We start from the raw sequence: 72,089 nt of genomic DNA on the forward strand, positions 1-72,089 counted from the left end.
CAACCTGTAGATAGTGACTTGAATTCTCGGTAATGGAGTCGTACTTTGACTTCGTAATTGAAGAGACGCTTTCCTCTCAACCTCTATCTACAGTTGTACGTACAAATTTGTATGTGGTATGCATCTGTTTATCGTGCCTCGTGAGGGTGGCAAAAAGTTACATGGAATGATAGAAATATTTGTTTACTGTTTGAGTATTAACTGAACACTTTGTGGTTGCAGGGGAACTCAGTATAAGATTAAAATCTTTGTTGGTAATAATGCCAAAAAACAGCATCAAACACCCGCTACTGTATGGCCAGAGAAAAATGCTTTTGTGGTACAGCCATATTATGGTTTTGTTATCGACACCTGACTTGCTTTAAAGGACAAGTTCACTTTCATAAACATAAGGATTGAGAGAGTGCAGCAATATTAGTAGAACTCATCAGTGAAAGTTTGAGGAAAATTGGATAATCGATGCAAAAGTTATGAATTTTTAACATTTTTGTGTTGGAACCGCTGGATGAGGAGACTACTACAGCTTGTGATGTCATATGCGTACAACAGTATAAAGAAAATGTAAAGAAAATTCAACATATTGTCACTTTTTTCGCATAATAAAAGAGCACTTGACTTGCCTCTTTCTATAGGCAGGGGAAATAATATTACCCATAACATATGTCGGTAACGAGTCAAGGGAATGTGTACTTTTTCAAAAGATGAAATTTTGTGAAATTCTCTTTATATGTTCCTTATATTGTTGTACGCATGTGACATCATACAGTGCAGTAGTCTTCTCATCTAGCGGTGACTGCACAAAAACTTCAAAAATTCATAACTTTTGAACGGATTGTCCGATTTTCCTTAAACATTCGATGATGTGTTTACTAATATTGCTACATGTACATTCTCTCAATCCGTATGTTTATGAAGGTGAACTTGTCCTTTAAGTTTATCTGTAACAGCAAAGCTTTGTCAGACACTTGGTTGACACTTTTAATAGCCCAAGCATTCTTTGTGTGTGTGTGTGTGCAGTTGTACACTACCTGTGTATTCAAGTTTGGTGGGTTAGCAGAAAATGACAAATACACTTACATGTAGGCATACACATGATCGTCGCTTGGGTGACAAGACCTCGTATTTGAAATTTTGGTGAAAACGCCTTTTTTTGTTTTGAATAATGGTCAGATAAATCAGTCAAGTGATATCCTGTCCAAATCCTAGCTGACTTACCCCAAAGATGACGCCATGGTATGTCAAAGGAAAGACTATCCCATTCGATATAGTGCTTTTTGATAGCTGCGGTGTTTTTTCGCTCTCCTTAACATTTGACATTTTGTAGATGCGAGGTCTTGTCACCCCAGCGATGATATGGTAGTCAAGTAATATCAGTTGCGCTCGATTGCCACCTACATACATATGTACTGTGTGAAAAGTGGCATGAAGAGTTCGCGAAAGTTCATGAAAATTTTGGTACTCGCGAAATTTGCGAAATTAAAATGCAAACGAACATTCCTCATTTTACAGTAGTCAGAAATCAAAGCAGTAAACTTGTAAAATTACATACTATGCTGTTATCAGGTTAAAAGCAATCACACCATACATGCATATACCAGGGTTCCACACTAACTTTTATTTTTGGTGGCCCAAAGGCAAACATCCGACCTTTTTTGGTGACCCAATCAGGCCACCAAATTCTTCATTTCTGAAATTTTGGTGGCCCGACGTGCATTTTTGGTGGCCCTGGGCCACTGGGCCACCGTTAGTGTCGAGCCCTGCATATACTGTACTATATATGTCATATATTTCGCAAGTCTAAATTTTTTGCCAATCGCTAATTCCTGAAGATTTCACGAGTGGTTAGTTTGCTATTGTGGAGTCTTGCACTCATCGGAGAAGTGTACACGCGTACAGTATGTCACATTCACATCAGGATCAGATTCATTACTTTCACGTGTCTTTAATTTCGCGAATAGCATCTGTCTCGCGAAATTTGTGAAAATAAAAACCTTGTGAAATATCCGGCGTATACAGTATACGCCCCAATTTTGACTCTCGTTTCCACAACCAGGGAAGTCACATACGGATCAGAAGTATATATTAAAATATATTTGCGTAGAATTAAGTTCAAGACATACAAACTTTGGGCACATTTGGACAAATGGTTTTTTAGATTATGCAAAACAAAGAGAAATTGCTTGTACTGTATGTGCATGTAGTAGTATCATAGCTATGTAATACAAGCTCAGTGACTGTGTACTTTTAAATAGCAAGAGGTCTTGGACACGATCATATGAAAAGTGATACTAAAGTGTTTGAAGGATCATCTTGATCTTTTAAAGTAGGCCTTTGAAAAATGAACTTTGACCTTCATTGTGTAACCAAGATGACTACAATGTATCAACTCGCCAGTATGTGGATGAATCGGTCATGCTCTAGGAGCCCACAAATTTTACAGCAATGTGACCGGAGATACAGAGTAAAAAGAAATCAAGTGTTTGTCCTTGTGGGTGTGTATAGCTGAGAAAGTGATTTTGACATAAATGAAAGTAAAGTTTAGCTCAGATACAAAAAAAAAAAAAAAAGGAAAAAAAATAATGAGAGCAAATTTGTCCCACTGGGCTCAAACGAGGGCCCTTGGTTCAGAGGCAGAGTTCTTAACCACTTATACACACTTCTGCACAATCTAGACTCATGGAACTTACGTTGATAGTTGTAAGAAAAAAAAATCACTTCACCATGTACATTGTAAGTATTCCTAAAAATTGTGTTTATTTTTCCTCAAATTTCATTAATGTGATTTCTTTTTCTTTTTTCTTTTTTTTTCTTAAAATAATCCATCTCCTTTCTGCAGGTCTCATATTTGTAGTTGACAGCAACGACAGAGAGCGTATCACCGAAGCCAAAGAGGAGTTACACAGAATGCTGAGTGAGGATGAACTGAGAGAGGCTGCTGTGCTAGTAATGGCCAACAAGCAGGTAATGATGATGATCTGGGAGCCAGGGGCATCCCATTTCCAGGGGCGGATCCAGGAATTATGTAAAGTTGGGGGGGCTTTTACAAAATTAAAGGGGGGCGAACACACCCCACCCCAAATTTTGTTTCTTGTTTTTTGTTGTTGTTGTTTTTTTCTTGTGTTTTAACAAATTTTTAACAAATTTAATTTCTTTTTTTTTTAAACAAATTTAAGTTTTAACAAATTTTTATTTCTTGTGTTTTAACAAAAAATGAAGGTGGACACTTAATGTGCCCCCGCCTGGATCCGTCTCTGGTTTCACATTCTACAGGCGCTGTGCTGTGGCAGGGCTGTGCGGAAGACCCCTCCCCCCCCCCCCCCCCATTCCACATATTAAAACAGAGTACCCTTGAGGGACCAGTGGGAGACCCCAAAATTGGCAAGATGCCCTCAGCGGTCTCCAAGACCAGTGGCGGACCGGGGGTTCGGAGTTGATAAAGCTTCGGAGGGGTACTCATTGTTTACAAACAATACTGTGCTCCTCCAATGCTATGTCTACTGTAAAACACAATATTTTCACGTCATGAAATTTTCGCGAATTAGAGCCGACGGCCTTTTTCGTGGCATATATTTTTCGCAAGTTGCCTAACATTCACTGTGTATACTGTAGACAAGAACTTTCATGTGCATATTAATTTCGGGAATCTTGGCTCTCGCGAAATTCGTGAAATTAAAATGCACACAAACATTCCTCGTTTTGCAGTACTTGAAACCTCTGTCCACCACTTGAAGACCAGATGAAAATATCGTCTTTGTGGAATTGCTTAAAGAAAAAAAATCCCTCCAAACATCATTGACGGACCAAAAGGTAGTTTTCCAGCAAATTTCCCGGAGATCTCTGGGACCTTGAAGATTGTCAAATGTTCACTGGGAGACCAAGAAGACTATTGAGAGATCACTGAAAGATCATTTGATATACTCCCTTTAAAAGGAAATCCAGTCCAAATATAAGTTAGTCTGATAAAAAAGAGTAAAATCTTACAAGTTCTATGGTAAAAATTGGACTGAAATCGGATGAAAAATAAAGGAAGTTATGACATTTTGAAGTTTCACTATTTTGGGGGAAACAGCTCTTGAATAGTCAGTATGAATATGCAAATGGAAAGTGAGCATGTCATTCCCTCACAAGTGACCATGTAGTATGTACATAAAATTGTGAAATTTTTGGTCTTTCAATCAAACACAGTTATGCCCGAGGCTCAAATCCTCTTATATCTAACTGATCACAATTCTGAAGTTATTCAACCAGGAATAACATCATGTTTCAGACTTCATTAACAGAAACATTGAATTTTCATCATATTTTTGTCTACGATCAATGGAAAATTGTGAGGATATGATATGGTTAGCTCACTCATTTGCATATTCATATCCACTGTACAACAACCGTTTTGCAGAAATGAGCAAAACTTCAAAATGTCATAACTTCCCAATTTTTCATCCGATTTCAGTCAAATTTTTACTGTTGAACTCATAAGATTTTACTCTTTTTTTTTTTTGTCATGAAAATGGGATATAATGTATTACCAGTCAGTGATTATTTGATGAAAGATATGGGCCGTGGGGTCAAAGGGCAGGGGTCAAACTTCAAGTGAAAATGCTCAAATTCCCAAATACTTGTCCTCTGGAATAATTTAGCCATCCAGATGAAGTTTAGTTCAAAGATTACTGATATGTACTCAGACATAGGCCCTTCTGATGTGATATGATATTGGGGGGGGGGGGGGGGGATATATTGCTATACTTAACTTGCTGCAGTAAACCATTCATACTGAAATATATAATTCTTATCGTTGCACTCAAATTTTTCCCAACCTGTACATAATGTTATGTGAGAAAGTGTACAAGTTTTCAGGACACTTTAATATATCTATAATATATATTTATCTCTTGTGCAGGATCTCCCCAATGCCTGCTCAGTTCAGGATGTGACAGACAAACTCGGCCTGTCATCCCTGAGGGGTCGGAAGTGGTACATCCAGTCCACCTGCGCCACATCTGGAGACGGTCTCTACGAGGGATTGGACTGGCTCTCTAACACGCTCAAGAACACCAAATGATGTTGCTGGCCAGTGGAACCCCAAAGTCTCTGATACGTTGTACCCCTTCACAGCCCCTCCCCAATACTTTTTTGTTTTTGTTTGTTTGTTTGCCTGTCTTTTTGCAGATGAGACGGAGCAGAGTGATTCACGTCCCAGTTTCTTTTTTTTATGCCTTTGATAGAGAGAGAGGGGGACATAGATGTGTTATATATCGAGATGAAATGTTTCGTTTTTCTAATCTTATGAAGCATTAATGTACAGCCCACCTTTACCATCTCAAAGTTGAACAAAGATCTGACGACACTACTGTAAAAGTGGATATTTCGCATGACTAATTTTTCGCGCTTGGCCGGGTAGGAAGAGTTTCGCATGTTTTTAATTCCGCGGGATCAGGACATCAACTACTGGAACATATGGCACGCAAAAATATTCGCGTGCTTTTATTTTCGCGCTAGCTTCTGGTTGCGCGAAATGCGTGAAAATTTCAACACTGCGAAAATTTCCACTTTTACAGAAATCCATAAAAAAAAATTTTTTTTTGCTCAAATGCGAACCAACCACGCCTGTGCATATGTTACATATTTTTTTGAGGGGTTGATATTTAGTTTTTGTATGTTCTTGTTTTTTTGCTTGTCTTTTGAAATTTTTCATCTGTCGTCTGCTGTCAATGCGGTTTTTTTTTTTTTGCTTCGTATCAATTTCATTCCACTATATTATTTGGAAATGGTATCTGTACCGATTGACCAACTTCATTGTGGCATCTGTTTGTGCAGATTGAGGTAGATATGTACCCTGTCATTCTCATACAAGTAAATTGACATTTATATGGGAGGTCAGTTGTTTTACACTATCACAGAGCAGAGACTCATCAAAGTTAAATACCACACACACACACACACACAAATGTTATTGTACATGTACGTGCAAAACTGAAGAAGCAAACACGACTGTAGGAGTGACATACTCATGGACATTGTATGGTGCTCTGAGTCTCATAATTGCTGGCTAAATAAATCACGTGTATTTAATCTACACATGAAGAGGTTTAAAAGTACTAGGAAGACAATAGGTCCCCTAGTGTTGCTAATGTTAGCACATGCCATTTCTTTTTTTCTTTCCATTATTGAAGTGCTACCTATACATGGACCATCATCTCACAGGTGTACATCAGCATTAGTCTCCATGCATTTCTTTTTGAAATGGCAAAGAGTTTGTTTTGTGTTTTCGTATATCTATCTGTCTTTCTGTCTGTCTGATTGTATGTCTGTCTGTTTATCTGTCTGTCTGTCAGGCATACCTTCTGTAACAGTTCTGGCACATCTTGCTCTTAATGTGCACAAGTGTTTGAGCTCTGCTACAGGCACCGGGTATCGCCGGCATTAAAAACGAGTTTGTTGCGATAGGTCTAGTGATGTTATCATGTGTAGGTTTTGCCTGTATTTTTCTTCAGAAGGTGAAGCTCGCTAGCCTTGTGACTAGTATCACACACACAAAATGCTTCTGCTTTTTCTCTCTTTTAAAAAATTTCTCTTTATAGACTCACCGGGAGAAAAAAAACCTCCACAAAGTAAAGCGAGCATGCATGCAGCCGTCACTGGTTTTTAAGCCTTCCATATTGCTCGCTATATTGAGCCACAAATTGGCATATCGTCATGTGATATCTGCGAATCACATAAAATCTGCGAATCAAGTATTTAAAGTCACATCAGCCGTAGGTGACAGCTTTGCTCTTTTTTTTTTTTTTATAGTGGGAGTGTACATCTCTTTCAAGTTCCCCTACACTGTCCTAAACTGTTAGAAATAGTGACATGTAATGCTGACTGTGATGAAAATGACTATATGGTCGTAGGGAAGGTAAAAATTTGCAATTGCTCTTGATTGCAGATGTAATATGAGTTGTATTTCATATTTCTGTCATGTAAGAAGCTCTCTCTATCTTTCTCACGTGGTCATCTCTTTCTCTTCCTGTCACATAGTCACTTCACACTCTTTTGCTTTCAATCTAAGACTGCACAGTTCCGCTCGAGAGCCGTGCTGTTTTGGCTGCGTTCCTGTGTAAAAATTGTCAAATCGAATGTGGCAAGCGTGTTGTGGTTGTTAAAAGCTGTTGCACACAGTGTGTCGGGGTCTGGGAATACTTGGCCTTGGCATTCTCCATCCATACCCTTCAAGAGTAAAATGCAAGCACTCTTCCCTTGATTATGTACTTGATTCTTGAACTAAGTTATAAATGGGAAAAGTTCACTCCCCCTCCCCCCCCCCCTTCATTCTGTGATATCAGGGGGCATATCATGAAGCCTTTTGGTCGGATATTTTTCTGACAAACCGTTACAAGCTACTGAAATCCTTGCATCTGATTGGCTGAGAGCAAATTTGTCTGACAACTTTGTCGGACAAAGTGCTTCATGAAATACCCCTCAATTCAGTATTTAAGTATGTAATTTGGTTGTGAGCCTAATTGCATGTTGCCAGTATTTGTGAAACTATAGAAGGAAAGCCTCCAGGCTCTCTGTGTATTGGTCATGGGAGTAGCATGAATACATTTTGGAAACATTCCCCCCCCCCCCCCCCCCCCGCAAAAAAAAAAAGAAATCCTATTAAAAAAAAAAAAGGAAAGCCTTTTTATTGTAGGCAATATGTGAAGAACTCGATCTTTTTCTCCCTCGCCGCCTCTCATTTGTTTGTTTTTTAATTATTGTGGCGAGACTAATTTCAGATTGAGAAATCCATAGAGTTTTTAGGAGAGTCTTTTTCTATTGCTGCCCCTTGTGTAACACAATGTCAAGGGATATTCTCAAAGTGATGTGATTGTAAGCCTACCATTGCGGAAATGTGAGAGATGTTCCAGACACTTTACCATGTGTTTTTTGATGGGAATGTTGTATTGAAAATTTGTGTATGATAGGAATTTGCATATACAGCATTTTAAAGTGTAGTCACTTAAGGCATTGGATTCTGTAGTGTATCACTGTGTAAGTGTATTAACCTATATGTGGATGTGGGTGACACCAGGGGTTCCCTCATCCACGTGCAGAAGAGCTCAGTTAACGTGCAGTGAATTAAAAATGATGATTGCCAACAAATCAGCCACAGACAGTAAAAGAAGATGTGGTAATAATCGGCCAAAGCTGCAGTCAAATTGTTAGTCTCTCGTAAATCATTATTAGTACATTGTATTATTCTTCTTTTTATATTTTACAAAAAGTCTGCATTAAAGCCTGTGTGGAGTTATGGTATTTCAACAACATCAACAACAAAACTAACAATCTTTTACTCGGTATGAATACTTTTTCCTATTAGCGTTTCATGATGGTCTCCAAAATGACTTCAGCTTGAAAAGGTGCACTCAAATGGATGCGTAGAAAACCCATGGTGGTTAGATATATTTATATCACAGATAATGCAATAACCCCACTCTAAGTGTTATAGAAGTAAGACGTGTGTACACATTGTACAGTCACCCATGCTTAGGTCGACCTCACATACGTCGAATAATCTCCTAAGTCAAAGATCTTTTCAAGTCCTTTCTTGTCTTTATATTCTATTGATTTTAATCCCCTATACGTTAATTTTCTCCAAGTCGAAGCGATTTTTTCAGTCCAAATAGATTCGACTTAGGCATGGTTGACTGTATTTAGTTTCATGAACTAAGTGTGTACGGTTTGTAGACAAATCCCAAGCTGACTTGGGGATATTTATGTTGTGCATTATCAGTCATATGAGAGGTATTTTATAAAATCTGTCTTGAAACGTATATTTTGTTTTCATTCTAACTGCAAGGTGGCTTGTAAATGTTATAATATGAATGTGTAGATACTAATTTTCATATACCGAAAGCACACTGGGGCGTTTTAAACAAAGTCACAGAGAAAACTATGGGAGTGTGAAATTTAGTTGTGAATGTGAATGAAAATGCGCCAATATGTGAGTGCAGAAGCAAAGAATACAGTGTAGTAGATCATTACATCAACAAAGAAGTAAATGTGAAGTCTTGCAAATACGATACATGTAAAAGTTAAAAAAAGAAGAAAAAAAGGTGAATAAATTGGTATCACAAAAATTGAAAAGATGTCCCTTTTTGATCTTGTTGATTTGTCAGAGTAGTGTGTTATTTTGTAGTGACCACAGACCTTTCTCGTAGAATACGTACATCATGTATATAGATGTGAGGGCATCAAGTAATGCATTCAGAGTTAAAGAAAACAAAAACCCAAAGAGAAATGTGGATTGAGTGAAAGCAATATTAGTAGAACATCAGTGAAAATTTGAGGAAGATCGGACAATCGATGCAAAAATTATGAATTTTTAAAGTTTTGGTGTTGGAACCGCTGGATGAGGAGACTTCTAGAGGTTATGACGTCAGGTGTGGACAACAATATAAAGAAAATATAAAGGGATTTCCATAAAAATTCACTTTTCTAGCATAATGAACGAGTACTTGACTAACCGCTTCCAGAAAGCAGGGGAAATAATTGCTACGCTACCATAAAAACTATTATGTCGGTACCAAGTTGATAGAATGTGTAATTTTCATGAACCCCCCCCCCCCCCTCCCTCTAGAAGGAGGGGGTTCATGAAAATTACACATTCCATCAACTTGGAGATTGAGGAGAGAAGGAGAGATATTGGAAGAGAGTGAGAGAGGGGAGAAGGGAGAGAGAGATAGACAGACAGGGAGACCATGCCGCTGACAAAAAGTGACGAAATACTTTTGCTCCACACATTTCTCGGGCCCGGGTTTTTAAGTCTTTTTTATCAAAACGTGTAATTTGATCGTAAGTTCAATAGATCAACTTTAACTTCCCCCCAAATCGATTACAAGTGATAAGTGCGTGATTGTAACTTAACAATGAACCAGGCTTTAGATAGACCGACCACGAATGGAAACAACAACAACAACAATAACAACAACAAACCCTATCAACATTGATCAAGGCAAGACTGCTTTATACCTGGATGGATGGCGTTTAATGAGCATGCTAGTAGAGCTAGGTCTAAAAGGCAACGACTTGCACTGCGAGTAGTATACGTGACTGGCTCCCGCAGTGTTAGAAAATATATTTCCTCAATCTTTTCAAGTGCTAGAAAACGTGTTGTGCAAACATGATACACATTGATAATTATTGAGAATAATTATGTGAACTCTTTTGGACCGGAAAGTTGTGTCTGCCCTTTTTCCTCTGTTTTTTTTTTTTTTTCTCATTCTGTGTTTTTTGTTGTTCTTTTTTACAATCTTTTTTCTTTTGCTATTTTCCCCCGTGGCAGTGAAAGTGTCATCCATGTCGTGTTTTGATTTCATAGGATACTGAAAAAGGACTACCATGTGACGGTTATTTCCTGTAAAACTTCAATGCCATAATATTGTTGCCTTTGCCTGATACGTGTAATTATTACCTATACGAGGTAGTTTTGCGAGGCAATTACAGTTGTTATTTTGCAGGGTCGGGAGTTGAGCGGGCGATATTAGAGCATATTACGAGCATCCGGGGTTTTACATATACAGTGGGCTCCCGTTATAACGAAATCCTCGGGACCGGCAGTTATTCTTTCGTCATATCGGAATTTTGTTATAACCGAACAAATAAACGATAGAAATACATAGAGTGGATGACATTGCAGCCCAAATTTTTACTTCGTTATAACCAGATATTTGTTATAACCGCGTGTTCGTTATAACGGGAGTGCACTGTAAAACAGGGAGGTGGGAAGAGAGATTCCACTCCTTCTCTTCCCACCTCATGTAAACATTCCGATCGACCACGAAGAGAAAACATTCAAGGACGTCGCTGCGTGTCGATTACACGCACCGCAGAAGAACGCCGATAAATCAACTCACACAAGGTCGACCACTTCCACTAGTTCCAGCAGCACGACGCGTCAAACAATGACTAACTGCACAGTGACCATCAGTTATTACAACTCTCCAAATTGAAACAGAAGCAAAAATAAAGTGTAAAAGCGTTCAGATGTTTGAAGTTCGCCTGTTACAATTACATATGTATCTTTGAAGTTGGAGTTGAATGATATACATTGATGAACAATTTTTTTCAATTATTCGACATGTTGGTGATGATCTACAGGTAGTCAAATGTGGCTTGATATCATAGTGTATAGCTGTATTCACATATTTTCTTAATTTACCTAGGGGATAGGTAATAATTATGATATTGACTGGCCATGAGGGAGATACCAGATAAATATTGCCCGCACTGAAAGAATATTGCCCTCGTCTTCGACTCGGGCAATATTCTTTCAGTTTGGGCAATATTTTCTGGTATCTCCCTCGAGGCCAGTCAATATTATATAATTATTTACAGCGTAATGTCAAACAAGGAAAAATAAAAATCCAGAGAAGATATCATTACGAAAGGTCACACGTTTTCAAGAAAGAGACCATAGTGATAATATTCACGTTAACTATTATTGCCATACATTGGCAGACACACAAAATGCTCGCTTTATTATTCAGTGTTATTGGGAATGGAAACAAAGCAATAACTTCCTTGTTAGTACAGTGGAATTCCTTAGTGCAATGGGAACTCAGTGTAACGAGATACGCTGTATTTTGTTGCATCAGTAGTCAATAACTAATACAAAACAAAGGAAATAAATTCATTGGGACCGGAGAAATCAGTTTGTTATATCAGGTATTTTGTTACAACAAATCTCTATATATCGAGTTTCCACTGTAGTGGAATTGTATTGTCGGATGAAGTAATTAGAGATTATAAAAAAATCATGGAGTTGATATAGAAGCTAAATTGACAGAACAACTATAGGAGAGTTTGTGGGGTGTCGACATTATCATCGCTATGTATGTGACTGTGAGCAATATCAGTTTCCGAAAAATATAAGCTAATATAGAAACTAGAATTATATGAAAATCCCAAACTTTCTATACATGCATTAAACTTTGTCCGATTTCAATGACGCTGTTCCGTCTTTGTGATGTAACGCTACGTCACGTCGAATCATGTCCAGTAGCTGTGTCTTTGGTAATGGACTTTAAAGAATTCCAGAAAACAGCGATGTGGATACGAGGACAGTATAGCATCCGCATAATTAAGCAAATTTCATGAAGTCATGATGCCATGACGTGGTCTCATAAATTTTCTGCCAGCGCATCGGTTTCACCCGTCCTATACATGTAGTTTATTTCTTTTGGCATGGAAATCTAAAGGGAAAAAAACATAGCTCACTGCAACATTGTGTGTGTGTGTGTGTGTGTGTGTGTGTGTGTGTGTGTGTGTATACATGTGTTTTTGCAATAATCTATAGTACATGTAGTATTGATTTTGTAAGGAGAATGTTTTAGTTCTAAACTATTGACCAAAAGATGAGCGCGTATGTATTCGCAAATTTAAATACGATATCACTGAAGCACGACGATGTTTTGACTTTCGACAACTTCCATTAGTTTGAGTACGAAAGTGATGTAAACTCTACCATTCTGTTCGTCTGACTGAATTCCACACACTTTTGTCTTGTTTTGTTTTGTTTTTACTTCAGCTTGATCATAAGGTGGATTTGCAGTAAGTATACATGTGAAAAGTTTGTTTGCAAAGACCGTTAAGTCCATATTTGCCAAATGGAGATATTTGCGATTAAAGGTCGAGAAAAATAAAGAGAATAATAAGAAAATTTTTGCTTCTTTTGACCATAACTTCAAAAATGTACCTTTATATGTAGTGACAAATATATCATTTAAAAGGTATTATTTTGTACTTTATGACAGAGACCGTACTTCAAAATCTTCAAAAATGGACTTATCGGTTTTTGCGAACAAACTCTTCATGTGTTACATGTGTTCAAAGGTTGCGAGAGTGGGCGTAGGCCCTACATGCTGCTTTCTTTGTACAAGAAAAGAATGGAGGACAATAGCAGGTTTTGTTTCCTTTTGTTTATTTTGCATTCACAATGTATAAGAGTATAAAACACATGTAGGGCCTACACGTACATTTATTGTATATGCAAAAAGACAACTCATAGAGTCCTCAAGTCCAACAACGACGACGATAACAACAACAACAACAACAGCAACAGCAACAACAACAACAAACAACGATTCTGTACAACATACATACAGCGGATAACAGAGATTACAATAGCAACGTGCAGCAAAAATAACGTATCAGACGTAGGCCTATTGTGTCTGTAAATGTCTGTCCATAGCAATACGTAGGCATCATTCATGCGCGCCTATGGAATTTCAAAACAAACCAACAAACAGAAAAACAAACAAACATAAAATCAAAACAGAACATACGAACGAACATGCAGATGAAATCAGCTCACAAGTATTGTACACATTACCACTAACAATGTTACATTCCACCAAGATACACGTATAGTCATACATCGAAAACTTCTTGTGTCATCTTGTGGATACTCATACAGGGGTGTCAAAGTGTCTGTGATGATATTAAAGTGGATTTCTCTGCTGTTGATCTGTCGTTTCTGTATAACAATTTCTCGAAATCTTGTGCAAAATACAGCAAAACAAAACTAAAACTAAAACAGACCAAAAAGTATACGTACATGAGCGTGAACTTTGCTTACATCTATATCCTTCAAAATTATCAGGGACCGCCGACACATTGAGATACCATCAATGAACTATGTATTACACTAGTCTGGAAGAGTACTTCTCAGATCATCGGCAAAAGCGTCATCTTCTACTATTGCAATGATGCTGGAAAATGAAATTTAAGGAGCGTTTCATTTGAAACGTCACAGTCCAACACAGTCCAACACGACATGCATGAATGCACTGAAATAAGAGTTACAAATTGATAAAATCTGACAGTTAACTTGAGACTACATTGGGGGGGGGGGAGGGGAAATCATCATTAAATTTCTCAGTATCAACTGTGAACCCTTACTGTGTTTTGTTTGGCGAATGGCATGCACGCTGGAGTACATTCTTCTCTGATTTGCACACAATAATCTGGAAACTAATTGTAAATGAACATTATAGAGAGTACTTAAAGGAAACCAAAACCCAAAAGAGAAAATGTGGATTGAGTGAAAGCAGCAACATTATACAACACATCAGTGAAAGTTTGAGTAAAATCGGACAATCGATGCAAAAGTTATGGTAATCTTCAAAATGTTGGTGTTGGAACTGCTGGATGAGGAGACTAGTAAAGGTTATGACGTCATGTGTGGACAACAATATAAAGAAAATATAAAGGGAATTCCACACACACACACACACACACACACACACACATACACACACACACACACACACACACACACACACACACACACACACACGAAAAAGAAAATAATTTTAATGAAAAGTACACATTCTATCAACTTGATACTGACATAAGGGTAGCAATAGAAGTCCCCCCTGCATCCTGAAAGCGGTTAAAGTGCTCTTATGTTAGAAAAGTTGCTGCTTTCACTCAATCTACATTTCTCTTTGGGTTTTGGTTTCTTTTAATCTCATATATACAAAGTATCCCCAACTGTGGCACGATGGCCTTTCTGTTGGACTGAGGCACTTGTATACCTGAGTAGACTTGCTAATGTACATAGGGTGAAGTTTGGATGGATTACTGAATGCTGACACATGGCTGATGACACAACTTGCCAAGTAAAGGCAAGTGCATCACACTTTATACAGGCAGAGTATGCGTGATGATGCCATTAATAAATGTGTTAGGCACGCTAGATATATACTTTTGACAAATCTTGATTCAGGTTTCTTGCACTTTTGAATGCACGTCCCAATTGCTTATACAATATAGGCAACATCATAGCACATCATACTACGTATTCTGACACTCTTGTCTGCTTTTTATTTGTTTTTTTTTTTTTTGTTTCTGTAACTTTATTATACAAAGGCACTGCGGTATGTCTATTACAATACAACGATGTTCTATAATATTGCTTTGAACGGCGCTCTGACACACATTTACTTGAAAAAAAAAGACAGTTTTAACAGCGCTTTACAAACAATACGGGAAAAATTAAATGCATATATGCATATAGGCATGCGAATATACTACTAAGTATGTACACATAGTCAACATAACACCAGTTTGTTTTCCATTTCGATCATTTTTCTTTTCTCTTTTTTTAAGAGAGTACGTCGTGCATTTTTTTATTACCCGCTGTTAACACTAACCTTTGATACTCGAGATGCATGCATTAAACATTGAGAGGTGGATTTAAATTTGGTGTCAGCATAAAAAGAGAACATTACCCATATTCAGTGGCTGATTTATCATTGATTCCATAGCGATGCTAATTACATAGAATTCTCTTTATTTAGAAATGATTATTATACAATATCATTTACTTCATAAACTTCTTTAGGGAATGTTTGACTCCACAAAATTCAAATGCAATTCAAAATTGAGTTCAAAGAAACAAAAAAAAAAAAGGAAAGAAAGAAAGAAAGAAGGGAGGAAAGACAAAAAAGAGAGAAGTGTAGATAGACAGATGGATACAGAGTGATAGATAGACAGATAGATAGATGGATAGATAGATAGATAGACAGACAGATAGATAGATGGATAGATAGATAGATAGATAGATAGACAGACAGATAGATAGATAGATAGATAGATGCTTTAATAGATGAAATGGATAAATATCAACGGCATCTTTCCTAGGCTTGGGGACGAAAAGTTTACCCCTGGGGCTCTCCGTAATAACCTAGAGTGTATAATAAAATATGACCAAAAATCACACATTTTTCTCTATAATTCTAATTGGTTAGTACTTGAAATGAATCAAACAGGGACAAAATGACCACATGAAAGAGATAATGATTATTTTAGTCATATACAACGGACTTAACGTGTTAATGTATCTTATCTTTCTTGATACGAAATGGCATGCAGTCTTGACGGCTGCTTACAATAGAATTTTCTTATCAAATGAATGGAAGCATACTTTGGTACCCGTAAGAAACAGGAGAGAGAGAAAAAAATACGCTTCGAGGCAAGACATAAACGGCGTTTAAAAGCTGCGTGGCTCCGCCCTTTACCGGAAGTGATGTCATCTTTGGTCTGTTTCACCTTCCACTATCGCCTTGATGAAGGTTGCGAAGTACCACGACACTCGGGAGTAGACGCCGGGCGCTGGATTGGTAGGCGTGTTGCAGCCGTAGCCAAAACTGGTAACGCCTACCACGGACCAGGCGTTGGTGGCGTTATCACGACACATCAGCGGACCACCACTGTCGCCCTAGTCGTGCAAGAACGAAACCCAAATGATAATTATGATTTACAACGACAGTGATTCACCAAGGCAATGCTCAGTACTAACGTGACTTAATTGCCAGAAAACAGATAAAGAGGACAAACTTTGAGTGGATAACAACAAACAAATAGAAAAAAACATACAAAATATCAAGTTTACAAACAATAAAACAATAAAAACTGTCGAGTGTTGTCTATACAAGGATCGCATTCAATCACTTCAGAAAATAATTTTGATTTTGATGATAAAGTGGGTACTTGTACATACAACGCACATACACTGTAGTGGCTACAGTGTATGCCTTTCTATATGTCTAACGTACTTGCCACCTTTCGGTGCCCAATATCACGATACACTGATGATACATCAATACAAAGCTAATAAAAACTAATTATCTTGTCAACGTGGAAGTTCGTCACACTGAAAATGACAAATGTGTTCGACCTGCAAACCACTACGATTTGTATGAGAGTAGAAGCTCATCTATTTTGGAAATTCAACTGAAATTGATGTTAATTTTGATCTCAATACAAGACGGGTTATTCCGCTGATGTAGGCTGTATAGCGTTGACAGCTGAATATTCCGGAGGTAAATATTTTGTATTGAGATCAAAAGTTTGATACTAATTTCAATACGATTTGTATTGTTTTATTTATGATACGTATTTTGTTATTTGGATTACTTGTAGAATGCGTACAACATCCATTAACGCACTTGTGTCGTGTCTGTGTGCGCATGTGCGTGCGTGCTTTTAATAGCATTTTCTATAATAGTGGCAAATCGGAACACATGCATTTTGAAACTTTTTTTTTTCACTACAAGCAAAAAAAAAAAAAAAAAAAGAAGAAGAAATATCAGGAAGAAAATACTTTAGCGCAGAAGTAAGTTGACGAGGGTCAATCCTTTCGATTTCATTTTTTTTTTATCTTCATCGCAACCTCAATATTTTTGTATTGAAGATTAACTCTTTATGCCAGTCACTTAACAACTTGGGCAGTAAATATACAAGGCTAAGTGGTTTTCTGTGCTAGTCGCCCCTCAAAGCACAACAAGTTTTGAAACTTGGTTAGCTGATCGATCATTGCTCATTTACCATCAGACGTTGAGTTATTCAAACTGTCTTTGTTCGGAAATATGTACATAATATTGTGTATGTTCCTATGTCACGACGACGACCAAGAGTAACATTTCATGATTTGATTTTTTTTTTTGACTGTAAGTGACAATCAATACCTTAGTTTATTATGTTCCACGTACTCCATCCGATGATTAAGTTAAAGGTGTCGGTCGATTGATATTAGCATGGAGGTACAGTGCCTCCATGATATTAGGGAGCCTTAGATTTGCGTCGCTGACGTTTAAAACGACGATTGCAATTAGCCAGTCTAGAGGGCCTGCGTCGTATTGCAAAGTACTTTAGATTACGCGAGGACGCAACCTATCAAGAAGTAAAATGGTTCCCCATATTGTGATCAGTGCATAAAATACAATAACTCTCTGCGTCGTGAATGTATTGAGCGAACACAAAAATAGCCCGGAACGCGTAATGAAAACTCAGACGACGCGAGATATACCGAGCATTCGATGGACCGATTTTGATAAGCGATTGTGCGCATGCACAGAACATGTTTTTTTTTTTCTTTTTTCCCCCTTCTGAACGTCCACATCGTGAAAAATCTAAAGCTCCCTATTAGCATTATTTTTTCATTCCAACTTGAAAGGCCTGTATAAGATAATAATCCAGGGCCCTGTCTTCATAAAGCTATTCGTAAAGTTACGAACAACTTACGAGCGACTGGTGATCAGTTCTGATGGGCTATACCCATCAGAATTTTAATAATTCAGCACAAGAACTGATCACAAGTTGCTCGTAAGTTGTTCGCAACTTTACGAACAGCTTTAAGAAACGGGGCCCTGTTCTGATAGATACCTTACAGGTGTCGACCTGGGCATCGGACGACACCGCACAGATCACGTGATCGCTCAGGTGGTGTCTGCCGGCATAGGCTTCCGTGCACTCGTCCAGAGGTACTAGTGGTACCCTCCCTTCTTGGAGTAACGTGGAGCCGAAATCTGAAAAGACGTTACATTATCATCGGCTAGCTTTTAACATGGCATTTCCCGCGAGTTACGGTATAATTTGAGTTGGTACCCAGTTTCTCCGAGGCCATAATATCATCATCATCTTTAACAACAACATAACAACATTAATGATGATAATAACAGTGGTGGGATAATAACAGGAGATGAAAGAAGATTAGGGAAAAGGAAAGAATATCAAAAGACACGAATAGGAACAATAACAGGAGCAAGACATTTCATGTTGTTATCAGCATTGCTATCAGACTGTATCATTATCATACAGGGCATACTGCGAGTATGGTAAACAAGACAGAGTGGAAGAAGTCGGGCTATTGTTACTCTCTCGATTATATAAATTTCTAGGCTAGACTCTCGTTATGCATGTTTTACGTCGCATCCTATCAATAGGGAGCTTTAGATTTTAGACGCGCGGACGTTCAAAGGGAAAAAAAACATGGTCTGAGCGTGCGCAGTAACTTGATGTGCGCTACTGCGCACGCTCAGACCATGTTTTTTTTTCCCTTTGAACGTCCGCGCGTCTAAAATCTAAAGCTCCCTATTGTTCCAGGGCCCCCGTCTTATAAAGCCTTCAAATCAGTCACAAGTCCCCAAATCAATCGCAACTTCCATTGCAGCACACAAAAAACTTGTGATTGATTTCTATCACAAGTCTTTATAAGACAGGCCCCAGACCTCCTCCATGGTCACATACACCTGTAATTCATTTTCTCTCACTTCTAATTGTGTCATTAAAGAGCACTGTCAGGGCAATAAAGATGAACGATTGTTACCGTCACAATCATTAATATGACAAACAGTGATAATCATTTATCATCTGGGCCTTCTCTATCAAAATCACAATTATTTGTGGTAACAACAGTTGTCTTGATATTAGCAGCAGAAGCAATAGTACTGTGATTATCAGTCGCTATTAGAAAATAAAGAAGGTAGATAAAAATGGATGACCAGATGATGAAAGACGTCCAAATTTATCCAGGGATCACCCTTACCGGAAAAGGACGTCTTCCCCCAGCCAAGCACGTAGCACGTGGTGAACAACTCCATCTCCCTCGCGTCGTCATTGAGGCACGCCGGGGAAACCCCAGATGACGTCACTACGGGTGGGTCAAAGCGGACGACGGCGATGTCGTTGGTGAACGCCGCCGCATCGAACTCATCGTGCACGTAGATCTGAAACGAGTTCCTGGTCACGTGGCTGCTGGAGTTCTCGGCGAGGGAAGTGTCACCCATCACGACGGAGCCAAGTTCGCGTGAAGATTCGTTGTCACTGCAGCGACAAGGAAGTGCATGAAAAAAAAATGCACTCGAGATAATGAATGCCTTATGAGCGTGGGGGTCTAATCGGTACTTAGAGATAATGGGAGATACTAGCAACTGTACCTCGATGGACCACGCAGCGACCATAATGGTGGCGAAATGGTTAAACGGATCGTAGTATGCTCTTCAGATGACTCTGCTGATAATGTTTTTTGACTCTTCCTACTTTGGTCCTACAGCACATATAACTGAAACATCTTGTGAGCTCCTATGAGTACATAGTGTCGTTGTCAACAAAGTCCTTCCAGTGAGGCATACGTGTAAATGTGGCATAAACGTCAGCCGGGTTATTTTGTCTGCATCAAAATGACGCAGAGTATCTGGTTGCCAGAGATTCAAGACTGTCTTCCTTGAATCGTGATAGGTAACAGCGCCACCTTTGTCACTTACGATCGTGTGAAGAGACTCACAGTGAGTGGAGTAGTGTAATTGAAAGACAGAGACACGATTATCACGACTTTTCAATTTCATCATCAAAGTTTTGGGTCAAAACTACGAACAGTCAAGAGTACTTGTCAAATTAAGTGGGAAAAAGGTGCCATCATTGTAACGTTCGTTTGTAACACGTGTAAGGCACACACTCGTTGGGTTAGAAAGTCAAAAAGGGTATAGTACATGTACATGTATCATCATCGAATGTATTATGACATTGGTAAAAACGCATTACAGGCAATGAGCAGCTGTGAGCAACCATTGATCGCCAATGAGCGTCGCTCCGCACATGTGCGAGCCGTGCTGGTCCCGTAGCGAGGCCATCCACGGCCAAGACTCAATGTCGGTCGGGCGCCCACCCGACACCCTGAGATCGATGCCGGGGTGCGGCTCGACGACTTGCTGAATGCACAGCGCCGATGGCGACGATGAAGTGGAAATCACGGGTGGCGAGTTTGGACCTGGGGAAAATATGCATCCAGGTATCATGACATGGTGTATGAATTTCGAATGCTTCTAAAGAATACAAGATCTCGGAGGCACCATCAGGCCTACATGAACCCGAAGGCAATATATTAGATATTTTACGACTTATCAAATATGGCTTATGCGTGTACTTATTATAACCCTTTTCTCAATCCTTGGTCATGAATGAATAAAATTGCAAGGCTAATTATACAGTCGAAATGCATCTAGTGTATGATAATGAATTGTAGAGAATCGATATGTTACGATGTAAACAGAAGCATGCAATTATATTGCACGTCGTGCATGAATACGTGGTTATAGTGCACGGCTATACGCTCTTGCAAAAACGGTGCCCACAAGCCATTCGATACCACGTCAATGAAACTCAAATTATCTTATGTTGTTAAAAACACACACACAAAAAAAAACCCACAAACAGACAAAAACTCAACTTATGTTGTTCTTGTAAAACCAATGTTTACACAGCTTTTAAAGTGAATTGAGTCATTATATCAATGCTTTTAATCTTAACGCTTCAGTTTTACTGCATGCACTGCTTTGGGTCTACACACATCACATAATGATATAATGTGATGTGGTCTCATTTAGCCGGAATAACCTCTTCAATGCACGCTCAGCTCTTTTATGATTATGGGGTACTGTGATAGGTATAAAATAATTCAAGCAATGTCGGTAGCACCGTTTTTTCCCCTACAAGATCAGCGTCACGAGGTACATCTTAGAGAAAGCATTTATCCCAAGATGTAAATATTACGGAAATACATTAAAAACTCCGAATCAAGTAGGGTTGCCAATAATTTGTCGAACAGAATGTATGATGAATGAGTCGTCATCAAATCTTGGCTCATGGATGGGGTCAACCCCTGTAACCTTTGTTTGCTGAAATGTATTTTTGACGAAAGCCCAGGTATCTTCTTTATTGCAAACGATGAACTTTATCACCATGCTACCTGTTATATACAAGGCCTATGTTGTCTTTCTTAACTCTCCACAAAAACAGAACCAAAAAAACAAACAAACAAACAAACAAACAAACAAAAACGAACACTGTGTATGGCTTAGCTGAACATGTAGAAAAATTGCACAAACAATAAAACAAACTCGGTGGCTCGCATTCATAGTGATCAAATTTCTTTTCCGAAGTGTAACAAAATCTGAAATGTTGATTCTCACATATGCAGACTAAATAGATAAAAAAAAAATAAATATATGAATATGCAAATTACCTGACGTAACACTTCCCCTCTGATGTATATTGTAATCTGTTGACGAAACAAACACATGAAGGGGGAAAATGTAACAAAAGCTAATAAATAATTATGTTGATATACACGGGGGGGGGGGGGGAGTAAGTGTCTACAAACGAAGTTTGATAGATTTCATAAAGGGGATGGCTACTAACTGATCAGTGGGAATGCTGGGGGATGATTGTTCCAATTCTTGTGGGATTCATTTAAGAGTACATTATATATCTATTGTTGTGTGAAAATTATTTGCTTCAGAATGGTCTCATATTCAAGTAATGTGCAGTTTAATGTTTCCAGGCTAGCATGCCTGTACAGTGACGGGGCAGTAAACTGCACACTACTTGAAAAATTATGAGACCGTTCTGAAGCAAATAATTTTCACACAAGGATAGATATATAATGTACTCTTAAATGAATCCCACAAGACTTGGAACAATCATCCCCCAGCATTCCCACTGATCAGTTACTAGCCATCCCCTTTAAGAATTTTGATGGGATGGAGCTACTAAACGCCGATATTATGAAGAGTGCCTAAAGACTGTGAGACGAAAAAAAAAATCACCTGTTTTCTAAAATTTGAAACCTCCTATCAGGTGTGCAAGGTTCGTATTACATGAATGTGACTACGAAAACATAACAAATGTGGGCACAAGATGTAAGGTAAACAGGTATCATGTTTTCAGTTGCTCTGCATTTTGACCCATATTGTTCTGCCTGCCGAGTAAAATAAAAAGCTAGAAAGTGAATGCATGAACTGTTTTTAGAAGACACTTGTATGCACTTTTTTTTTTTTTTTTTTTTTTTTTTTGCGAACAAGCGTCAAACCTACCCGCTCACTCGCTTTGTGTTTTATCCTGGCAACATTATGTAGCTTTGCAGTCAATCTAAAAATATTGAGCAAAATACTCAAGATTTTTGTTGCAAGTTTCTATCTCAATTCAGGTGAATAACCGCAGTGAAATCAAAGTTAGAAAATATTTACCATAATATTCTTTTTATGTCATGATTAAATTGGTAGGGCCTACACATTATTTTTTTTTTTGGTGCTATTTTTGATAATGATTATATCACGGGATCTTTATGTGTAACATAACAAGCCTATTCTGGCTTTCTACGCACACACTATTTCCTGATCAACTGTACAATGTTAATGAGCTTGTGTTTTTCATGTACCTATGCTATCTGTTTTCCCCATGTTTTTTTTCTCTTGTTTTTAATAATCTTTCCTTGTTTTGTCAATGTTTTCATTGTTTTATATCAACACGTATGTACAATTTGCTCACATTCACATGCATTTTTATATCTATACTGAATCGGAAATAAAGATAGAATAATATTCTTAGTTACAAGCGATATACAGTCATGCTTCAGCAGCTGACTTACTTCCCACCTGTAACAAAACATTCCTTGGACAAAATTACCTCTCTGAAATTGTATAATTGATTTCTATAGGTTTCGATGATGACATCACCAACATTATCTTTTAGAATATATTCAATTCAATTCAATTGTTCATTTACTTCTATTGAGAAAAGAATACATGATCCAAAGCAGTGTGTACGTGCAATACCAATATAATGTTTTTATGTTATATTCATCTACGTACCATCGTACATATTATCATTGATGATATAGGCCCTTATGATACTGATAATACAAACACATATACACTAATAAAAGTACTTATTTTAGAATGCAAACAAAATATATTGTAACATAGCAATGTTAGGGCACAAACACTATTCATATTCAGTATATCATTGCCGACTATGGTATTTAGAAGGACGATACCCTGACTTATATTAACAGAGGCTTGCCCTAGCGACCAACCTTCAAAGACCAGAAAAAGAACCAAAAGAACAACGGTCAGTGAGATGAAGAAGGTGAAGAGAACCCAGGGCAGGACGCGCTTACAGCAGACTCGATGACTGGTGCGCTCGCCCGTGCACATCTCGGCCAAAGATGGTTTACCTCGACCTTCCTCCATCGTCAGAGAGTGTCTGGTTTCTTTCGCATTTCGTTCCATTTTGGATGTATCCTGGATCTGGATTCGACGGGGGGAAAAAGAATTTAAATGATTTTGAGTGTTACCTACAAAAACAAACAAGCAAACAAATAAACAAACAACACCAACAAAAAGTTCAAACACTTTCCTAAAAAGGGGGAGGTACCCCTCCGTTAAGGAGTAATCCTATTGTCTCGAGTTGAGACAATATCCTCTCTATAACTAACTTTGAAGATCATTGCCGTAAACCATCCACATTTTATAAACAACGTTTGCCGACCATAATATTCTCTCTAGAAGAAATTACTGTAAGTGGTCAATTCCAGCGTAACGGACATGACATTCAGACCACTTTTTTGTGATTCAAACCATCACACAGTGAAATTGGGAGTCTCCAAAAGTTTCTAATTGAGTTTATCAGACACATTTAAGTATATGGAACGTACACTGAAAATTTCATGGAAATTTATCAAGTGGTTGTTGAGAAATTGCATTTTTAGCGAGCGTAACGGACATGACACTAAATGGACAAGGCATTTTGATCTACTTATCATTATGAAAATTCCTGTGAATTTTTGGATAAGATGCAGCTGGTTTTGGTCTTGATTAAACCTTTAGGTCATGCTTTACTCATAAAGTCCTAATTTAGAGTAGTTTTACTGTTCATTCTTTTTTAATAGTTTAAAATATTGCGTAACGGACATGACACTTCGAGTGTAACGGACATGACAGTTTTGTCCACTTTTTGTAAGCTAAGAGAATTTTTTTATTACAAGGTATAACAGATATTCAATTGTTTGCATAGTAAGGTTAAAACATAGGGACACACATCATAACTGCAATCATGTAATATTTCTTATATTCATATCATTTTAGGGGGGTTAGTCTTTGTATATATTTACAAAACAAACAAATATATAAAAAATTCGCTCCTGCACCAGCTAGCTACAATTAGTGACAAATTTCCAGTTACTACCACCCACCATAGCAAAACAGGACATATTACTATCTTATACTGTGGTTATTTTTTTCTTAGTGGCCTAATATTTGATACTTAATATTATACACTAGCGTAACGGACATGACACCCTTGTAAGGTGGACCATATTTTCACTTCTTTGTTTCAAAATAAAAAGATTAAAATTACTGCACACTGCTAACTACATTATGTTCTTGAACAAAACATCAAAAAGTCCTTTTATTGCAGGTTTCAGTGATCTAACAGCTACTCTAAAGCACATGGAGTACAATGCCCAGAGTACCACAATGGCATACACATGTACATGTACAACACAGAAGATCATGTCTCCATATCTGCGGATAGGCAAAGAAAACAGAACAAACCAGAACCAGATCTGTATGAAATAAAAAGTTTGAATACAACATCATTAAAATGAACTCAGGATTGCATCAACTTTTATGCAATGAAACAGGACCACAAAACTGTTTGGTACCATTATCAAATTAATGTTATCATCTGAAAGAAATAAGGTATGTAAATTTTATTTCTGCAAAGTTCTTTCATTTGGCATTAATGTCATCCTTGGAGTAGAATCATCCTCTGTTATCCAATCTTGGATAGACTATTGTAAAAACTTCCACTGCTAGTACCAGTACTTTATCATTGTCAACAAATGCTTTATTTTCTTGGCTAGAAGTGAATGATCAAGCCCCCTTTTTTTTCTGAGAATTTTCACAACATAATAATACCGGTAATCCATTTCCATGTAGAGTGGTCACCTGGGCAACAAAGTATTTCTTGTTTTCTTCACGGCAAATTCAACTCGTACAAATTGTATAATCCACTTCTTGCTTGCTTAGGCTTGCCAGAGTGGTGTACTGGTTACATTATTCTCACCAGCTTGTGAGTAGGACTTTTTGAAATACTGGATGCTTTCCCTACAAACTGGTTGTAAATGATTATACAGTGTACCTTTCAGTGGATAAACATCTTCTCATACCATCTCAATATTGTGCTTTTTGTACGATGCTGTGTGCTGTCATATATACCGGTATATCCCTTGGCATAGAGGTATATCTAGTTTAGTTGTATTGATGAAATGGATAGGCAGCATTCAGACCGACTTTCTCTGACGATAGAGCTACATGTACTGTCAACACGCTTAATAAAGAAACAATTCCATTCTCAGCCCTCTTGGCAAGTGATATCTCATTAACGTGCCACTGAAGGTGTGGATTTATAGAGTCATAGAGATGAGAGAGGTACATGTATGGATGAAGCACAAACTTTTTTTTTAAATTATGAGACAACACCATCATTGAAGACATTGATGCTGGTGACATTTGGATTCTTTGTTGTATCATCAGTGATCATGTTCATTGGATGCACGAGGATCCATTTGTGCAGGAGTTCCTGCCTGTTGTGTTGACTCCATGGCGAATATGTGTTAAATGTTGTCTACAATGTACTTATATGTAGAAAGTGCTCATTTTAAGTATTGAAGGGAAGGCCAACAGTGAAAACTCCACTGTCTAAATACTCCTTGGAATGACAGCTGCTGTTTATCAGTCAGGATTACAAGAGGTGGGGATGGATCAAACCGGTGTAACAGGGTAGCAAGATCATCTAAAATCAACAGTCTTCCAGTGGCAGAAAGCAAAGTCTAATTGTTTTTGTTTTATTGAGTGATGTGCAGACTTAATTATTTACTCAAGTATAGAAATGTCCTACTATCCTCAAGCAATTAAAACTAATCACCACAATGTTTCACTGAGCCACAGTGTTATTTCTGCCACTTGTCTAAATGAGGCGTCATGTCCGTTACGCAAAGCGTCATGTCCGTTACGCCATTTACAGGAAAACTAGAAGTGGTATAGAAAAGCGGTTTCCACACATGCAAGGGGATTCAATCCTAACATAGAAAATGAATTTGCAGCAACTTTACACTAATTTCCTCTTGGCTATGAAAACTTATAGTGGAAAACGTAACGGACATGACGCTTCAAATGTTAGAGAAATCACACAACTTTGAGGATCAATGGGTCAAAAAATGATGAATGCTGAGGAAGTTGGTTGTGATTTTCCGTTGATATATACACTGGACTATAATTCAAAAGCTGAACAAGGCCTCTAGGACATATCTGGCCTGCTTTAGAGACAGGAACACTAAACTCTTTAAAAATAGCCAAATTTTTGCCTCATTGCAACACATCATACAGTATTTTCATTGACTGAGAAAAATACAAAATTTTGTAATGACAAAGATGAGACTAGTGAAAAATGAAAATATATATGTTACTTTTTCAGAATATTTGTGAACTTAAGTGAAACTCAAAACTTCATTTTTTCATCAAAGTGAACATTTCTCATGGAATTGCCCAAGTGTGGGTGTTTTTGAAACAAGGCGAAAGGAACTTCAACTTGAGTGTAGTAGAATAAATATATATCGTACTCGGATGGGAAAAACAAATCTTTCAGCACGTTGACCCCCGGACACTTCAAAATCACCTTCTCATGCGTTTCTGGTCTCATAAATGTCACAGTTCAGAATCACAGCATAGAATTATATCACGAAATGAGAGTAACTGGATATTCTCATTGGAAAGACAAGTGCTGTAATTCTCCTGTAACTCTGGTTCGTCATGTTATGTGATGTTAACATGCCTTGTTATGTGCAAATCAAAACAACGGCGTTAGACAAATTTAAACCGATGCAAACTTAGAGGTCCAGTTTACTCTTGGGAGCAGTGATTTTTTTTTTTTTCAAGATATCACATTTTTGATGCATATGCGTAGGTATGTTGTATCACAAAACATCCTATATACCACACAAAGTTTTCGCAATAAAGCTTACGCGGATAATAAAATAAAGGAGATATCAGTATTTGTCTTAATTAACCATAACTGTAGACGGTTTAGTCTGGAAACATTTTAATTGTAACTATTGTTCACATTTCGTGTATTTAACAATACTTAACATCGATAATACGGATTGAAATTTTTACAGTGGTTGTTTCTATCCCTAACATTTATAAACTACTAATGCTGGGTTTTTGTTTCATCTGCAAATGGTCAATTATCCCTTTAACCCGTTACGGAAGAGTCCCGAGTTTACTCGGGCAAGTGTCTTTGGGAAATACGCACTTCTTGTTGTAGCAAAATCAGCCCATCCTCGACGGGTTACAGGAGAATTTCGGATGATTTTCAGACTTTTGTGTTTGAATGTTACATCTACAAATTGGTTATACTTGGTACAGAGTTTCAGAATTTTATTATAGTGATTGGGATGATGAATTAATATGTTTTCAAAATTCATAACAAAGCACAATGAACGAGGATGATAACATCTCAGCTTTGCATAAAAAAGTGCATGATTGATTGTTCAAGGAAGAAGGACAAAAGAAGAAAACTTGCACAAATATACGTTATTGCGCACAGGTAAAGTTGTTAAGCTAATGGTACTGAAACCATATAACACTGCTGCAGTACTGGAATATGTAAGCCTCTGTGCCATCATCCTTGCTCAGTGCATTATGCTTTGTTTTGTTTTGTTGTTTGTTTGTTTTTTGAGTTAAAGTTTATCAGTGCATTATGCTTTGTTTTGTTTTGTTGTTTGTTTGTTTTTTGAGTTAAAGTTTATCTGCTCAAGAACCAACATAAATCCCACAAATCTATGCATGGCACTAGCGATGTATACACAACATAAATTATTGATGTGAAATCATATAATTGTTGGGAAAATTACATAAGTGGCATCATTGTCACGTGGCCAAGACGTGCTCTCAAGACGTGACGTCATAAATCACTTGTCGCCCGATGGTCATGATCATACCCATTACATTTCGACTTTATCTTACTGATCTACTGATTTGTTTTATTTCAACTTCATTCAAAACAAAATGCATGCAAATTGCGAAACGAAGCGATAGATTATTTCTCTTACTAAGACTACTCTTTCCTTGTAACATGGTGACACACTGGTATATTATACGTTATCATATTATTACTTTGCATTAGATTGTTACTTATCAATACAATGTAACCTGCCTGAAATAGTGTTGGAAAGAAGGAATTGGGGGAAGACAAAGTAGCAAAGATATAAAACATTCATAGGCCTATATAGTAACACAATAGAATGAAACAACGTATAGTCCGCTCGATTTCGTGTTTCTTATTAGATGGGACTCCGTATTTATCCTCATTAATCCTGTAAAAAGACCAATGAAATCAATGTTCATATGAGTAAATTGAAAGTGAGTGGTGTTGAGGGGCAAATACTAAGGATATCACAGTCATATTAAAGCAGCGTTTACACTTTGGCGAGTTGACATGGCGAGCAACGGCGAGTTAAGGCGAGTTGCCAAAATGAGGCACTCGCGATAACTCGCGTGAAGCTCACCATGTAACTCGGGATAACTCGCGACAACTCGGCATGGCTCGGCGGAGCTCGTTCAAGCTCGGGACAACTCTCCTTGAAGTCGTGAGCAGTCCCAAAATTTTTGAACATGTTCAAAATTTTTGCTAACTCGCTGTAACTCGTGCTGAACTCAGCTAGACTCGTTATATACTCGCGGTACTCGCAATAACTCGAAAGAAGCTCGAGATAAACTCGTAATAACTCGTAATAACTCGCCATATTTGAGTATACGCGAGTGCATTCCGAGTTTACTAGAGCGAGATACGAGCACTGCGATCGTATTACGAGTAAAGGAGAGGTGCCCGCGAGATTAGCGCGAGTTCAGATCGAGCACCCCGAGTTACAGCGAGTTTCGTATGAGTTTAGTCAGATTGCGTTGCAAATGCACATTGACATGCCAGCTGAATAATAAATATCCAGTGTTCTATATTTTTCCACATATATTTTAAAATCAGAGCACATTTTAATCGACCCACTCATGTACACGTACTTTTAAAACGGCCATTGTCACTGTATTATTACAACTTGCAAAAACAGGAGAGGAATATGCCCCGACCCAAGAGATCCAAGAGTTGTGGCCATTCAGGTAGTTAAACACCGAAAGAATAATGTCATTCAAACAAGGGTAGAAGTAGAAGAAGTGCAGGAAGAGAGAATGGAGACGGAAGAGGAGATCAATGACGAGCAGAGACAGGTAAAAGAACAAGACACCAAACTAGACCAGGTCCAAGCTCAAACTACTGAGCATCAGGCCTCGCCTGTCGAATTGGTTGGGGAGGAAAATGAACCCATTTTTCTCCACTCGCAAGGTTCTCCGTCTGGCACGCCAGGGAAGACGGAAAAAAAAGAAAAGAACAAAGAAGTCCACCCCAAACAAGAAGTCCACCCCGAAGAAGTCCACCCCGAAGAGACGAAAAACACCTTACTGCATACACATTCACTGAAGAGCAAGAAGTAGAATAAGCAGAGTGGTACAGAGATCACGGTTGTCTGTATAACAGGCGACTAAAGTCATACAAGGATACTGCAAAGAAGACAACGCTAATCGAAGAGAAGGCCAAGGAGTACGATCCGGTGTGCTCCGGTAAGTGAAGATGAATATTGATATCTATTATTTTAGGGGGGCTCTGGCGGCAAAACGGAGTTTCGCTAAATATATTTTGTTGAATTCATTACCATGATTACTACTATGATTATGATTGCCATAATTATCGAAAATCCTGTAAAAAACTGACATGACATGCATAATATTTAGTCCTGAAAATTTTGACCCCCACATTTCGTTTATCCCGTTAGCAAGCTATATACTTTACTGTATGAGAAACAAGAATTAAATAAAGTTATTTGTTTCTTTCCATTAATTTATGTGATTTAAATTCCCAGTGTTCGATTTTTTTTTTCAGTTGAACAGCTGAACAATTTCCTCAAGTCTATAAGGACACAGTACAGCCGTCTGACGAACCCAAAGTCTGGAAAGGGGACCAGAGACACACCTTACAGTGAGAGAGATGAGTGGATTCTCAATACATTCCGCGTCCTGGAGGGACATATTGTGAGGATGAAAGGGAGAACATTGGGAAGGGTAAATATGCATTTTATTTTATTAAGATCTGTAATAAGCTACATTTAAACAAAATATTGAAATCGCCACTGAATACATTAATAGGTGATTAAACATTATGATAATGAACTGGCAAACAATTTTGCATTTGGCTGTAAAAATTTCTTTCCTTACTATAATCATAATGCAGTTGAGGGCACTTTTATTACGTCCATAAAAACCAAATAATTTATTTTGATTTGTAAGCTTAATATGAATAGCATTACGGGACAGCCAAAACTCAAGTTTTGACCATATCTCGTTTGAATATATACAAGAACAAAATATATGCATAATTGTTTCTTCGCTGTTATTACAAAAAGTACATAAGTTATCTGTTACAAACTTAAATCTCAATAAAGCGTCTTTCATATAAAGAATTCTATTTAACATCTTGAACTGAAACCACCTCATATTTACATCGACAGTTGAATAAAAGAGAATTTGGTAATAAAAGCTCCAAATGATATTGTCAAAATCAAACTCCTGTTTCCATTTTATAAGACTTTTACATTCCTTTGTCTTATGTTTTAAAAAAGCCTGGTAGATATGTGCCCAACCTTTTTTCACTTTCAGAATTAAAAACAATGTTTCAGGGATAATACATGTAGGTTCCATAATCTTAGGTATGACATTTTTATTATAACCAAATCGAATAGCATTACATAAACCATAATATTGAAGAAAGTTTACTTGTACATTGTATTTACGTTGAAAATCAAAATATGAAAGAAATTTTCCATCTGTTTCTAGAATATCGTTAACAAAACCTACCCCCTTAACACACCATGACTTATAATAAATTACATTATTATTAACTTGTATTCTAGGATTGTTCCAAAGGGGTTGACATGCGATATTATCTACAATGTACTGAGTTAGATCTGAAAAGGCTAATAATACCTCTTTCCAAAATGGGTTGCGCATTGAGATGGCTAATTCTTTGTAATGTTCAGCCCCCATGAATAAGTGGAGAGATGTGTATGATGGAGGCAAGAATGATTGGAACATATGTAAAGTGAGATTTTCGTTACTTGGATAACAAAATAATCTTCTTATCCATGATATTCTGAGTGATTTAGAATGTATAAAAATATCTGTCATTTTAACCCCACCATCACTGTATAATTGGCACATTTGTTTCCTACTTATTTTATCGGGTTTATCGTGCCATATAAATTTATAAAAAGATCGGTTAACATCATTCATAATTTCTAATTTTGGTTCTGGAAGAGATAAAAGCAAATAATTCAGTTTGGGTATCAATAAAGATTTTACTGTCGTTACTCTCCCTAAGGGAATCAATGTTCTTTTCAGCCATATCGCTATCTGACATTTTATCTCTTTAACCTTTTCTTGATAATTGTGATTAACCATTTCAGATAATTTAACTGAAAAGTCAATGCCCAGGTACCTGAAATATCCTTCAGATATCCAATTTAATTTGTACTCGTGTAAAATCTCTTTTTTGAAAGTTCTGTTCTTCCCAATCCATATTACTTGAGTTTTAGTTACGTTAATTTTGAGGTTGGACATATTTGCAAATTCATTAAGTATTGTAAGAGCACTTTGTAAATCCTGGGTTGAACCGTTGAGTGTCAAAAGGGTATCATCTGCATATTGCAAAAGTTTAAGCGATTTCCCATTCATATGCAATCCAACTAAAGAATCCCAGTGTCGTATTAGGATACCAAGTATTTCACTGACTAACAAAAAGAGGTAGGGGGACAAAGGATCTCCCTGGCGACACCCTCGTCCTATTTCAAATCTATCTGTACAGTATCCGTTAACTAATATACAAGAGGATGCATTTGCATAAAATAACTTGATCCATTTCTTTACAGATGGACCGAAGTGAAAAAAATCTAGGACCTTGAATAGAAAAGTATGCGATACGGAATCGAAAGCTTTTTCGAAATCGACAACAAGAAGCATGCCTGCTATATCATTTAATTCAGTATAAAGTAGCGTGTCATATAATAGACGTATATTTTCGCCAATGAAGCGACCACTCAAAAATCCTGTTTGATTTTCATGTATTAAAAAAGACAAAACGCCCTTGAGTCTATTTGCAATACAACCGGATGCCAATTTGTAAACTACATTCAGTAAAGCGATCGGGCGCCAATTTTTTAACAAATGTCTAGGTTTATTTCCTTTAGGAATCAAGGTTATTATTCTCATTTTTTGTGAGTTTGACAATTGTCCTGAGAAATACGCATAATTCAGTGATCTTACAAGAAAGTATTTAATATCTTCCCAAAAGTAATGATAAAATTCTACAGTAAAACCATCCTGTCCGGGAGATTTATTATTTTTCATGAGTTTTAAAGTGGAATAGACCTCATCAACACTAAACGGACCTTCTAATAAAGAGGACAATTGTGAAGACAACTTAGGAATGTCAGGATGATTTAATAACATTTCCAAGTTAATTTCATCAGTTTCTTTTTCTGCATAAAGATTAGAGTAAAAATCAAACACTTCCTTAAGTATGTCATTTTGTTTATCTAAAATATCACCATTTTCGGTGGATAACTGACGTATTTCTTTATTGATATTATTTTGCTTTTCCAAATTTAAAAAGAATTTAGAAGGTTTTTCACCAAACTCCATCCACTTTATCCGAGATCTAATCACAATTCCTTCATTTGTTTTTAAACGGAAAACTTCTAGTTCTAATTTCAATTTTTCAATTTCCTCTAATATGGAATTCTTATCATTTAAAATTATCAATATTCTTTCTAATTCTTCAATTTTCTTTTCTAAATCCTTTTCCCTATTCACACTTTGTTTTTTAACGAAAGAAGCATATGAAGCAGTTTTTGAACAAATCATGTCAGCGATAAAAAGTTATTATGATATGGAAAAGTATATATGTAAAACAAATCTGAAAGAAAAGAAATTTATGAAAAAGCGGTTACATTTTACTAAATGTTTCTGATTGTGTTTTCTTATGAAATGATTTGTCAGTTAATTTTCTGACACTTTGAAAAGAATTTGCAATTTATAATTGATTTTTGTAACTGTTTGCTGTTCTTATTGTATTTAGAATGGCCAAGAATATCATGTGTTAAATCTGCATGTACATACATATCTCTTTTTGTATATATTTGTGTGTATGATATTATCTAATAAAGGAACCCTGTGGAAGGGGAAAAAATTATGATAATGAACATTATTCTGTATTAAAGAAAAGGAAAAGTAAAGTGTTACATTACTGTCATTAATCTCAAGATCTCACGATATGTTTTATTACGTGTGCAGAACATTTTGCTTAACTGTGATTTTTTTGTTTTTGTTTCAGTACTCTCGAGATAATTTCGTGATACCGTATAATTCCTGGTTAACTGCTCAATAACTTACTAGTTTTGTGTAACATGGTGAAATATAAACGATGTACCCTTATGAGTATTGAAGTGACTGGTATCCTTTTATTATGTTGTAGCTCCTCCAGCGAGCAGATGAGGTCAGAGATCTACGAAGGTCTTATTTCGCCTTGTCATATCCCCCCGCAAGACCGTCCAGGTCTTCACCAGCTAACTCCGCCATCAGCGTCTCATAGTGTCCGTACTTTGGCCTCCTCAACAACCAGGGTCTTGTCCAAAACCTCCTTTGAAGCATTTTGGTCCTCTCTTGAGCATCTCTTTTTCTGCGGCGCCTCCTTGACAACAGGGTCGCACCAATCGTGCAGAAGATCAGGGTCTCTTCTTCTTCAAGCAGAGCGAAAATGCTTCTGGCATCCATCTTTGAGCGCCAAAAATGTGCATTTCCCGCCCCTCGATCGTATAAAACTCTTATTACTCGTGATAAAATCTTGACAACTCGTTTAAAGCTCGCTTTAAGTCGTATAAAGGTCACTGCAACTCATACTAAGCTCGGTATGTCTCGTTTCGAGCTCGGTTCACTCGTACAGCGAGCGTAGTGAACTCGGCGTTGAGTCTTATATCACTCATGCAAATTCCAGAATAAAAAATACATTTCGCGCGAGTTTGTGCGAGTTAACGCGAGTTGGAGCTCGCACAGCTCGCGCACGACTCGCGACTCCAACTCGCCAAAGTGTAAACGTTGCTTAAGAGGGTATATTTGTTTTCAGATTCCAGCATGATAAGATGGCAACTCATCACAAGCAGTCAAACAATATCATTTCCACGTGATTTTAACAAAAGTGCAATTTCAATTACCCCATTATTCAATTCAGTTCAATTCAGTTCAGTTCAATTTAATTCAATTTAATTCAGTTGGATTCAATTCAAGTCAAACTTGTACTTTTTCCAATGTCAGAATGTACAAAGAAATGGACCTAGTGTGTGAAACTTGACAATTTTATCGAATACACACGTCAAGTGGCAAAGAATAACATCTTCATGTCTATGATCAGTACACGAAGATGACTGTATGTAATATACAAACATGTACATTCTGCCCCCCCCCCCCAAAAAAAATGAAGGTACCAACTCAAAGGACTATGCTTAAGCTATTATGGGTACCTAAGAGGAAGCAAGGAAATGGGGGGGGGGGGGTGAAGATCTTACAACTACTAAGAGTGCGGGAATAATTAGGAAAAATTGAAAAACAATAAAAAGGAAGTGGGGGAAAAAGAGGAAACAAAAAAATAGGGAGGAAGGAGATGAGACAGTAAAAAAAAAAAAAGCCTCTGAGCTCAATTCGTACATCAAAGGTCAAAGCCCACAGACATGACACTATGCTCATGTTGGCTGAATATGACAGACAACGATCACACATAAATAGAATGGTAGACTTTTCCTCAATAATTTATTTAATTATCAATAAGAATGCAAAAGAATTGTAGAAGTTCTACACATTTCCATGGAACTAGCTGTCTCATCCCTTTACTACTTGTTAGGCATTATTTCATCCTACGGTCCAACTCATCTTTCCATATACTATAGTGTACATAGGCCTTATAAATTATATAGTAATAAGTAAGAATGTGCCGACTTTATGGTAAAGGTTCATTTACATTAAACGGTAACTGCTCACATTATCTCGCAGACAGCAGAATTTCTCATTTTTATATAATGATTAAGTGGGTTTTTTTTTTTAATCCATGAAAGTGAACATCTCCATACAACACTGATACTCAGCCAGTAAATTCCGACATTTTTGTTTTATATTGTTGTCTTTCTTGAGCTACTTGGTGTAAAACAACCAGGGCTGGACATTTTATAAATGCTGTATCCGATAATGCACTATAAGGAAACTTTGAATATTGTGGAATTTGTGGTTCACAATAGGAAATAAACGCGAAGTATCTCAACGGAGTTAGAATGTGTCTTAATTTGCACGAAAAAAAAAATCACTGGTACACTAATGTTCGATAGGGTATTACTTACTCAACAACATAGCAAGACTCAGATAGTGAGAAATAGCTGCAATGTAATTACAACTGGACTATGGTAAGGTTCGCTGACAAATTAGCAGATTCACCCATCACATGTGTCAGTATTTAAGATCGAGCCCATTATCATAATAATCATATTTATATAGACAGTTTCTCTGGTCATTCTGAATAAAGCAATATGAGGGAGAGCAACACATTACTGCGCATAAACTGGCGGTATAATCAAGGAGGTACTAGGCAATCCTCCTTGGTATAATAACATTGTCTTACTGACTGCGATTTGAAGCCCGAAAATGTGTAGCCCACTGGCGAAGGTCACACTTCTGAATAGAAGCATTATGATTTATATGCGACTACATAAAGGAAAGACACCCACTCACACAGTAATACATACCAACGGTACCCACTATGATCTAATACCGTGTATACACATATTGCACATGATATTAATATACACATATCCATACACTCAGTGGTAGGCAAGCATCTTATTTTCGGATCCTTACCTACTTACGCAGCAGGGAGTAAGGGCATCCCCATTCACAGAGAGAGCGAGAAAGGGCGAGACAAAATACTAACAGTACAGCTCCTAGTCCTATGTATTCAGCGGCTTCGATGATTTGGCGAAGGTATACCACACATTGTGAAATTTAGAACGCAATGGCTACAAGAATGCTCTTCCCCGTGTCTCCGCTTATGTAGGGAGTCTGGCACATGAACTTCAGCGGGTTGTGTACACCAAGTGCAAGTGTATACGAGACGGGCAGTGGTAATCGCTTTCCTCTTCGGATGGCAGACACCATAAGACTCTCATTATAATACAATACATCCAGCCTTGTGTCGATAGGGAAAAACAGATGCAGGGCCGCGGCTCTCGCTCGCGATAGCGCCAGAGCCGAGCCGTGTTTTAAGAGCAACGGGATGACCCCAAATGTCACGGGCTTAACTCGCCTATCGGCTCCAGTGACAGCAGAGGTCACTGCAGGCCACAAATCACGCGCGACCCTGGATACAGGGCGAGGCCAGGTGGTTGGTAGACTGATGGAGGAGGAGGAGGAGGAGGAGGAGGAGGAGGAGGAGGAGGAGGGGAGGAGGTGGAGGAGGAAGAAACGGTTTCCTACTCCCAGAAATCTCAGGATATCCCCGTCTCCACCCTTTCCTGCATCATCCCCATATTTACCTCTATTATCTCCGCAGGCCATGTTCGATCTTGTGATTGTTTAATTCCTTTTTTAAACTGTTTTTATTTATATCATGATGATGATGATTTTTTTTTTGGGGGGGGGGGGAGGGGGGTAGTCATGATACAACTCACTCCTTTTTATCCCCCCTCGTCTGCTCGTTTGATATGACTACACAGGGGAGGTGTTTAAAAAGAATACTATAGCTCCTTGTTTATATACACTCTCCAGACATGTTGTGCTATTTATAGAAAAGTTGAAACAAAACTGCCGGAGAAAGACGGCGATAGAAAGAAAAAAACAAAGAAAGAAGAAAGGAAGGATATCAGCGCGTTTAGGCGGCTGAAATACCACCACCAAAGACGATAGTATACATCAGCGTCTACATGTCCCTGGATCACGCGATTTACAAGTTCAAGCAGTAACCTCCTTTTCTCAACTCACCAGTGACGCGTCCCAAAAAAAAAGTACCCAGCTATAATGATATACATACTTGAAACATGATCCATAGTGTAGCGCATGAGGTTGGGGAGGGCCATAATTCTCTTTTTGTTCTAATTCGCTCTTCGGTATTTGGTGTGTATTGCGAGTGAGGGCATGTTGTGGGAATATTATGTGCGTTTGTTTTGGGAGATGACGTGGGTACTCTATCGGCAGCAAAAACAAAATTGCCCAGAAAAATAGGTACCGTTTCTCCTTACGGTTGTTTGTTGACAAAGAAAGTAAGTGGTGATTAATATTCAATTCAATTCCATTCAATTTTTGCTTTAATTTCATTATATATTAATGACAAGGCATGCATGATCTATAATGTAGGCCCCTATAAAGATTGTGAGCAATTACCAAAGTAAAGATTTAAGATAGTGAAAACATTGAAGAAACAAATTTAAGCGAGGTTAAAAAATATGGGGAAACAGATAAACTATAATATGATTATATAGGTATTGATTTTAACAATGATATGATATTGTGCATATTTGAATTGCTTAAATACTTATTAATGCAACTATTTACTTTCCCACATTACTTCTACATTAACTTAACAACGTTGTAAGTTGTTTTAGAAGTGGTGAGTCAAGAAAAAGAATGACGTAGTAGTTGAAGGAGCAGTCATGGCGTTGAAAAGTTAATAGAATGTTATAAGATACGTGTTCGTGTCAGTTATAGTTCGTTATTTGGAAGGTTCACCAATCCGAAAATGAAATAATGCTAATTCGTTACTCCGAAGGCTCGTTATTCCGAAGGTTCGTTATTCTGAAGGTTGAGTCGTTAGCACACACCTTCTATTCATTTTCGGATAAACGAACCTTATTTTTTTTTCCGGATAATATAACAAACCTTCGGGGAAAAAAACAAACAGCCTTACATGTGTATTTCATTTTCGGATTAACAAACCTTTGGAAAAAATGAGCCTTTATAGGAAGGAATAATCATAGCATGGCGTTTAGAAGTTACAAGAGTTCTTGCCGTGTAGTTCGTGTCGGTTGGAGATTCGTTATTACAAAGGTTTGTCATAGCAAGCATACTTCAAGTCATTTTTGGATTGACGAAATTTTCGAGGTATACAACGATCAAAATGTCATTTTCGGATCTACGAATATCAAGGTAAAGACCTATAGAGAATTCGCGTGTTTAAGGAAAAGGAACGTTCGAAATAACGAACATCACTCGTTCGTGTCATGTAATATGTCTGCAACTAAGCATATTAAGCTGCTGCATCGCTACCAAGCTAAGTGTTGTTATAATTATATCACTGAAGGAGCCATCTCATTCTAGCCCTGTGTTCTCAGTGTCCTGACTTATATTCACTTCGTTCTTTTAATTCCTACCACTGTCATAACACAAGCAAAATAATAACAAGAAATATATACATATATATATATATATATATATATATATATATATATACATAATATATATATATGTGTGTGTGTGTGTGTGTGTGTGTGTGTGTGTGTGTGTGTGTGTGTGTGTGTGTGTGTGTGTGTGTGTCTGTCTATCTGTATGTGGGCGCGTGGTGAAATACGTGAATTTGTGTATGTCAAAGTCAGGAGTACACAAGGATTGCATCCTCGGTCCGAATCATGGTATAAATATGTCAATATTTTGTTGTATTTTATTGATATGTGTAATTTCAAAAAGATCACAGTGGTCAATCACTGGACAATTTCTTCTCTTTTAACATCCAATGAAATCAAATCAATTTCTGTTGTACTTTTTTACTATAAAGCAGAATATTGCCATCAGATATCATTGATGTACAGCCTCAGTAAAAGATGAAAGGAGTGCGTTTTCAGTGAGATGTGACTTCAACATATCATCCGAATATGTATTGCAGTTCTTCTTAAATGTCTCATTTCATTTTGAATTTGCCCCTAATTGGAACAATGGTAAACATGATGTTGTATCTAATATCAAACCTAAAGTAATATGTAAACTGAAAATATAACACTTTTAACAAACGTTAGTATGTCTGTACTTAGAAAATGCGTTTCCTTTGTCAACATCTTTTAGCATTAAGTGTACATAATCATGAACTTCAGCGAAATATAACAGTATTGATGGACCACAATACTTTTCAGAATACATCTCAAGGATTTTTCTTAGTTCTCTTAGCCTTCATAATCGTATATGGGGGTGAAGAGTCACAAATGTCGATTCTTTGCCAATATTCTGTTTTCTGCGTTTGGGAAAAGTCACACAAGGTCATACAAGTCAAAGGCGAACCAAAGAGGGCGACAAACTTTTAAAGGCTGTGCCCCCAAACTATGGTTACTGTATATAGCTGTATACCACAGTGAAGAAGAAACACAAATGTCAGTTTAAGTGTTAGCGTTTTATAGTTTTTATTCTTCCCGAATTTCCTCAGTTTAATGACAGGATAGACTGAAAACAAATCGCCTGTCTATATCAGATGATGCTAGGCCTGTCATGTAAAAATTGAATAAATAAAATCAAATTCAGAGTTGATTTCTTTGGGTAATCCCTCCCCGTATTTCCCCGAATGGTTGTTTCTGGCTTTTCCAAAAGATTACCGAATGTTTTGGGATTTCCCCTTTGACTATTGAATTCCCAACTGTTTTTGCATGTGTCCTCTTTGTTTGTTTGTCGCTTTATTGAGACCAATATTGATGTTTAGAATTCAGAATTCCATTATCTGCCTATTTTTGTCTTCTTGAAAGTAGACTTCTTCTTCTTCTTCTTCCCTTTTTATTTCTTTTTTATGTTTTCTTGTGTTTTTCCCCAAGCGCAGTGAAGTTTGCTATTTTTAAAAAGTCTCTTTTAGGACACTCTGAGATTCCATTTCGTGATGTTTCTGAGACTTATTAGAGTCATTCACATCCGACTTGGTAACAAAAAAGCCCCCCCCCCCAAAAAAAAAAAACAAAAACAAAACAAAACAAAACAAAACAAAACAAAACAAGACCGGTCCTTCGTTCAGCTTGTTTTTCAGTGAGAAGTTAAATTTTCGCTTTTGCTTTTCATTTCTTCTTTTTCACTTTATTACTGTTGATTGCATGCTCCTGGTCCCAATACAGACCCTGATGGATACTTCCGTGTTTCTGGATTGATTCGTTCTGTTTTGTTTAGTTGTTGTTGGTTTTGTTTTTTTTTCCGTGGAAATAAACTTCGCAGTGCCTTCTCGAGTAAGCTAATTTCCTCACTGTTGTATGGTTTCTCTTTTTCGATCGTCTCGTGTTCGCTATAATATTGGCTTGTACAGGCATTGCTGCATGTTGAGGGATACAAAAGCGAGCTATTGATTTGTATCATGCGCCAAAGAAAGCACACACAAGGGGCTTTAATGGGTATTGTTGAGTTCGCTCTGCCGCAGCCGAACCCACGGTGTAACGGCATGCATGCCCGCCGAGGAATTCGAATGAGGAAGTCGAACCGTGGAGTCAATGCAATTGTATTCCAACCACTGCTTGGAGCTGTCATAGGTGTTAAATTGGCAACATTACCAGCCACTGTGTAACATTTGATGATGTATTCATTACTGGCAGCTTATATACCGAAGACAACACAAGAATACTTTTATCTACAGGATAGAAAATACTTGAAGTATGTGAGTGGAAATGCTTGACGCATAAGAGCTAATTTAAATTTGTCACCAAGTTTCCTTTAGCACAAACAGCAATGAAAACTTGCTGTGGTGTTTGTATGTCTTTGATAAGGTGACCCCCGTTGATTTTTTTTTCTTATAGCATGATTATGAAGAAAACAGTGGTGTATGAAACTGTTAAATTGTATCTGGGGTGGAAACGTGTCTTTTCACCCCAATTTTCCTTTTCTTTATCATCTTCATTCTTCACCACAAATTTCTTGTTGTTTTTCTGCTCATTCTTCATCCTCATCATGCTTTTTTTTTTTGTTCTTGCCTCTTCTCCTTCATAGCTATGTTGATCTTCCTAAAGAATACCGCTCGTCATAATACCCCCGTTTTTCTTTTGATGTATCAGGCACGGTGTATTTGAATAACTACAATATGGTCCGACTATAGGTTTTCATATACTTGTACCACAACGAGTTCGTCATACGCAAATTGATATCCTGCGATTACTCTCCACCCTTACGGAGGAGTTTGTGGGCGCACAGTTCGATACGCTCCTTGTACCGGCGAAGCTCGATCGCTATACCGTCAGTTAAAAAAACCCGCACAGTTGCACCTTCTGAAAGTCATATCAGATGAAATGACATTATAATAATTAGAGCAAAGTAATTTCCACACTCTTTGCAGTTGTTTGTTATTTGGAAAGTTCATCGTAGGTTTTATAAGGGAGCAACCCCCTCCCCTCCCCCCCCCCAAAAAAAAACCAAACAAAAACCAATTCAAACAACTACCATCATCACCGCCACCACCAACAGCATCTACTGACAACAACTAACGTTCCGCCGGATGGAATACAATGAGGGGACCGCTGTGTTCGTAAACGTGTGTACGAGTTACTCACATTGAGCATTGTTGGGACAGGTGTGGGTTGGAATCATTGTAAGTTTCATCATTCGCATGCTAAATCGTCATTGCTAAATGATCTTCCCTGCATCGTGTGGAAATACATAACAGGTATTACCTGACTGTCCCTTTCTGATCGAAAGTGCACGGATTTGGCGGGAGAGTTTCCGAGAGTCATGGCAGACGATTCGGACATTGAGGTAAGTGCTTGAAGCTTTTGGTAGCTGTGATATCGTAAAGTTGGTGTCAATGTTTTGTATGAGATTTGTGTGCTGGGCAGGTATGTCGCCTATTCAAAGTAATTGCTTGATTAGCTCGACTGTTCAACCAGATCTTAATCAATGTGGGCACGTTCATTTTTACACAGACGGGTTGTGAAAATACGGAATGTAGCTTGTCGATGATTGCAATGTAATGTACCGTCATGAGACTCGTCAAATAGAAATCATCGTTGAATCATTTTAGCCCTACGTATATCCTGCGGACATTGTGCCAACCGCGCTGGGCCTAGATGGAAGTTAATTACTGGTGCTGAGAAGCATGGGGTTCCGGTAGTTTAGATAGACAACTCGTTTATTCCAGGGCATTGATTATTAACTTCTCTACTGTAACATTACCGATGGCGATGACTGATGTAGGGTTTTCATGCATGTCAGAAATTAATATGCAACTCAAACAGCGCGGTAACAGAAGTAATGCTCAGGGGTCCGCTTCATGAAGTGATCACATAAAAGTCTGTACTTAAATCTCAGAATGGCTTAAGTCGCACAAACGCACGTAGCTAATGCAAGCAAAGTAAAATCCATTTCATGAAGTCTCTCGTAAGTGTGTCTTATGAGCGAAAAGTTTCTCATTATACTTTCATCGAACGGACCCTTCAGGTTCATCTTATCGAACAGTGCATCCTTGTTAATATTACCTTAATAATGTTCCCAGCGGTAGTGTTTATATTTAGTGCACTGAATCTCTGAAATGTCACAAGATGAGAAAATCCTTGAAAAACATCAACAACGACGACAACATCAGACATAATATCTCGGCGTTTAGACCTTGTCGAGGAAGAAGTGCGTTTCCTTATCCATTTCCGTTTGATTGTTGTATGTGGGACTTTTTTTTTCGTGTCACGTTGGCTGACAAAACATAGGACCTTTATCTCCCTGCCTAAAACCATGGACTAGTAGGTCCATGCTAAAACTGACAGCTGTGTGTCAGCCAGTAAGGTCAAGACGATTGATAATGGGAAAGAAAGTTTAGGCGGTCCTTAAAGGAGCTGTCGTGGTTCAGAGCACGGATAAGACCATCACTGACTATCAACCATGGGGTTCCGGATGGTTCGAGTCCCTGTTGGTTGTACAGAGCACTCTCGTTATATAGCGAACCCGGTTAAAACGAAATTCCCCTTATAACGAAACCAAAATTCATGTCCCAATATTATCATCCATACATCTTTATATACTATGCTGTTCGGTTATAACAACATTTTGTTATAAGGAAAGAAAACCGCTGGTCCCGAGGACTTCGTTATAACGGGAGTACACTGCACTCTTTCATAGGCAGTACACTTTGAATTATTCTCTGTAGTGCTTCATCCTTAGGATGATCCTAGCAGTTGTCAGTCACGTGGTTTCATTATACTCGCATTCAGATCTTCTTCCTTAGCGGCCACATATCGTATCATAAAACATACCATAATTCGCTGGATAATTCTCTGTGTCAAATTGAAGTAGAAGAATACTGATGCAGAGAAAACAAATCATTTCCGATATCACATCGACATAATCAGTCTTCGGATATCGTTGGTGTCATATGTTTTCTCATGATATTGTCATCATGGTTTTAATCTCATGTTCTCTTTATAATTTTGATCATGGCAAATGGTATATGCTTAAAGCCCATATCTTCTGCGATTCTCCCGTCTGCGCGTCTCTTTATGGTGTACGGCTGCCCATTAAACAAACCCGTACTCTCTCCTTTAAAAAGGAATAATGATAACAATGAAAATCCATGGATGAAAAAAAAAAAACCGACTTGTGAGTCTGCTAAGCTCTTTTTCATATTACAGTGCATTATCATTACAATCAGTCTCATACACGATACGCACACGAAATATTTGATTACATGAAAAAAAATTGAGAAACCCTCCATGCAAAGAGAACTATGTCCAAAATTAGTACTTTCTTCCATGCGGCCATTGCTGTGAAAATAATTCCTATCCCCATGATCCCCGTTAATTCAGTAACTCTTGATTGTGTAACAAACAAGTAGTGACTAACTCAATGCAAGTGGGAAATTACTCTCGTCCATACACTGCGTTTCGAATCACTTTCCAATTATCTATCCTTCATCTTAGTTGAAAGACAGAGGTCTTTTAGCAAAAGCAAACAAACAAACACACAAACACACACACAAACAAACAAACAAACAAAACTACGTGCAGTGATACTGGAATTTTGGAATTTCCACCTCTCCAATCGTGTTTATTGTTTCTGTTCCTGATATACATTGTCACATGTTTGCATTTAATTGGAGCGACAGTTCCACATGATGATTTAAGTTATTCCAAAGGTTCGTTAATCCGAAACACAAATTCCCTATACCTAGAGGTTCGTTAATCCGAAAATGAAAAAGGGTTCGTTAATCCGAACATTTGTGGCGTTATTCCGAAGGTTCGTTAATCCGAAAATGAAATAGGCTTCGCTATTCCGAAGGCTCGTTTATCAGAAAATGAAATAGGGTTCGTTATTCCGAAGGTTCGCTAGTCCGAAAATGAAATAGGCTTCGTTATTCCGAAGGTTTGTTGATCCGACAATGAAATAGGGTCCGTAACGAACCTTCGGAATAACGAGCTTTGCTTCATTTTCGGATAAACGAACCTTCGGAGTAACGAACCTTATTTCATTTTCGGATTAACAAACCTTATCTAATTTTCGGAATAACAAACCTTATCACATTTTGGGATTAACGAACCTTCGGAATAACGAATCTTCGGACTGAAGAACCTTCGGAATAACGAACTGTAACCGTCGCCATGTACTATAAATCAATTTGAATTTATGTATAGGCAGAGTGTTAACATCAGGTTTAAGGATTTGGTTATGTTGAGATTTTGTATTAACCGATGTTGATTTTAGTGGAAGGTATACACAAATCATGTCATTAGAAGCATCAGGGATTTTCCGGTCATACTGTCATATTGTTATAAAAGTTTGATGGCGGCTACCCCGGGCAAAGTTTATGGTGTGGTCACGAGGTCTGCTGTAATGGTGCAATCAGAATGTATCCCTATCAAGTAGGCCTAGTCTATGCATATTCCATTCCGTCGTTGACAATGTGTTCATCTCGCGCGTTTTGACAAAACCAGTGTTCCCTTGAAAAAGTTATTTTGAACAAACACACATACAAGTCAGCCTACAGGCTCACGTATCGGCGAATGAAGCATGCAAAACTCTCGAACTCTATCCATTGGGAAATTGTGTATCAAGCCGATTATTAAATTTTTAAGTATGTACAATTATGTATGCGTTTGTATTGTTTCTTTTTTCTTTGGGACCTGGCAGCCTTTACAGCCCACCTGTTTTTACTGAATACATTTCTGTCTTGGAATGCAGTTTGTATGCATTCGTTGTTGGTGCTACAACGCGCATACAGCTGCGCTGTCACAAAGCCCTTTTGTTCCAAAGATGTGCATGAAATGTCAATGAAAATGTCAAAATAATGTTTGTGCATATATGCCATCGTCCGATAGACGAGGATGCCCCAGGATTCTGCTGCACTGTATTAAACTCGAGGGATTACCGTGACTCGCGAAAAGGGAAATTCATCTCAAAGATAGTTGCCGGTAGAATGCCAAAGAATCATCAATCAACAGGTCTTGACATTGTCCTATACGTCGTCACGTGTCTGTATAATGTAGGCCTATTTGTTACGAGAACATGTGAAATAGTGGTACTTCACTCAAAACATTTCCCAAATGATGGGAAATCTTTCCTAGCGGGGATCTTTTATTTCCTGTTTTTCTCGACCTCTGAACTCGGGGGGGGGGGGGGTGGCGTATACCGACCACACCCTCAACTGGATTCGTCACTGACCACTTTTCTGTTGTCATGTTTGTGTTTCACTTTTGCTTTTGTTAAGCAAATTTGTACCATGAGTTTTGGAAAGATGACACCAAATGAGTTCAGACTCAAAGTATCTATCTACCTATCTATCTATCTATCTATCTATCTATCTATCTATCTATCTATCTATCTACCTATCTATCTATCTCCATCTCTATCTGTATATCTCCCTGTATTTCAATCTCTCTCTCTCTCTACTTTAATGTCGTTTGCACTTATGATAAAACTAAGAGAAAACTGGGATATAACCCCGTGCTCTCTTGCTCTTTCAGCAAATGTCGTATTCAAAACATATCTTGGTGATAGATATGAATCTACAGTCTTAAGGTTTGTTAACATGCTGATATGCTGACATTATGTAGCATAAATTAGTTTCGAAAAAAGAATGTACTTTAACAATTAAAACGCCTTTTGCATGTAACATGCAAAGACGTTTTAATTGATAAGTACAATTTTTGTAATGCTTTTTTTTAAAACAAATTAAGAATGTTTCAGTAGACGGAAGGCATATTCATTTTGGAACTGTAACACTGCTAGTTGACGAGACACGCTTTATATTTGTATTGAATTGAACTGTATGCTCCTAAAGGGTTGAATATGTTTGCAAAGAAAAAAAAAAATCGGTCCGTTAAATCCTTTGAGTATAATACCATAATAATACAATAACGTCTACAGTTACTGGTAGTAAATCCCCGTCAACACTGCGAATCACAGACAAATAATTTTCTGCGAGAATAGACGCAGATCTCGACGTGATTACGGCTTGCTCTTGGCAATTTTCGGTTTTTAGTTTCGTTTGTAATTTTCCCTTTTATGTTTTTCGCATATTATGGTGGCTTCTGAGTGAGTTTTATTCATTTCCACTGTTTGACGAAGTATTGTAAATGATTCGGGTTGCGATTGGCTATAGATATTTGATATTTGTTAACGCCTCCTTCAGATGAATCAAGTTTCCCCATGATTTCACGCGAACAAAAGCAAATGGAAGCATTCGATCAATAAATACCTCCCACACTTTTTCGACTCTGGATTATAACCGCGTCCCTGTGTCCGCTTGATAGCTCTATACTAATGCATGTTGGATTTACTGTATACAATTTGGCTTGCAGTATATTTTCTTCGTAATAATGAAGGCAAAGCATATGATATATATGAATACTCTATGGCACCAATACCAACAACATCACAACCACCACTTAAAACAAAAACACATAAGTTGATTAAAAAAAGAAAAGAAAAGAAATTGCAACCATCGTGGAGCATTCAGCAATTTTCAGCAATATTAGTCTCTCGCCTTAAAATTTTGAAGGAAAAAAAAAGGACCTTTTTTTTTGCCCTTTCCGGGCCCGTTGGAGTTCAAAATGACAGATCCAAGCAGATAGGAGATAAAAACGTCATGAACAAAATTCCCATCTGGCGTTTGAGAGTGTAAGGGAGGAATATTTTACAAAAGAAAAAAAAATAGGTACGGTAACTAATCAAACGAAGCAACAGGAAACAACCGGGTCTGTTTTTGACAAGTCTCTCTATAAACAGCCCCAAAATGTTTTGCGTGCATGACATATCGTTACGAAACCTCATCATGACTACAAATCTAATTCTATTTTTTCATCATTTTTTTTTTTCTAATTCTGCTGGGCAAATGCATTACAAAATATCCTCCACACTCAGGTTCAGGACAGATAAAAACGTATCCTGCAGTCATGGCTATGGACATGATGGATCTGCACTAAAACAGCTTGAAGCAGATACTAATACTAATACTAATAGTAATACTAATACTATGTACTAATACTAATACTAATACAAGTACAAATACTAATACTAATACTAATACTAATACCAATACTAATACTAATACAAATACAAATACTAATAGTAATAGTAATACTAATACTAATACTAGTACTAATACTTATACTAATACCAATACCAATACCAATACCAATACCAATACCAATACCAATACCAATGCCAATGCCAATGCCAATACCAATACCAATACCAATACCAATACCAATACCAATACCAATACTAATACTAATACTAATACTTATACTAATACTAATATCAATACTAATAGTAATACTAATCGTAATACTAATACTAATACTAATACTAATACTAATACTAAAGCAAATACTAATCACAATCCTTGGAGATGTAATGCACTATAACATGAACATACGAACATACAAACATACCAGACATACACATTGTCACGTATAATATGGGCAAGGTGTGATGAAAAAATGACGACGTTCCTCCGTTCTATATATACATATTGACTCTAGTGAATAGAATACAATCAAGCAGAACAGTGGCATCTCATTTGACTATTAAAACCAAACTGAGGAATTTACGAACTCTTACACAGTTTCGGGTGTCTCCTTGAGACAGTATTATGACTATAATGAGATGGTTGACGGTCACGTGATGTGTACAGTACTTCAAGTGACGTTGCCATCTTCTCACTTCCATAACACACAAACCACAACTAAGAAAAGAAAAAAAAATAATGATTTTGATATCAAAATCATTCTGCCTTTTCAACTGAACTAGATTATATATATATATATATTTTTTTTTCTAAGACGAGGCTTATCATTTTGGTTGTCATGACCCTAAATATTAATGTATCTGTCTTACAATGGAGAATCCATTGCGATCCAGATCTTATACCAATATGATATCTTCAATTTTAATTGTTACAGATGATGGCGTAATCACCGCAGTTATATAAGTAGCCTATACATGCTTACGACTTATGTTACTCTTGTGAAGGTATACAGAGCTTTTACATTCCATACCTTTTTGTTGAAACTATGGAAGGTAATTATGATATTTGGGCACTATTTTAGTCAGCGCGATTTAATAGCTGAAATGAAAAGGACAATGTATCCAGAAACCATGTAAATTCCTATATAATCTATGAAAAGAAACACATCGCACAGCCTTCGTGCATGAGTGTGTTTGTGCGTAAATGCATGGTGCATGGATTGGGGCACACTGTACGATCACACATTAGCCGCAATTTTTAATATGTTGGCACATTCTTTTTTAAAAGAAAGGATTAAAGGTCCTGTTTACCTTTGGGAGCAGTGAATTAAAAAATTTTCAAGATATCACATTTGATGCATGTGTGTAGGTCTGTTTTATCACAAAACATATAACATTTTCATAATAAAGCCTAAAATATAAGGAGATATCAGTCTCAATAAACCATAACTGTATACGGTTTAGTCTGGAATATTTTTTATTGTAACTATTGTTCACATTTTGTGTATTTAACAATACTTGACAGCGATTATACGGATTCAAATCTGTACAGTGGTTGTTTCTATCCCTAACATCTTATTTTAGAACTATTTCAAAGCGCTAATGCGGGCTTTTTGTTTCATCTACAAATAGTAAATTATGCCTTTAAGGTGGTTTCTAGAATGGACGCGGGCATTTCATCACCAATTTCTGTAATGTTCTGATTGCAGGGGACTGAATTTAGAATAGTATAATTACGTACTAGTATATGTATGCGTATAAAAGAGCACCTTAAACTCTCATAATAACGAATAGTAAGGTAATACGTGTATAAAGTTACAGGGTTAAACGTTGGTATGACCTTAACTTTTGTATAACCTGCTTCGAATTAGGTGTGTTGCCCATAACAGGGCTAAGCAGTGTACAGTGTACTTGGATATAGTGTCTGTAATCGTAATTGTGGTATGCAAAAAAAAAAAAAAAAAAAAAAGAAATATGAGTAACAGTCTTTGCAAAGTCTAAACGAATATACCCTAAATTCTGCAGAAATTTATAGTCTGCAGTTCTCTCCAGCAGGTTTGGGTAATATCTGGTAAAACCATGGCCTGCCCTCAAAATGATAAAAGGCTGGGCTGATGATAAAATGTCATGCATAGTGTTGCTGACATCTTGGTGTTCATAAAAACAGATTTGGGGAGTTATCTGCTCGTCTGTTATTGTAATTTCCACATTAGTCTACCCAATACCGGAAACAAAAAGGTCATGGGAATCCTTGCATTTAAGTCAACAACTGCAATGAAATTTCTATTCGTCAATAATGCTACATCGAGATCTCAATAAACGTCATAATAAATGTACCAGGGTTAGAAGACAGTGGAGAGACATGAGTCACGACATCACCAAAAAGTTGATTGTCAGATTGTACAACTTAGATTTTGTCTGATTTTTGGTTGTTGATAACTGTGACGAAAGTGTCGCTTTGTCTGCAATTAATTCTAAAAGGACTGACGAGAGTGTCGCTTTGTGTATGTTTAATTCTAAAAGGACTGTCACAACGCAGATGCCTTCCTCTAAAGGTGGATTATGTGTGGTTTTTCATATTTTCTCAACTTGAACACCTTGCTATAAATGCCCACAAGTTTATATCACGTCAGATGCATTATGCATATCCGTAAAGATACCTCTGTCTAGATAATGTCTGCATATTTCAATTTTTGCATATACTTTTATGAACGCGTGCATTTGTAATTTTTATAAGCAATTATTTTTAATGACATTATAAATCTACTTAAGGGTAATTTAAAGTAACTGCTTTAGGTGCATTTCATAGAGTGGAGCCATGATTCAAACTATATTGTGTAGCATCTTGATATATAAGTAATAGTCAGTATGATGCTTAGAGACCATTATAACTCATATCTGGCCATTAGAGAGTTAATTTAGAGGACAAATGCAGTATTGACTGTCGCAAAATAACGGATAGCTTTTGAATGAAAAAAAGGTCAAAACATAATCATCATGATTATGTATCATCGTAATGTGTGTGTATGTGTGTGAATGCGAGAAATGAGATATGTGTATAACAGATCCTGTTGATTGTTGGTTATTTAGGGGCGGCTGAATGAGGCGTTTGAAATGGACGTAATGGACGACGAAAGCCCATCCCCTCCGCCGCAGCCGCCCGTCCCTCCTCCAGGAGAACCATCGTCGCTCGAGCCACCAGCTAGCGACGGATATCCCGCGTCGCCGCCGCCTCCCGTAGAGGAGGAGGACCTCCCGCCGTCCCTTGATGATGTCATACCGCCCCCACCGCAGGAAATGCCCCCTCCTCCGCCACCTGATTCCCCCGCACCAGGTAAGACATTGCCCCATTTTATATGCCACCAGAAGACCACCGTTATTCAAGTACACACAAGAGAAGCGTTGCCGTCTTTGCAGCAAAAATGTAATTGTTTGTTGTGATGTCGGGGATTAGACTGTAATATAAATACAAGGTGTACGTGGAAAACAAAATGAGAAACAGCACAGTGAACGCTGAAAGCATGTGTACGCCTGAGCATATATTATGTTCTGCATTCCGTTATTGTTAATGTGCGTGTGTATTTGTGTCTAATGTGCGTACTCCATAGTTTGGTCCTTCTGCTTTTGGTAAAGAGATTAATTTTTGAAATTCCAACATTTCGCGTCGCGCTGTGCATTTTTGATTAAATAAATAAATGAAGAAAAAAAAAACAACAACAACAACCTGGCACGCTGGTATAGCTTTGCAAGAAACACTCGAAAATCTCTTATTCTTACTGTGTAATGAAACATACACACTATTTCTTCAAACCCATTTTTTTTTCAGCAAGGTGTAACGCATTGTAAACACCGTGTGTATACAACTGTTAATCATTAATAGAATAATGCATTCAGTTATTGCCCCTTTTGGCATGCTTTCTCTCAAATAATAAAAAAAAACACCTCTTAGAACAATGCTGCCTTGACATGCCTCCGTTTCAAATACGCACGAATGCAAATTTTCCACATCACCCAATCAAAAATAAAAACATTACAAACAAAGCAATAAAACAATCATATTTCAAACTTTCCCACCACCCACCCCCTCACCCTCTCTCTGTCTCTTTAGCTCCCTATTCCGTCGAGCCAGAACCGGCAACGTACGACCCCAGCACGTCCCAAGATATGGGCGAAATCGGTGCAGAGACTCCCCAGGACCCGACGCCTCTTGAGCCCAACGAACAAGATCCCCACATCTACGACCAGGTGCCGCAGGAGCCCGAGGATGAGGTGGAACCACAGAATGCTGACACCAAAGTAGACGTCGACGACGACGACGTGGATCACGACACGTCGTTGCCGGCATCGACGTCGGATTCGGGGAAGGACTCCGCCATCCACAACGCCAGCACGCTGCCGTCGTCGCACCCGATAGGCGGGGCGAACGACCTGACAAAGCAGAACGGCGGTGGGGAGATTCCTTCGAAAGAGACGATGAAAGCGGTGTCGAGATACCGACTGGAGGCCGTCATGTGGGTCCTCATCTTCATACTGGCAGCCGGCGGCATCGCGGTTGTCTTCTACTTCGCCTACAGCATCGTACTCGGTATGATATCCTGCACTAAATTAATGACATAATCGGCATCTTTTCAATACCTGTATATCTTAGATTGATTTTCCCCCTTATTGTCTCCATGTTTGGTCGTGAGGAAGTGAAGTATTCAAATTTGAAGTATCCGCTAGAACTTAGCTTTTACAAATTAACTTAAGTTGCCTGCTGAAGACAGTGTCGTCAATAAATAATTTCTCTTCTGAAATTATTCAGAGAGGCCGCATAAAGCAGGCGACAACTGTAGACATAGTACAATGTAATGTGGTCGTCATAGTCAAGCGCCCGCTAACATGGCTAAGACGGGTTTGCCTGTATTCGAAGAAATCTTTGCGCCTCAAGAGCATGAAGAGTGCGTAATTCCTTTATTGAAACGTAACGCTTTGTCATCATTTTCTCGAAGTTCAGCTATCTAGAAGTTGCAAAATCCTTACACGCGATGACGTCTGAATAACGTGAAGGAGGGATTGTGTATTTTCTTTGAGCGGCAATGACTAATCAAGTGTCACGTATTCTGGAACGGCCTCCTCCCCTCTGCTGTCAAAGGAGTTGATAGGCCAAGAGAGAATATTGGCAGTCAGTTGTGCATGGTAGCAATAAGCTACTACTAGTATATGAGTTTCAGCCCGTCGTATTACACAAATATTATCTTTATTTTCAGCACTTTTTTTTTAACATACAAGTCATGATGGAGATGAAAGTGATATGTTCCTCACTGGGTGTATGCATGGACCTGTATGTCCATGGTGTATCATGGTCGGTCCCCTCTAAGTGAAAGCAATGTGAATAAAATTTATATAGTTATATACAACAGGACCACCCCCCCCCCCCACAGTAAACCTAGTAAGGTAATATTTTGTATGTCAGTGATGTTCTTGAATAATATTGTTCACTCAACACAAGATACAAATAAGTTTATTCATCATTTTATGTTCATAAGCTGTAATATATTCGCAAACTACATCTATTCGTATTCAAACATGTAATTACAGTTGAACCTCTCTTATCCGGCCTCCCTTTATCCGGATCTCTCTATTATACGGACGCAATCTCGCCGTGATTTTTTTGTGATAATTACGGGCGGAAAGGGGGATTCCCAACTCAATCTAACAATGGCGACCTATAGTCGACTTTGCCGAGTACGGTTTATTTTTAAGATCTACTTGATACATTTCTTAATAATCATTTAGGTAAATCATTCCAAGAATTTATAAAAGAAAATGATTTCATTCTTGCAAACACGAACCTCTATTTTGGGGTCTGTTACTGAGTGTAACAATGAAAAGGTTGCAGTATACACATTACTACATGTGGTACTACAATGGGCTACATCAGTACATGTGTATGTATATGTACATGTATAAAGCATTGAGTCTCCCGTATCCGGCCAAATCCCTTATCCGGATGAGCCCCGGTCCCGATACAAGAGGTTCAACTGTATACCCAAGGTCATTTCGGTTCTACTCAACCCTTCGTGTGTCAATGAGTCAAATGTGCACACACTTCACAGACATACCTACATACAGAAAATAAATGTGGCACACAGAGGGTTAAATACATATTTCTTTTTAAATTTCTTCGTTGTTTTTCCCCCCTTTCCAACAGCACAAACATTTTCAGTTCCGGGTGAGTAACGTATTGTCGCTTATCTTCAATAATCGAGTTGTTGGTGTTTGTATCTTCTCTTCACAATTTTGTTACCACATTTTGTGCTTGATGAAGGCTCCAGATCAGCGTGATCTATAGAACTTGTTTGCCATTTCGATTTATTTGCATTCTTATATGGTTCGTTTTGAATCACTAATCTATTTGTGTCGTTATTAATTTTTTGTATTTTTCCTGTTATGTTAATGTTTGATTATACTTTTTTCCGAAGGAAAAATTTATTAGTATTTTTCAAAGTAAGTATACATAAAATTACATAATAAAATACAAACGGAGGCAAAAGTATGGAAAGCAAAATTTAAGCAGGCGATATTCAATAAGAGTTTCGACCAAAATTGTATAGCGTGCCTTTTATTAACAATCCAAGTGATTTTGTTCTGTTTTATGATCATAAAACATTCATTCTCATTCAAAATAATATTTTAACATTTTCTGAACATTGTTGCTGAAAGGAAATCCATGACAACTTACATGTTCTAAATTTGCAACTACAATGCAGTATTTTGCATGTAAAGCAACAATATCTAACGGGCGGAAGTTGACTTTTAATGCATCAAGAATAAAATCGTTATTCGTAAATCGGCTTCGAATATACCACGAAATGTTTCTGACATTCTCAAAAAAATGAATGCGAAGTTGATTCCGAAGCGCTTGAACAAAATGATCGTAAATCCGAATTAATTATACCAACCATACTCAATACTAATGGCAAAGGTTATTCTCACTAAGAATTTTATGTAATACAATTGTATTTCATATTGAAAATATCTGAACTTTGTCTACATAGTACGTTCAAATGGAAGAATATAAATTCCACTTTAGTCAGAAAATAGGTTCTATAAGAATTGAATTCCATTCATTCTTTGAAACGGGCTGTGCTAACCCTATTAAAAAACCCAACTTTTAAGCAGTTAATACATTTTCCAGTTACTTCGTGTAATGCAGTTCCATGCATTCTGTGTAGATGAATAAAACTTTGTGTAATCTTAATAGCTTGGCTATCTATGCATCGCATATTTAGATTCGAAATAGGTATCAAACTTTCAACTCGGACCTCCGAGAAAAAAAGAGAGGATGTAAGATTGTTCAAGGGAATCCTGAATCCCGCGTGGAATTAGACAAGACGGTGGGTGTACATTACAATTTGTTCTGTAAGATTTATGTTTGACATTATAAATGAGGAAGTAAAAATAAAAGAAACAACATTAACTACATTTTGTGAAAACATACACTAATTAGGTGTGGAAAATCAAACTTCATAAGCAGCGTATATTGTAATTTCACTCATGTACCCGATATGGCAGACGAGCCCTTTGCCATGCGAGTGTCGCTCACGCTGGAGAACCGATGGATGGACGGGCTGGAAATCTCTACAAACCCCGTACACATCAACCTTGCCCGGGAATTCATTACAGGCGTGAGTATAATGTCTGTATTTAATAATGCGAGATGATCAAAGCGAGAATCTACTTCGTTTTTTATAATTGATTTGGATGAAACACAATATGATCAACTGCACAAAACAGTGAAGATTTCAGTAAAATTGCACGAAACTCTCGTCATTGGTCTTGGAAACAAAATTTACACCTTTTTTTTTCTTACACCAATACTGAGAAAAGAAATTTAAGGCCACACAAGTCTCCGATTTTCTTACCCACAATGCTTTTTAAGAATTTAACTTTTGGCATGAAATCAAATCAAATCAAATCGAATCAGTTGAAGTTGAGGGCATTGTATCCTTTGCGCGAACGCTTGAATATGGAATGTAGATATTATACACATTTGTGATGTCGTTTGTACAGGGTAACTCATAGCTGGCAGCATTATAAGGTCTAGTATCTGGTTGTGAGGAAGAAAGCGATGGGTGCTACCTGGAAATTTTTCTATTCTGAATTTCCTTTTTTTTTCCTCTCTCTCCTATGTGTGTGTGTGTGTGTGATTTCTTTTTCGTTGATCAACATTGCTGATTGTATATTGTGTGTATACATTCAAGATGAATATTTTGTCATGTGAAATTATAGAAATTAAAGATTATGGAAAAACCAAAAAATGTATAATATGTGTAGTTGATTATTATATATTTACTATTTTTCATCTCCCCAGGTCAACTCTACCTTCCAAAATGCAAAATCTTCTTTTGTCGACATATACCAAGGAGCAACCATTTTCCACTTTACGTGAGTACATGACAAATTTGTCTTTCTATACCATTATGGAGGCCTTATAGTAGCTGGGTGTGAGTATGAAATCATGATAAAGCAGCCAACTGCTATTCAACATTGTTCAACAACTTCTTGATGTGTCGGAATTATTTACTTGACTCTACCGTAAGACACTGTTCGTATAATGAAAGGAAATCTGAGTAGTATTGATTATGGTGAAGATGATAATAAATGAATGAATGAAATAAATGAAAATGAATGTAGTAATAGCAAATGAAAAAAAAAAAGTATTGATAATGACAGCGATGGTAGTAATAAGCTAATCTGAACATCAAAAGATCTTGCTTCAGTTTGTCCTTTTTTTTTTTACTCGATTGTCAATACTTTCAGTCGGGTTTAGAGCAGTATGGATTTTTTAAACATCACTTTATCGAAATCGTGCGTCATGAATCGTATGATATTCGAATATTCACGTTCATTCATGGCAGAAGTTAGAAAGCATGCGTTCAGATTTGGTTACTTTTCCTCCCTTCGGTGACGTCAGAAATGATATTGGGCTGATTAGGACGTCGTTCCGAAGCTTCTTCAGCAGTCCACCGAGATATCCAAAAAACTAGGTAAAACAAAGTGGTCCTATCAGCCTATGTATAATAAAAGATGGGACCCACCGTGTTTTAACTTTGTTTCTGAACTTTTTTTAAAGAAAGTATACGTTCAGACTTAGTTGCTTTTCTCTCTTTTGATGACGTTAAGAAATGACATGGGGCTGATTAGGACGTCGTTCAGGAGCTTCTTCAGCGGTCCGCCGAGCGACGAAGCCTTCTCGACGGAAGACACCTTCAGCAGTCAATTCGAGACGGAGTTGAGGGCGGGCTTTATCGACGGCAGGTTCACGTCACTGAGCATTGAACCCGATGCGCAAATATTGTTTGTCGATTTCACAACAACGTAACTGGAAAAGAAAAAGCATGAAAAGAAAACCCAAAGTGGCAAAAAACTGGTACTGCCATGGGTGCTTTGATATGTTCTTAATGTTCAGAGAGCAATATATTATGTCCTTTATGATTGTGTCACTTCGATTCTTTGTTGGTTACTGGTTTGACCCTGTCAGAATTTCAGCACAAGTAATTCACAAAGTTATACTCGCGTCATTGCCACTAATAGGTAGTAAAACTTTCACGGAGAGTGATTCATAACCTTTTATACGTAGCAGTAATCACGTGACAACACAAATTGCTTAGATTTCGCTAAATGCTGAGCGTTAACATGATAAACGCGCCTTCGATACGATCATTAATGTTTTTTGTGTGTTATTTCTCCTACTCACACCACCAATAAGACGTGCTGTTGCCTCAGCAATTTATAAAATCTGTTCTGATAGTTTTTTGAATCGGGTTAGAGACTTTGACCCGTTTTTACAATCATCTGTATCCCAGAAATTAAGTGTAACGCGTTTGTTCTGATTCATACAATCCAAATACCACATGTGTAATACACAATGTTTAGGCATGTATGTAGACTTGTAAGGGCTTGCAACATTGTATGAAGTCCACTCCCATCATGAGCAACCAAATTCAGTGATGTCAACTGCTTTAAAATTGAAGGAATTTTACAGGGTTGCAACCTGTAAAAGCTTAATGATGTAGAATGGCATGGAATGGTGCTAAAAAGCTGTGTAGGGCCTATGTTATACTCTTCATGTATAATGCCCAAGAGAAGCTCAGCCCAAGTCAAATTTGCATTAAGAAAAGTAATAGATGAATTATTTCAAAGACTTGTTTATCTCGCTGTGGGCTTGAACTTGACGTGATGTTACCAACTCCCCACCCCCCTAAGATCTTCTCAAGTAATAGCAAGAGCTACTGTTCAGTTATAGTGTGCACCATAATGGTCAGACATTGGGCATTATGTAATGTTAGTTACATCAGTCCGACCTTCATATTTGGTCTGTCGGCGGCTTTTACATCTGAGCTGCATTTCAGGAGCAAGTCAGCCGTCTTTTACTTTCGTATTAGGGAGCTTTAGATTTTAGACGCGCGGACGTTCAAAGAGAAAAAAAAAACACGATCTGAGCGTGCGCAGTAGCGCGGATCAAGTTACTGCGCACACTCAGATCATGTTTTTTTTTTTCTCTTTGAACGTCCGCGCGTCTAAAATCTAAAGCTCCCTATTATTGAAACAAGACGTTAATCATTTCTGTGACAATGAGTTAACTATGCAGAAATTTTACTTACATAATACCTATGAACCGTAGAAATAAATGTTGCACCACGCAGATTTAATCTCAAAACAAAAAGCAGGGAGAACAAAGGTAGCTTTTCTGCGCAGAAGCCTTTCAGTTGTATTCAGAAATCATGGTGCCTAAACTCGAATGATTCACCGTTGAACAACTCCATCAAGTGAGGGAAATGAAAAAGAATCAACTATAAACATAATACAATCATTGCCAGTAACAATGAATCTGTAACCAGGAAAGCACAGAGCTTTCTTTTCCCTTCTCTTCTATTTTCTTTGTATAACACCTACGAGCCGATATTTTGTTGCATTCATTGAACTCAGCTGATGCAAAAAGTATTGTATTTAAATCACATCTGACATTTCCCCCCAGGGAAGTTCCTTTTTCCCCCTTCTTTTTATAAGTGAGGGTTTCTTTTTTAAACCCTCGCACGCCAATACCTGTGTTGACATGTAATTACTGTTGTGACGAAATTATCACGAAATGCTCTTCCAAACACGGCAACTTATAGTTTCTTTAGCAGATTCTTGTTTGTTTGTTCTTTTAAAACAGAAATCAGGGTGCAAACACGTGGCAAACATATTTGTCTGAAATATTATCTGGGAGTCTAAGCAATTGACATTACATGTACTATGTTCTGTACAGATTTGATATTTTTGATATTTTGTTTTTACTGTTAGATTTGTCGCAGTTTGTCGAATAGACCTGTATGTAGGTACTGAGTGTCGAGGTATCCCTGCTGGAAAGAACACTGCAGTGTCCCACAGTGTGTTCCCAGTGTGGTCAAATAGTCGACTACACGGTCGAATTTAACAGTGTGGAGATGATTTCACACTGTGATTTGGTTTTCACAGAGTGTTCACATGGTAATGTTCTGTGCCACATCGTGAACTGATGATTCACAATGTGTTCACACTGTTAAGATGCTCAAATTTAACAGTGTAAAAAGAGATTTCACACTGTGTTCACATTGTGTTCACACTGTGTTTCTCACACTGTGGGACGATGTGTTCTTTCCAGCAGGGATATTCTCAAGACCTTTATAAGCGACAGAGACCGACTGCTGTTTTTGTTCATTTTTTTTTCATGTAATACAATTATCATGGCATGAATGGATGTCAGTTCGTTTGGTACTGATTGCAGGTCTGTATAGATGTGCAACAAGAATGGCCGAAATCATTGTGACAAATAAACAGCATTCCACCCTATCCTAGACGAACGTGGAAAATAATTTGAGTTCATCGTTGCACTTTGATTGTATGACACAAATAGTTATGTTGTATTGGCAGCTGCTTTCTTCAAGTGCCGAAGAACTTTATTGTCTTTGAATTTCTTCTTGAGTGTGTCACTGGCATATTAAAAAATGATGATTCCTTTATGTTTAAATGTTTAATTAAGATATCTTGTATCAAATCGTTTCTGCCCTATTCCTTCTCTTCCATCTATTTTCTTTCAAACATGTCACTTTTCGTCTCCATTGTTACGACTCGGGTCCGAGCATTTTTGAGGTTTCTCACAATATTTCGCTTGGTTTGAATATATGAACATTTCGAGAAACGAATGAATTACGTCATGAGCATACGAGCAAACACTCTATTACAGTAACAAAGTCTTGTTATTTTAGTCCTTGTGAAAGAATGGGGATGGCAGTTTAAAATGGGCCTGCCTGTAATGATAAAGAAAGGAAAAAACAAACAAACAAACAAACAGAGCAATCCAACCAAAGGGAGACAAAACAAAATCCACTCTTTATAAGCCTGTAATCGCCCCTTCTCTCCCCAAACCTCCCCCTTATATCTTCTGCTCGATCCCTCCTCAGTCTGTCTCTTTCTCGCTCATAAAAAAATCTAAAGCGTATAAGGTGCTTTCGCAAAAATGTAAACCCGATGTATATGTTGCGACCTGATACAGAAGTCTTCCATGTACACATTCAGTCTGTTTTCACAAAGCCTTTACCATCGATGTTCACGTCGTATCACTTAAATTCATAGTGTTGTCTTCATTAATGAATTGTATGCCATATATCCCGTGCTGCAGGTATGCTGACTATACATAGAATAATGTCGGCTATAAGGAATGCACATTTTATCACAGTAAACGGCAAGAAGAGGAACATCTATACACTGCTGCATATACCCGTATGGCGATGCACATACGATTGGCTGAATTATCATGATTAAAACATTGCCAACATTGTGGTTATGGACTCAATGGAGTCTTATGAATTTGTTTTTCAGAGGTACCTTCCCCTCAGAAAAAAAAAGACATATTATTTACTCATAAATTTTGCTGTTTGTGGTTGAGGCTGTTACGATTATTACTAGCAGTAAGTACAGGTTTAGAATTTTCAAGATTGTTTCTGTTTTATCTGTTCCTTTTTTATGTTATGCTTTACAAATATCTCATTTTGAGAAATTTTTGATATAAAGAAAGTTTATATACAAAATAAAGTATGTGTATATATGAGTTTGCTAATCGCTTGTCTTGTTTTTTCATCACATCATTTCGTGTGCGTGTGTGTGTGTGTGTGTGTGTGAAAGAGAGTGTGTTAATGTTATTCCAAATGATTGGAAAATGAGAGACCATTACATACAGGTTGACGTTCATAATTTTGGTATTAGATTAAAAACTGGGGATCAAATAGGAACATTGTCTAATCTAAATTCTAAGAAAAAAAAATATTAATTTCAGACAGTTTCAGGAAGATTATAATTTACAAAAACGAGATGGGTGTAATCAATATGATTTTGGTAAGGAAGAAATTCAGGAAATGTTTTTGAGAATAAGAAGACGCGCAGTAATTTGTCGTATGTACAGGGAATTGTATACTATAAACACCTTCATAGATTTGGATTTGTATCTGGTAAATTATGATCTTTTTGTATAAAGGAAGAGGAGGCGTATTCACATATATTTCTGTTTTGTGAACAAGTTCAAAGAACTTGGCAATAATCAATAGGTTAGATTTGAGGGAAATAGACATCGGTGACTAGCTGGATTTGATTTTTTATGGGGATCCAAGGAAAGTTTCATAGAATCGAAATGTGCAGTTCCATTATTCATTATATATTCCATTATATATTTTTCCATATCAAAAGGAGTGCTTCCTTCAATAAACGAATTTGTTTTAATGACGATTATAGATTGTAAAGATCAAGAAAAGGAATAAGCGATTCCCTGGCAGTATCAACGCTATAATTTTGTATTTTAAGCATTTGAGTGAGTGAGAGTGTAAGCCGGTTCACCGGATATGGGGTAGGGTGTGTGTGTGTGTGTATGTGTGTGTGTGTGTGTGTGTGTGTGTGTGTGTGGGGGGGGGGGGTCATGCCTTGTTCCCGTCTGTTTGATGTGTTTGTTTCTTTTCCTTTTTTTTAATACAAAATCCTTTCTTTTTCATTCGTTATATTGACAATGTGGAATTTATTTTGTTATATTAAAATTTGTGTTACAGTCATGAAATAATTTGTATATTGTTTGTATGAAAAAGAAAGAAAAATGAAATATTGATAAAAAAAGTGTGTGTGTGATATCAAGCATGGTCGAATTACATAGGTTAAATAAGATGGATCTTTGGTGTGTCCAGGTTCCTTGAAGAGACGATTCATGTTATACTGTTACAGTTTCAACTCTTCACATCTTAAAGTATAGGGTCAAATCTGTCGTAGCGGCCACCCGCTACATATACGGCCACCAAATCCCTCCGAAAGAAAAACCATATTAAAGACCCGGTATATAGCGGCCACCTGCCAATAGCTGCCACCTTTTCGTCTCCATTTGGTGGCCGCTATAGACAGGTTCGACTGTATATCAGTTTTTGATTAATCAGTATATAGTTGATAATGTTTTCTTATTTGGAAAGAAAATTGATGGGATAGAACTGATGTTTGACACTCACTGATGAGACATGTAAAAAAAAAAAAAAAAAAAAAAATTTGCAAATAAGAGAGCTATTTTGATCGGAATAATGTTCCAAAGTATACGCCATGTTTCCAGGACCAGCCCATATTTGTTTTCGCGTGTCTGTTTTTCCAACGCTGTGCACATTTCTTTCTTCCTTTTTCCCCACTCTGTTGACTTGGTTTGGTTGCATACACTTTGTGTAAAGATGGGCAACACGGGTGACTGCACACTTCTTCCAGTCTTCCATTGTGACGTCATGATTGCCCACGCCTCATTTTCTATCCCGTGCCCCTTCTGTGTGTTTTTGAGAAGAGGAACGAGGGGGGGGGGGGGGTGGAGGCATACAAATTGGCCCTATTCATAACAATGGCATTATACCTGTGCCCTTTGCTATACATGTACCTGATACTATACACGCCGGTAACTTCAACCGACTTTGTACACTTGAAAAGGAAACCATTCAGAATTCTTGGTGTCTTTTGACCCGAGTTTTCAAAATTGAAATGCCATTTGGTAACTGTGTAAGTGGCTACGGCTAAGGCCCTATAATAGCGGTTACTGACACTAAAAATTTCGCTTTACTTTTTATAACTTTGACCACAGAAATACCGTCATTTGGATCCAATAGTATGATGTTATCTTCGAGTTATTTCCTTTATTGAAAAGAGGAAGCCCAAGGGGATAACTTCAAGGTGATGGAATGCATTTCCACGTTATTTCGACGGCAGTGTACGATTGGGTTTCATCCTGAGGGAGATCCATTCAGTTCGGTCTCTTTACGGTAAGTAATATAGGTACTCGTAACAAATCTGCAACCGGTCTACATCACAAAATATTTCAATAATCAGTAATACACGACATTAGACTTCACTGTAAGAGCGGATCATAATAGCTGCGTATCGAATGTCTCGTGCAATTTTTGTTTCATGTAAGACAAAGCGACTCTGACAATAAATGAATATTTTCAGAATATTCGCAATTCCTTTTTCTGTCGATTCATTTCCGCCTGGAGTTTGGGGAGGGCTAGCCTGAAAATATTGTCCACCCTCAAATTTCTTTGCTCTTTATTCTGAGTCCAGATTTTAAAAAAATCTACTTCAGTCATTCATAAATTATTATAACTCTCATACGACAGTCAAGGCCGCAGGCACCAATACTGTAAATCGAAATCCCGGTGGCATGAATACAGCTTCAGCAAAGATTGAACGCCATTTTAAATCATTATTATATCAGGCGTATTTCTCAAACCAAGGAGCTTCAAACACCAAACGATAAAGCTCATGTAACATGTCGGCATATTTCCTGACACCATGCAGGGGAAAACAGCCTCTGGTTGTGACCTATAAATGTCTTTACTCATTAGCTTAGAGACCAGGCACACACGCGTGAAATCAAAGGCGTAAATCGATCCGGGCGTAAATGCTGGTTTGCGATAATTTCGGTTGCCTCTATATAGTGTTTATGTATTTTGAACAATACAGCGTAGACAAAATAAATTTTTGTGTTTGCATGTTTGGCCGTATCAACACTACCGATAATTACGATATCAGCTAAAAAAAAAACCCAAAAAGACAAACAATACAATACAATATTGGGGCACAACGAATTGCTTTCAAATGCACTGAAATTGCCACTGATATTTATAGTAATGATGATGATTATTAATAATAACAACAATAATGATAGTAATAGCAATAATAATAATGATAATAATAATAATAATAATAATAATAATAATAATAATAATAATAATAATAATAATGATAACAAAAATGATAATAATATGGCAGTTTGCCCATTGTCTACCTCTTAACCTCAGAGTATACAAGATGCAACTATCTATTATTCATGCACATTGAAAACATAAAAATGGCATCCAATATACCAAGACATTGTCAATAGATCTGCAGTGTGTGACAAAATCAATTCACTCAAACCAATGCTTACCAATAATCGTATAGATTTGGTTGAGACATAATATCAGGTTTCTAACCTCTTTTGGTGAGATAATGAGAAACCTCTTATGAAATATGAAAGAGCACGTGATTCCATGAGGAATTCAACGTTTATTTAATAAAAGTTGGTTTTGAAATGGCTGAGATATCCAAAACAGAGCGACTCTGATAAAGTGTGGGACCCAATTTTTATTACCATCGCTTTGTTTTACTTTGTTTTTGGATGTTCCTGTCATTCCAAACCCAATTTCATCAAATAAACTTTGAATTCCTCTTAAAATGATATGCTCTGTACTATTTCCTAAGTGTTTTCTTGGTATCTCGCAAAAAGTTAAAAGCCTAATTCTCATGTCAACCAATACTGTACTATTCCTTTAAGTGGAAAAAAGGTGTTTCAAGGGAAATTGTCAGGGATTTATATTAAAAACTTGATATGCGATGGCATCCTGGATTAGTGAATTTTAATGGACCGTAGACGAAACCTTACAAACTTGTGTGTTCTAACAGATATGTACAAGGCATTCTAGTGGTTACCAAGGCAACTTCACTTTTGTTGACTCACGTAGCGTGATTGAGATAACTATTAGTTTGAGAAAAACACAATTTCTTAAACATGTTAAAGTATGATCCCAAAAACTTTGGTCCCTAGTAAATCATGGTAAGTCGGTTCATGCCTTTAAAACTCTGCAATGACGAGAAATCTTTAAATAAATTAAACGCAAGAATATAAAGTTGCTCCCGGAATCCCTAACGTAATAGTATAATTACGCTGTTATATCACTAATGCTATACGTCTTATTTTTGATCATTTTTGATGGGCCCGGAGTCTACGATTCTTTTCAGAGTCATCCAAACTAAGTCAACACGGACTTTACACGTTCTACACACATATCTCTCTCGTACGATGATTGTCGTTCACTTTGTGAAGAGCTATACCAACTAGAGCTCAGAAGTGCATGTTTGGTGGCGATACTGTCAGGAAGGCCTTACTATACTTACTGGCGTTTAACTTATGCTCGTTACGTTCACCTGCGATTTAGAAAGAGATGTTCTCTCACCTCTGGTGACTATTTTGGTGATGTCACTCATTATCATGGTTATCATTATCAGAAGCTGACATATCGTACTCCCCCAGCTGTCCTGATCGGCGTGCGCACGCTTTTCCAACGGCCGAGTCTGGTAGTATGGTACATGGAGTTTTATTCAATGGAGAAAACACCCGTAGACATTGCTGAGGAATGAAAGGAGCTAAAAAAAAAAGAGAAAAAATTATGATGATGATGATGATGATGATGATAGTGATACTACTACTACTACTACTACTACTAATGATGATAATAATAGTAATAATAATCATTATTATTTTGTGGTTGTTTACTTTGCCGTATATCGTGTTTGTCTACTCTCTAGCTGTCTGTCTAGACCTTGTATCAATTTGCATAATAATTCACAATATCTAACATTTTAACATAGATTTGAATTTTTATGTTGTGTCACTTTGTTATATACATTCAGGTAGATTATAAACATAATCATGTTGGTTAGTAAACTATAGAATAAACATAATTTCTTCCTCTCTCTCTCTCTCTCTTCTAAAAACATATTCAACATAAAGATAAATTCCTCTCACCGACTTGATTTCTTCTTCGTAAAAGAGAAGTAAACACGCAATAACACTTTCTCAATATATGTTTGCATCTCAAGGATCTGATCCGAACCTGTGATAGAGGAAGTTTTCATTGACAGCCGAACTCATCATCATGAATGTGAGTGTACGGAAATAATGTGGGGACTGCTACTGCTCTTGAAAAAGTTGTGTCGACTTAATTAAGCTATGAACACTCTAGTTGTCTTTATCAATTTCATAACATCTTTAGTTCAGTCCAACTTTCTATTAGGAGACTACTATTATTCTTATGCAGGTCTCCTTGTTGATTTGTATTTGGCCCGTTACACACACACCTCAACACTTGCATAGATAAAACTTGTGATTTGCATCTTTCTTTATTCAAATTTAAACATTATACTTCATTACTTACAACACCGTATCTCTCTGCAGAGTATCACTTTTTCTAATATCGAATGCTACATCGCTTAAAGTTTGGATGTGACAGTGAGAGATTTTTGAAGAGGTCCTTACTAACAAATAACAATTAATGACAATTATCACAGGTTTCTCATTGCTATTATCATGCTTCGTCGTGTTTACATTATTGCCAATTAAAAGAACGATGTAGATTGTTTTGATGGTAGACATTGTTTTCTGCTGCCCAAAGCATCGGACCTCGAAAATCTACAAGGTCAACGACGCCTTCGAGCTCAACGAGTCTACGCCGACAGACCTCACCAACATCAAAGTCAGGTCGACATCGACATCGAGCGTCGACGTCAACTACCCAGCCGACTTCCGGGGATACCCGACCAGTGCGGCAAGCATCGACCTCGGAGTCGACGAAGAAGGGAAATTGCATCCGTGCAAAAACCTGGCAGTGGCGTGCTGCATCATCTTCTTTGTCCTCCTGCTTTTGGGATGTATCGCGCTGCTTGTTTATTTCGTAATAATGAACACAGGTGAGGACCAATCTTGAGGTTATGATGCATAAAACTCACTTGCTCAAAAAGCAGGCCCCTGGGCCAACTGTTCTGGAGATACTGGCTCTGATGTGTCATAACGATCTTACCTGTACACTTGCGCCTATAATGTATACGTAAATTAAAAGTATGCATATTATTCGTCACTCCCAACAAAAAGATAATAATAAATAAATAAATGAATAAGAAGTTTCGCTGAAAGGTCCCCATAGTTTTTCTTCAAAATTCTGTATGTTGCGCAATGTAATACCCCCGTCACACTAGAGGCAGAATGAGCCGGAATGCCGTTGGAATGAAAATTCTTCCTGCCTCCCTGCATATTCGAAGTGCATTCTAAAAATTCTGACGACATTCTGAGTGCGTTCCAAACATTCGAGCCCATTCTTGTGGCCAGCCCGAATGTTTTAAACATGCTTAAAACATTCGAGGAGCATTCGAAGTGGAGAAATATCGATTTTTATTCGAAGGGTATTCTAACTGGACTCTGATTGCATTCTAAATATTCCTACGGCATTCTAGATATTCTGACGGCATTCTAACAGCATTTGAAACAATCTGATCTCATTTGAGGGAGAATCGGAACGGTGTTGCACCTCGAATTCTGCCGAAATATCTCAAATGCTCAAATGCTCATATACAATTACCCCAGTTAAATACTGGTTAGTGAAAAGGTTAGAGTAAAGATTACGATTAGGGTTAGCTTTAGGGTTAGAGTTTGGGTTAGGGTTAGGATTAGGTTCAGGATTAGGAGTAGGGTTGGGGTCACGGGAAGGATCTGGGGTAATTGCCCAGGGGGTAACTAGCCTAGACACTCTCTTTCAAGAAGGTCTTGCTGGAGGACAGCAATCTGTAGCAAAGCAATGGTCCAAGGATGATCGGGTTGAGACTGGTGAAAATCACCATTTTATACGCTATCGGAGACCATTCCGGCGGCATTCTTGACACACACGGGACATTCGTGTTGCATTCTATGTTCATTCTATATAAGTGTATTCAAAATTTTCGGGCTGCATTCTGTTTGAATTCGTGAACATTCAAAGTATATATGGTAGCTATTCTTGGAACGTTCTGACCGCATTCGAAATGAGTTTGTACTGCATGCGAGACGCTTTCCGACCATCAGACTTCGGGCAGCAATCGAACCGCGCTCTTGCGGCATTCGAAGTGTTTTCTAAAGATTCTGACCCCATTCTAACAGTATTCTGAATATTCCTACAGCGTTCCAAGTACTTTCGAGCAGTATTCGAGAGCTAATTCATTCGGAATGTGCAAGAATGATTCGAGAAGGATTCGAAGTCCATTCCAAGTATTCGAGCAGCATTCCCGTAATAAACTGTTAGAATTTTAATTTTTCTCCCGAATGTGGCACGAATTTGGAAAATCTTTGATTCCGGCTGGTTCTGCTTGATTCGTGCTGATTCCGAATAAGTGTGACGGGGGTATAAGGCTATAACTATCTTGTACATCATTGTATATAAAAAAAAAAGGCCGGTCATTTCTCATGCATTCACTCAAGCTATATGCTTTAATATGCTGTATTACGGCGGCCATCTGCATTTTCTATAGCTGCTATTACCTATGTCCCCTTGTAATGTAAGATCAACTTACATATTTTTGCTTTGAGTTATTGTTTGTCATTTCTATATCTTTCTGCGTTTGTCTCATTTTGCAGTTACTGAACTTTGTTGTTTAGAGTGTTGTAATAGATCAATTATTGTTTGTACTATTTACTTGTAGCGCAGAAAAAAAAAATCCTTCCTGAAGCAAAAATAATCAATCAATCAATCAATCAATCAATCAATCAATCAATCAATCAATCAATCGATCAATCAAACTCTTCTTACAAGGAGGAAATTAAGGACTATATAAGAAATCATTGAAATGATCTCTCCTTTGTCATGGTTGTTGTTTGTGCTGTTTCAAGGTGGAGTATCGCCATCTTGCACTTTCAATGCCCAATGCCTCTTGTGCAACCTGTGGGCATGATACTGTATGTCATCTTTTGCTTGTTGTCAACATGTTTTGATCCACATTTTGTATATTGTACTTGTGAGCAATAGAAAATTACAAGGCTACAATGCTTGTTTAGTTGTGCTGCTAGAGATATTTCTTGTAATTCGCGACCCCATGCATGAGTTATCAAACGTAGCACTCACTTTGACGCAACAACATAAGAATTGTTATTTGGACCATTCCCACTAAATGGGACATGGAATTCTTTCTGTTTTGCAGTGGGCGTTAGTGCATAACCTCTTTATAGCAATGCTCATAACGGTTGTTTTGTGTCTATATCTAATCAACAGTGCTGAACGACTCGAGATTAATAGGAGGTAAGATATTCTCTTCATTCCATTATTTTGTTCGAATGATATGGAACCAAAATCGCATATTACTGTGACATCAAGTAATCTAGTTCCGCTTATGGAGCCTTTCTGAAAGAATTCTGGTTATCATATGCTTCAAATTTGATTCAAACTTAGCAAACGTACAAGTCTTCATACACTGCTGGAAAGACCACAATGTCCCACAGTGTGAGAAACACAGTGTGAACACAGTGTGAGGGTCGAGCGTTTTAACAGCGTGAACACCATGTGAGTCATCAATTCACAGTGTGGAACAAAGCATTACCATATTGACTCTCTGTGAAAACCAAACCACAGTGTGAAATCTCTTCACACTGTTAAATTCGAGCGTTTTTAACAGTGTGAACACAATGTGAGTCATCAATTCACAGTGTGGAACAAAGCATTACTATGTGAACATTCTGTGAAAACCACACCACAGTGTGAAATCATCTTCATACTGTTACATTCGAGCGTTTTCACACAGTCGACTATGTGAACACACTGTGCGACATTGTGTTGTTTCCAGTAGGGTAGTGCTGTAGAACAGAACCCGGGGTCTCTGCATGCTTTTCCTTGTTGCTGTTGATCTTCTTTCATTTTCTTCTTTATGTGGTAGCTTGTGTGATTCACACCACACCGGATACTAGTTGATAATTTCCTCCAACGCAATAACTTATGTCAAATATACACTGTAAAATGTGTTTGTATTTGTTTTCGAACTGTAGCTGGCACCGCTTAGAACACAATCGGTCATGTGCAGCAAAGTCAACAAACAAGAATGTCTAACTTTGTTTGATCACATACCGTAAACGCTCAAGAATTAAGGACGGATAATGGTAATATGCGCAGATCTTGGCTTTAGTTGTAAGATAAAAATCAGTGTTGTCTGCTATAGATTGCGAGTTTTCCGTCTTTGGACAATTCGTGCACATCAACAGGCAAACTTGTCGTTGAGGGCTCTTTACGTGTCAACGAAACATATCGGCCAGAGCTGTCGGATCCAACTTCCTCTGTTTACATCGAAAAGGAGGCTGCTTTCATATCAGCCGTAAGTCTGCTTGGTCTCTCAATAATTCGTTTTACACCCAAATAAGTAACATTGCCAGTAATTCTTGTGAAATGCTAAACAAGCGTATGTCAATAACTTGTTTCATAGTCGCTTCTTCTTTGTAAACCTTTAACAAAACAAAATTTTGAATGGTTTTAGACATAACATACATGACAATTTGGATTGTTTCAGGACAATGTATAGTGTAAGTGTGAGAATTACGCTCGCGAGGAAAACAATAAAAGGAAAAATCAAATATTTTGTGCTCCATCCACGACCTTCGACCGACATTGTGATCAAGCAAAATGAATTTGAACACGTCGTGTTGCCGCCACCATGTACAAGCTTGTGAACCTTGATGGACTGCATGTGAAATTCTACATCATCGACGTTTACCAGGTTATGTCATGAAACCTGCCCATACGCCACTGTAACGTCATTTTTTTTTTTGGTCGGTTTTTTTTGTGTGATTCTTTGCAATCAGTAGTGGACGAAAGAATTAATAGAACCAGTAAAATCAAATTCATTTTGGTACAACTAGGTCTTCCCAATTTTCTTGTAAGGTCATCAAAATGGCAGTACGAAAAAAAAGTGTAAGATGCAGTGAAGATAGATTTGGTTGCTTAGAATAATTTTTCTGACACCAGCAGTTTTGTAAAATTCTTTACAGATGAATGCAACTTTCGTGTCAAGCGATATGGCGGCCTATTACGATGGATGCGGAGTAGTACGATTTGAGTATGTGATCTACATAATCGTTTTATTACTGAAAGTAGAATTGATGAGAAGCATGTGCAAACGAAATACACTTTATTTATAATTTTTTGCTCGTTTGTTGATGTATTGTTTTGAAGGCGACAAAAATCGTAGTCATCTGCTTGACGAGTTGGAAATATAACTGATATTTAGTCATCAGAAGTTGTTTTTTTTTTTTCGTGATAGTAGAAGTATAAATATGTGTACCGTTGAGTGTCCCATATAAAGCGAAAACGCGTCTTCAAGTACAAGCATTTATTTTTAAGTAGTCATATTATTATCATGGCAATATCACTTTTGATTATCATCTATACAAGGGAAGTTTCCATAGGCCAATTCTTATTAATATACTAGTAATCTTTCTTTTGCATAGAAGTTGTTAAGACATCATTGCAAGTATCATCGTTATTTTCATTACTGTTCATTTCAATCCACCAAACAACAAAATTTGAGTTGTATTGTATCATTTTATCTGTCAGACCAGGGAGTGTCCGAGTAGTATTTGAGGTTTATCTACTATCAACGCCGGATTTCACTGACACGGAAGAGGAAGTTGTCTTGGCGGTGCAGGTCACAATCGAGGACGCTATTTATTCTGAACATTTCGCA

General features: G+C 37.6%; 4 protein-coding genes across 4 annotated transcripts in view; 3 read left to right on the forward strand and 1 right to left on the reverse strand.

Annotated features, from left to right (window-relative positions):
* Positions 1-7,605, forward strand: part of LOC140239978 (ADP-ribosylation factor 3-like) — a 16,245-nt gene extending 8,640 nt beyond the window's left edge. The window contains exons 4-5 of the mRNA XM_072319789.1: positions 2,837-2,961; positions 4,898-7,605. Of these exons, the coding sequence (XP_072175890.1) occupies positions 2,837-2,961; positions 4,898-5,059 (287 nt within the window). The 3' untranslated portion in view covers positions 5,060-7,605. The remainder of the gene's footprint in view (positions 1-2,836; positions 2,962-4,897) is intronic.
* Positions 7,606-15,464: 7,859 nt separating this feature from the next.
* Positions 15,465-37,010, reverse strand: LOC140240020 (chymotrypsin B-like). The gene is made up of 7 exons (XM_072319831.1): positions 36,705-37,010; positions 23,681-23,894; positions 21,830-21,865; positions 20,350-20,575; positions 19,355-19,632; positions 18,193-18,335; positions 15,465-16,246 (listed from the first exon to the last, which is right to left on the reverse strand). Exons 2-7 carry the CDS (start codon positions 23,874-23,876, stop codon positions 16,058-16,060), a joined length of 1,068 nt encoding a protein of 355 aa, XP_072175932.1. The 5' UTR covers positions 23,877-23,894; positions 36,705-37,010; the 3' UTR covers positions 15,465-16,057.
* Positions 37,011-51,323: 14,313 nt separating this feature from the next.
* Positions 51,324-58,656, forward strand: LOC140239944 (uncharacterized). Its single transcript, XM_072319762.1, has 6 exons — positions 51,324-51,567; positions 52,342-52,818; positions 54,427-54,447; positions 55,791-55,903; positions 56,590-56,663; positions 57,402-58,656. The coding sequence occupies exons 1-6, from the start codon at positions 51,348-51,350 to the stop codon at positions 57,598-57,600; spliced, it is 1,104 nt and encodes a 367-aa protein (XP_072175863.1). The 5' UTR covers positions 51,324-51,347; the 3' UTR covers positions 57,601-58,656.
* Positions 58,657-66,985: 8,329 nt separating this feature from the next.
* LOC140239649 (uncharacterized) overlaps positions 66,986-72,089 on the forward strand; it is a 9,932-nt gene continuing 4,828 nt past the window's right edge. The window contains exons 1-5 of the mRNA XM_072319479.1: positions 66,986-67,310; positions 69,635-69,661; positions 70,615-70,724; positions 71,395-71,462; positions 71,960-72,089. The exon at positions 71,960-72,089 is cut by the window's right edge and continues 40 nt beyond it. Coding sequence (XP_072175580.1) covers positions 66,986-67,310; positions 69,635-69,661; positions 70,615-70,724; positions 71,395-71,462; positions 71,960-72,089 — 660 coding nt within the window. The remainder of the gene's footprint in view (positions 67,311-69,634; positions 69,662-70,614; positions 70,725-71,394; positions 71,463-71,959) is intronic.

Source organism: Diadema setosum, chromosome 16, assembly GCF_964275005.1.
Source record: "Diadema setosum chromosome 16, eeDiaSeto1, whole genome shotgun sequence".
Lineage (NCBI taxonomy): Eukaryota > Metazoa > Echinodermata > Echinoidea > Diadematoida > Diadematidae > Diadema > Diadema setosum.

Excerpts from the sequence above, each read along its gene's own strand:
- LOC140240020 (XM_072319831.1), bottom strand. The coding sequence starts at position 23,876 with ATGGAACGAAATGCGAAAGAAACCAGACACTCTCTGACGATGGAGGAA. Across the intron at positions 21,866-23,680 it reads TCTTTTTCTGGTCTTTGAAG|ATTACAATATACATCAGAGG; the intron begins GTTGGTCGCTAG and ends TTTCGTCAACAG. Across the intron at positions 20,576-21,829 it reads GAGGGGAAGTGTTACGTCAG|GTCCAAACTCGCCACCCGTG; the intron begins GTAATTTGCATA and ends TATTTTCCCCAG.
- LOC140239944 (XM_072319762.1), top strand. The coding sequence starts at position 51,348 with ATGGACGTAATGGACGACGAAAGCCCATCCCCTCCGCCGCAGCCGCCC. Across the intron at positions 54,448-55,790 it reads ACAAACATTTTCAGTTCCGG|ACGAGCCCTTTGCCATGCGA; the intron begins GTGAGTAACGTA and ends CCGATATGGCAG. Across the intron at positions 55,904-56,589 it reads CCCGGGAATTCATTACAGGC|GTCAACTCTACCTTCCAAAA; the intron begins GTGAGTATAATG and ends TCATCTCCCCAG.